This window comes from Carassius gibelio, chromosome B21 (genome assembly GCF_023724105.1).
Source record: "Carassius gibelio isolate Cgi1373 ecotype wild population from Czech Republic chromosome B21, carGib1.2-hapl.c, whole genome shotgun sequence".
Classification (NCBI taxonomy): Eukaryota; Metazoa; Chordata; class Actinopteri; order Cypriniformes; family Cyprinidae; genus Carassius; species Carassius gibelio.
The window spans coordinates 959,670-1,031,758 of NC_068416.1; the positions used below are offsets into that span (position 1 = coordinate 959,670).

Genomic DNA, 72,089 nt, shown 5'->3' on the forward strand with positions numbered 1-72,089 from the left:
CCCCCAGGGCGGAACAACAGACCACCCAGTGACTTGACTTGACTCTGGAAGTTCAATGGTAACCCGCCTTGTCTCTGAAAGGTCATCGGTGACCCGCCTTGTCTCTGGAGGATCATCGGTGACTGGCCCTGACTCTGGAGGGTCATCGGTGACTGGCCCTGACTCTGGAGGGTCCACTGGAACCTGACTCGACTCTGGAGGGTCCACTGGAACCTGACTCGACTCTGGAGGGTCCACTGGAACCTGACTCGACTCTGGAAAGTCAATGGGCTCCTGACATGACTTAGGACTGCCTGTGGAGACGTGAGATACCTCGGCTTCGGGCACCGCCTCGGTAATGGCCTCGGGAGCGGTCTCGGGCACCGCATCGGGAACGGCCTTGGGAACGACCTCGGGCAATGCCTCGGGAATGGCCTTGGGCACCGCCTCGGCCTCCGGAACAGCATCGGGCACTGTCCCCCAGGGCGGAACAACAGACCACCCAGTGACTTGACTTGACTCTGGAAGTTCAATGGTGACCCTCCTTGTCTCTGGAAGGTCATCGGTGACTGGCCCTGTCTCTGGAAGGTCATCGGTGACTGGCCCTGACTCTGGAGGATCATCGGTGACTGGCCCTGACTCTGGAGGGTCATCGGTGACTGGCCCTGACTCTGGAGGGTCCACTGGAACCTGACTCGACTCTGGAGGGTCCACTGGAACCTGACTCGACTCTGGAGGGTCCACTGGAACCTGACTCGACTCTGGAAAGTCAATGGGCTCCTGACATGACTTAAGACTGCCTGTGGAGACGTGAGACACCTCGGCTTGGGGCACCGCCTCGGTAATGGCCTCGGGAGCGGTCTCGGGCACCGCATCGGGAACGGCCTTGGCAACGACCTCGGGCAATGCCTCGGGAACGGCCTTGGGCACCGCCTCGGCCTCCGGAACAGCATTGGGCACTGCCTCGGCCTCCGGAACAGCATCGGGCACCGCCTCGGCATCGGGCACCGCATCGGCCTCCGGAACAGCATCGGTCACCGCCTCGGCCTCCGGAACGGCGGCGGCCTGCTCGGGAACGTCCTCCTGGACGGCAGCGGCCTGCTTGGGACCGTCCTCCTGGACGGCAGCGGCCCGCTCAGGAACGTCCTCCTGAACGACAGTGGGCTGCTCAGGAACGTCCTCCGGGCTTTGTGGAACGGTAGACACCTGTCTCCTCCTCCTCCGACCTCTATGATGGCGAGTCGGTGGCCCCTTGTCTGGAGACTCAGGCATTGAGTCGGCCATCTTGTGCTGTGGCGCTGGGCTGGCGGCCATCTTGTGCTGTGGCTCTAAGCTGGCGGCCATTTTGTGCTGTGGCGCTGGGTTGGCGGCCATCTTGTGCTGAGGCGCTGGCTCAGCAGCCATGATGTGAACCGTCTTGGGAACCTCTAGGATCCTTGATAGCATCTCGAAGTAATCGAGAAGGGTGTCAGCGGCCATCTTGGGCGTTGGTGCTGAGCTGGCAGCCATCTTGCACTGTGGGGTGAGGCTGGCTTCCATCTTGCCTCGTGGTGCGGGGTTGGTGGTCATGCACCACAGCGGCGCTGGGTTGGCGGCCATCTTGTGATGTGGCGCTGGACCTGCGGCCATCATGGGCAGTGGCGCTGGCTTTCTTCTTCTGCCCTGGTGAGATGGCGGCTCTGGTCCCTCCCACGTGAGCCCTGAGTCGAAGGGGGGCCGTGGTGGAGAACGATGCTGAGCTTCCTCTCGCCCACCTCCTCCTCGGCGACCTCCCCTGGTCCCGTGAAACACGACCAGGCGGGTTCCCTCAAAGCGATCGCCTCTCTCCCGCTCGGTGGCTGGGGAAGAAGCGTGAACCGGCATACCGCTGGATCTCTGCTGGACGAAGTCCTTCTGTCACGTACGGTGTTACAAGAAGCACGGGAGAGATCCAAATGCAGGTAAACAGGTTTATTAAGGGGCAATCCAAAAGAGTAAACAGTCCAGGCAGGGTCAAAAACCAGAAAATCCAAAAATATAAACACAAACAAAAACACACATGAAGAGCAGACTCTGGAAAGTAACATTCATACGACAAGGACTCCGTGACAAAGACTCAGACAGACCGGGTATTTATACACAGAAGGATAATGGGGAAACAGGAGACAGGTGGGGAAACAATCAATTAACTAAAACAAGGAGGAAGGTGACCAAATAAGGGAACAGGAAGTGATAAGATGACAGACACCGTGGGAACGGAGGACACCTAGTGGACACCCAGGGAACACAACCCAGACACTGTGACAGCTATAAAATACAATATTATAACACATATAAGTTTCACTGAAGAATTTTTTTTTTGTATTATAAATATATATATATATATATATATATATATATATATATATATATATATATATATTATTTTTTATGAATTGTCACGTTGAGTGAATCATAATATTTTCTAATTCCACATATTACTAATTCCAGCCATAGATTTTAGAGAAAACTTTTTGAAAGGAAGTCTTATATTGTCTGTGTACACCACTTATGCACCACAAGAAAGTTTATATGGATAAACTGTCAAAAATGTGGCAGGACTGCCGTAGCTCTTTGTTTTGTAGGGCCTGGGACATCAGGCTAAATTCTCACTTGAAGAGTTAGACTGGGTGAGCTGCTGAAATGGGTATCACAATGGCAGAATGTAATGTAATGAGATAGCTCTTATCATAGCTCAAAAACTTTAAAGAAAAGAGGAAACTCATTTCAAACAGCCATAATTAAATGACACAGTTGACTTGATAGTCCTTAGACCATCTGAAATTTAAATTACATAAATGAATGGGGCAAAAAATCTATCTTTATTGGGAAATTGAAGTAGGGTGCCTTTTGTGATGGTAACGGCTGCCTCTTCTAAATATTTTTTTCTAAGGGCATAGTCTTGGAAATGATAGAGATAATCATGAGAAAAAGAAGGATATTTTTAAATACAATATTCATATGTGCTCATTTAAGAAAGAGCATTGATCAGCACTGTTTCGGGTGCTCAAGAAGCAAAACCTTCAGCTTAATACAATTATGAGATTCAGAACATACAGAATGACACATACAGAAACAGACATGTAAAAAAAATAATAATAATAAAATAAAAACCTTTTCTTGCTGACTGAGGGGCAGAACAAAGTTCTATAAGATTCTACAGAAGAAGACTCTAGCTTTAAGATTAGAGATATAAAACATATTTTGTTTGGACAGTGATTAATATGTAAGCCTGATAAAAAGTTGTTTCCTTGAAATGATTTCAAACACCACTCATATATCCTGTCTTCCTGAAATTCAATTTTATATCCTCATATAACCAATCACTCAAACTGTAAACAAATATGTCACATCAACGTCGTCCTCTAGCAGGTTCTTTATTTAGATGTTATGTGAAATAGTGCTGATCTGAATTAAACTTGTTGCTTTCTGCCTTAATTATGGCTTCACTCAGTGTTTTCTGGTCCTTTGCCATTGCTGTGGTTCCCTTCAGATGAGAGTCTATTCTGAGTGAGAAGCAGGGGTGTGGACTCAAGTCTTGAGACTCTCCTCGAACTCGAGTCTCAAATTTGATGACTTGCAGAACGACTCGACATAATTAAAGAAGACTTGAGACTCAACTTAGACTTTACCAGCAATGGCTCAAGACTTGACTTGGACTAAAGCCCTGTGACTCAGAAAGACTTGATCAGATCAAAGTCATTATACACTCAAAAAAATGAATCATGGCATAGTTTATAATTATGTATTTGCATCCTTTTGATTTTATTTAAATAATAATATTTTCAAAATGTATGTAGTCAAATTGCTTAGAATCCATGTAAATTGGTTCATTGTGAAAACTATTCGATTTAATCAGTTAACCATTATGAATATGGTTTAAATATATCTAGCTGTGGAACGAGCGAGATCCTATTAGTTATATTTTATGAGATTGGTTTGCATATAATTTATGGGCAATGGAATTGTTTAGAGGCGGAAATGATTCATACTCCAGTCGGTAGGGAGCGGTACGGCACATACACATGTCTATGGCAATGCACATGGGAAAAAAAGCAGCAACCAGCGCGCGCGCGGCAGAGAGGCAGTTTAAAAAACACCGTTCTCCTCGCCATCTTACATCGGATAATCTTCTTGGATCAACCTGATTGCAAGGCAAGTTACATATGTACTCATCGTATAAAAGTTGACTGCTTTCAATATATATATGTGTGTTATTACTGCTGTTGATATCGTATTAGACTGTATCAATGCACTGACTATCAATCTGCATTTATTCCACTTACGTTAGCTAAGTAACTTGCACATGGTTCTTATAAAAGCTAGCTTTTTCTACTTTCCCCTTAAGCTACTTTTTTCAGCTAAGTTAGACAGTATAATTAAAAGTAACTGGGATGCGTATTTATTTTTAGTTTAACGTTATATTCATTTCCGTATTTTCTGACCTGAATAGCATAACTTTGGAACTTTAGCCACGTGCATAGCTTAAGTTAAATCCGAGAGGGAAAATGGTTTTAGGTGTTAACTGTTTAAAGATTAAAATAGCGATGTGTCATTAAACGATTACTAAACCAACTGCAATTTTAAATGTATTTATATCGTACATGGATAACTTCCAACAGTTGCCAGTTGGTCGGGTGTTCTATGTGAACCATGGTTTTAACGTTACCCCGTCTGTGTCTTTTGCTGTTGGTCTGCTGTTTTTCTGTGGTTTAACGTTTGACGGCAAATAAAGACAGTTATAAACTACTGCAATTAGTAATTGAGAGTACTATTGTAATAATTCTCTAAAAATATAATGCTGGCTTTGTTACTTCATAATCAAAAGTATGCTTTTGTTTCTAACTAAAACCAGCTGCAAACATAAAAAAGCCATGGAGGGCAGAGGTTCATTTCTGTCCAAACCATCCGAGAGGTGAAACCAATGACAGCCTGGAGGTGGAAAGGGTTGCTCTATTGACCGAGGTTAAAAAAAATAATAACGAGACAGTTATCAAGGAAAAGAAGTAGCGTACCTTCTCATACCAACGACAAGAAATTCTTCAGGAGCCAATGATTACAGAGGTCCGAAACAGATGGCCAGCATTGTTTGAAATTGGAGAAGTAAGTAGTTAAGTGTTGTTTGAAACGGAAGTGCAGATTTATACACTAACACATCTTGTTTAAGGTGAAATATATTATTTTGTGTCCTTTTTCATCTTTTTTCAGGTCAACTTGGAGTTCATGCGTATAACAACTGTTCCGCTGATATCAAAATTCATTGGTCAACTGGACAAATACACTGATGGCCTGATGAAGGTGTTCCGTCACAAAGGAGGATGTGCAGGACAGAAAATCCACACCATAATGGCATTGACAGCTAAAGTAAGTGTGTTTTTATGTTTTGCTTTTTTTTTCAACCAGTTACTCATTTGACTTGACAGGAATTCAGAAATCTCTCTCACACACACACACACACACACACACACACATACTTGTTTGGGGTGCCTCGTGGGGGCACCAGTTATTTACCACATTTTGGGGACACCACTTTCCTGACATCCTAGAGACTAGATAAACACATCAAAAAATCTAAAAAAAAAAGTTTAATAAATATCTCACTTAAAATGTAATTAATTCATTAAAATAAGGGTAGGTGATAATCTGGGGACAGGTCAGGTTAACACATGTGGGGACACGGGGACAACTCCATATATGGGCATTAACGGAAGTCCCATCTGGGGACAAAACCCTGACCAACTAGAGTATCAGTAAGTACACATGGATGTCCAATCTGGGGACAAACCACTGTAATCTACAGACAAAGAAAGGTCATAATATGGCCAGCTGGCCAATTCATAATGGTATTTCTGGAAGTTATATTGGTTTGTTAAAAATAGGGTGGTTTAATAAGTTAGTTCAGCTTGACTTCAAAAATGAACTTGAACAACATGCAATCTTCAACTGCAAGCCATTTCAGTCAACTAAGACTACCACAATCATATACTGCATTTAACTCATTCTTACACAATTTAGTTGCTAAATTTACTGATTATTATGACCCATGAGAGACGTACGTTGAATGTGATTTTGCTGCTCTTATCAAAGTCAATCTAATATATATTATAAAGCCCTTTAAAATAAAGTTGTCACATAGTGCTTTTACAAACACCCACCCTAAACCTGACAGAGCACACAATAAGTAAATACACACAAATTTTTTTTTTTTTTAATTACCATACCAATTAAACGTATACATGGTAAGCTTACTTTTAAAAGTATGTATTATGTTTGAGGTAAAGTTAAGTATCCTGTAGTTAACCAGTAATAACACATTCGGAAAGGTTAGATCAGAGCTACAATTCTTAAATTGTCTAAAATTATGAACGTTATCAGTGGAATGTTTTGTTTTTTTTTGTCTGGTTTTGAAATGCTCTAAGAATTTAATCTTTAAATCATTAAAAGAAATCCAAGAGAAATAAAAACGACCTTGATACAAATTGAATCTACAGCCAAATTTAATCAGTACAGTATGGGTTCAGTGCTTGCCATCAGATATTACAACATATAGTTTTTATGATGCGTTTCGTCTAATGTGCCATCAGAAAATAAATTAATCAATTTACAATTAAAATGTGAAACGTAAAGGGGCCTGAATAAAGGCATTGAATACTATAGACACTCACTCTGTCGTATGGCTACTGTACAGTAAAACTAATCTACGCAATTAGAAAAAACATTTACACCAACTCCTTATCACTTGACACAGCATTAAAAACAAGGAAGTCCAGGCACCAAATTTACAACCAACATCAAGCCGTTTTAACTCTTTCAAAACTTAAGTTACATTATAATGTTTCAACTACGGTATTGAGTAGGGCTGCACGATGTGTCGTTTAAGCATCGATATCGCGATGTACGAATCCACGATTGTCACATTGCAGGATGTGCGATGTAGGCTGTCGTAGTTGATCCGTTATTCATTAACTGTACGGGCAGCTGCTCCCCGGCCCTAGCCGAATTTGATTCGCGGATTAATTGCACAGTTTAAGTCCTAGCAGTTTAACAGAGCGCATAAGAACGAGCAGAGAGAGAGAAAGAGCACGAGAGAGAGAGAGAGAGAGAGAGAGAGAGAGGGCCCAGCCACGCGCTCACGCCCACCTTCACCGTCTTCAAACAACACAAGCGCTGTCTTGCTCTCTCCCTCGCGCAAATTTATCAAAATCAAAAAACGATGTCGGAAAAAAAAATTATAATTCTGTGATGACGTGTTCTGTGTTGTCAAATCTTGTGCGATATCCTAAACTGCAGAGATAATTACACTTGCTTTTGGCTATTGAAAACAATAACTGTAACCATCTGAAATTAAAGGCAGTTACTGTACAATAAGTAGCCTACATTCAATACAAACACAGATGGTACAGACATCAGCATTTAGCTTTTGTTTTTTAATTGGGTTGAAACTACAGAGAACTGGCCTTAAATAAAAGATTAACTGTAACCATGTGAAATTAAAGGTAACAACTGCATAGTTCTACAGTCCACACAACACAATCAACACACATTCAAAAAGAGGTTTCTTGATCAGCATTCAGTATTTTAGTTTTTAAATTTGGTTTTAAGTTAAAAAAAAAAGGTCTTTACCAGTGAGACTAAATAAAAGTATGCTATATAAATACATTTTCCAAAATGTTAAAATCAAATAATGTTTGTGCGAATAAAACAAAGATGCAAAGGGTTTCATTCATCCAATAATAATAAAAAATAAATAAATAGGATAATGATTCACATCTATATTTTTTTTACTTGAGCCAATGAAAAATAAATAACTTGTTGACTCAAGTAAAAAAAATATAGATGTGAATCATTACCCTAAAATATTTTAATTAGATGAAATACTTTTTTTCAGTGTGCTACAGCAGATGATTTTTAAATTAAATTAAGTCTATTTTAGGGTAAAATAAAAATAATCATCCTAATTCAGAACTGAAGTTTATTTCTGGCTTTTCAAACATGAATGCAAGTTCTAATAATAATAATAAAAAGTAAAATAAATAAATAAAAAATAATTCTGTTTTGTCACAGTTTAGTCCGTTTCGTTTCTCATCCAACACGTGAGAAGTTGAGCTGAACATCTCTTCACGGTCTACTCGTGTTCAGGGCGCGGACCGGTACAGTATACGCTCGGGCAGCTTCAGTGTGCAGGAAAGGCTCTTATTTGTGCGCCAGTACAACAGCGGCTGTTCACTTCCTGCCATCTGTGCCTCAGACATGAAGCTCTGCATTTCCGGTACTGATCGACTGCCTGTGTCCTGCGCACAGATTTCGAAATACTCTTCCACACAAATTACATAGCAAACGATTACAATGTAGTCTGTGCACGCGAGCTCACTTCCGGAAAAATCGGCCGGAAAAACACCAAAAACGGGCGATTGCGTATTTTAAGCAAAAACCGGCCGGTTCCGATTAATGGCCGGTCAACCGGTGCATCCCTACTGTGAAGTAACATTACCAAACAATGAACAGCTGTGTTTTTAAGATAACGAAGATAAACAAAGATTAAAAAATATAGTAACACAAGTATTGCTCATGGTAAGTTCATGTTAGTTAAATGTTAACAATTCAAACCATATCCTAAAGTTACAAACAAATAATTTACTCTAATTTAAACAATACTCTGATGTTTAAATCATTTAAAATGAGAATGTATGTGTGCTCATGCCATGTTTGTTTGTAAGAAAAAATTAGATTAGATATCATATCGCAATATATATCGCAGAAAAATAAGATATCGCAATGTCCTTTTTCCCCAATATCGTGCAGCCCTAGTATTGAGACCAAAAAAAAAATTATAATTCAACTAAAACGCAAAAACGGAATCAACAACCAAAATCAACCTTACTTTTTAGTGGTCTTTCTCTCATATGCTGTGATTCTGTTTTTTATATAATACTTCACCGCCTGCCAGTCTCGTTCACCGAGGGCTTTGGGGGCTGCTGTAATGCATGCAATGTAGTCGACTTTTCCAGGAGTAACTCCCGAGTGAATACATTTCATCATTGTCTCTTCTACAGCCGCAATCTCCACCTCACTCCACTTTCTCTTCCTAGGAACTAATGACAAGAAAATTACATTAATTGCACTGCATGTGTTGTAGGTGCAAGACTGGATTATTTTTATACTACTGTATTCTTTATGATGTGGTTGACCTTTTATAAATAAAGTAAATAAAAACTATTACAGGACAGGTTCCTTACCTGATGTTACTTTCATGACCTCCCGTGACCTCTCTGGAGATCCTTTAGAAACACAATCATATACATTTCTAAATCAAACTACTAATTACTGATTGGCTGTTTGGGGGGGAATTCTTGATATTCTAATTGCTTTAAACATTTAACTGCTTGTTCATACGTCTTACCTTCATTCATGTTTACTGGCCTGCTGCTATTCACTCCTGAAGTGCCTGCTTGAAGGCATGATTTAATTATTATTTAACTAATGGAAATTACAAACATCTTAAAAAAATGTGTTTACAAATCATGAGAATGATCTGACAGTTCTGTTTCACTCTCTATCCCAGGATCAGGCTCAACGCACTCTGAAATATAGTCTTCGTATTCAGACATATGCACAGATTCTTCCAAAGTCACTAGGACACGCTTGACAGGTAGTTTAAACTCGATTAACAGGTTACATACCCTGTTAATAGTGTTCCCTCGGGTAATCTGTAATATTTCCTGTGGATACGAATATCATGTCCCAGGAAATCAGCAAGTTGGTCCATTTCGGTGTCGTTCATGTTAAGAACCCTAACCCTAGTCCATGTTGATTTGGAAGGCAACCTGTAATCAGACAAATATAAAAGGTCTTGAGAATTCTACACAAATTATATTATGCATATAATGCAATCCCCACTTAAACAAGGTGTCCCCATAAAGACAGTTAAAATACAGGTCAATGTCCCCAGAAGGTTTCATGGAAATAATGCAATCCCCACTTAAACAAGGTGTCCCCATAAAGACAGTTAAAATACAGGTCAATGCATGTCCCCAGAAGGTATCAAATATCATCACTTGTTCGTTCCATCCTCAATTTACATATGAGCACAACAGCAGAAATAATAGCCTACAATTTGATGTTGGCCGAGCGTGAGTTGGGGCAATTTCTTGTAATTCTCATCATGACATTACGATAAATAATCTTACTGTGGTTTTGTCTCTTACAAAGAGATCATTAGAGACCTATTGGTTTAACGTTTAGACATTATACAGTTGTATGCAGAGCAGTACACAATCAAAATATTTCTTGGTGAGTCGTATACCTTTTAAATAGTGTTGTCACGGTACCCAAATTTCAGTATTTGATACCGATACCAGTGAAAATCCATGGTTCTCGGTACCGAAGCAAAACACAAAAATATGCCAATTAAAAAAATATATATATATTAATAAAATAATAAAAATAAAACCAATGCCATCCTTTATACTTATTTACAATTGTGTTTAAAGTTTTTCTACAGGTTATATAATTATGAAAAACAGTAAATAAGTTTCACCCAAATTTAATTTGTCTTTTAATTTATGAAATTTAAACATTTTATTTTTGGTAAATAAAGGGGATTTGCTATTAAAATTAAAACATGGAAGAAATATTGTGATTTATTTCTTTAAAAAATAAAGTTTTAACAGTAGTAGCAGTATCACATACATTTTACTAAATAATAGTAATATTTAGTAGCACAATTACTAAACAATTACTATTTAGTGCATATTTGTCATTTTAACTGAACTTAAGACTGGTGGTGATGCTTAAGATATTTTTGGTCATTGAGGGTTTCTGTAAGAAAAATAGTAATAGATCATTATTATTAAAGGATAATTTTACTATCATACTAATGTATATACAATGCACTATGAATTGATGAGCTGCTGGGTTCATGAATATTAATCACGTTGTCTGCGTTCGGTCAAACTGATTTGCTGAAATCAAAACAGGGTCGGTGCTAGTTGAGCGTCAGCCAATGAAATTGCCATTTGCACATTAGCTCCACCCACTACCGGAGAAACCGGAGTGTCTTCTGCTTGTTCGAAAATGAATAATTGTAAATGAACTCCATTATTTTGACAGGAGAAGACAACAAAGAATAGTTTACATATAGCGTGTCGATTCAGCGTGGTAAGACTCTCGCGCTCTCTCTCTTTGCATGTGTGAGAAACAGTGCTATCAGTAAAGCGACGGTGAGTCGTGCGCCTTCACACAGAGTTTACAGAGCATCAAATACAGGTGCGCTGTGCGTCCATTGAGATGAACTGAAAAGTTCAGATCGTTTGATGGAGAGAGAACTCTGAAGCTCAGATGCTGAAATTAATACAAGCGTCATGCGCTTCAGACTATGTAGTAAACAAACCTGCACGTCTCTGCCATTCATTGATTCACACAGAGACGCGCAGAACACGGATTTTTTTGTGGCTTAACATTTACAGATACTGGTCCATACGGAGATTTGATTTGATTTATGCTAACTTTGACAAATTCCATGACTGTCCATATTAAAATGTAAGTTTCATTTTCATGACTGGATTTTGAGATTCCATCCTCGTTTTCTGCTTCACGGAAATCATAGCGCTGAACCGGGTTTGAACGAGACCTCGGTACTACCAATACTTAAAGAAACCTGGTACAGTCACATTTTTAAAAATTTTGTACCGACTTGGTACCAAAGTACCGGGTCTTTTGACAACACTACTTTTAAACCCTGTCACAGTTAAATGTGATCTTCAGACCACAAACTTCCAAGAATAGGGAGTTAAAAAGGTAGATATTTTATGTAACCCTAATGGACAGACTTTGGACAGGCAAGTAATTAATGTTGTTACTTACAAATACACTCCGTTCTTTCCAGTGGTGGTACACATTCGCTGGTTGGAGATGCATGGTCAATTTCTGACCATACCTGTAATAAAAAATAATTATCATTTGAGGCTATGAAATTACAAAACAGATAAGGCACTTTATTGAGACGGAATAACAGTATTACAAAACAAAAACAAGGGGAAACAACACTTTTCCTTTTGCTAGAAATTATTAGGGCCAACATATTTTATTGTTTTTGCTCTGTACACAAGCACAGTGGATTTAAAATAAAGACCTGAGGTTATTACCAACTTCTGTTTAGAGAATGTTTCTATCCATCTTTTATGGACAGTGTATGAGGGTAGCCATTTTAAATACATGGTCTCCAAATTTCAGCGGACAAAGTAATTAGACGAACAATATTTTAGGATTTATAATGGTTTTTACTGACGGATGTACCCAATGAACTATATAGGAAAACTGCTACGGTGCACCTTATAGTTTGCAAAAAACAGTAGGAGGATCATAATAGTTTTTAGTTGTAAAAATAAACAAAAATTGTATCAGCAAGAAATTACATACGAGTTCCAATGGTTATCCTTAAGAGGACTAGGATTCCATCCTCACTAAGCCAAAGTGTCCCCATAAGGACAGTTAAAATACAGGTCAATGTCCCCAAAAGCTATCATAAATACTCATTACTACCTATTAGGTTTAAGTGCCAACCAAACTTTCAGGATTGTTTAGAGGGCGTTTGTATCCATCGTTTGTGTTAAGTTGTTTAAAATATAGAAACCGATATAATTATATTACAATTTGTCATTCATAAATGTAAATACATATCGTAAATGTGTGCAAAAAATCCAGTATGCCCTAACAGGGTTGGGACAAAGCCTGTAATAATGCCATCCTCGCATCGTTCTGTCAAACACATTCTGATCAACATTGTTGCTGGGAAATAATTACTATAATATAATGTATAATGTGCAGCTCTGAAACTAAATGGTTATAAAAAAAACCTGTCTTATTACCTGTGTGTCTGTTGGTGAGGGTATCACAGAATCTTCTGCTGTTTAAGTGACTGGATGTGATTCTGGGCCCAGCTAAAAATCAAATAAAAAAATTCAATGCTACAGAAAGTGTAGAATGATTTTTTAACTAAAGTACATACAGGTCCTCCTCAAAAAATTTTCATATTGTGATAAGTTCATTATTTTCCATAATGTAATGATAAAAATTAAACTTTCATATATTTTAGATTCATTGCACACCAACTGAAATATTTCAGGTCTTTTATTGTTTTAATACTGATGATTTTGGCATACAGCTCATGAAAACCCCAAATTCCTATCTAAAAAAATTAGCATATCATGAAAAGGTTCTCTAAACGAGCTATTAACCTAATCATCTGAATCAACTAATTAACTCTAAACACCTGCAAAAGATTCCTGAGGCTTTTAAAAACTCCCAGTCTGGTTCATTACTCAAAACCGCAATCATGGGTAAGACTGCCGACCTGACTGCTGTCCAGAAGGCCATCATTGACACCCTCAAGCGAGAGGGTAAGACAGAAAGAAATTTCTGAACGAATAGGCTGTTCCCAGAGTGCTGTATCAAGGCACCTCAGTGGGAAGGCTGTGGGAAGGAAAAAGTGTGGCAAAAAACACTGCACAATGAGAAGAGGTGACCGGATCCTGAGGAAGATTGTGGAGGAGCAGCGATTCCAGACCTTGGGGGACCTGCGGAAGCAGTGAACTGAGTCTGGAGTAGAAACATCCAGAGCCACCGTGCACAGCCTGTGCAGGAAATGGGCTACAGAGAAGCAGCACTGGACTGTTGCTCAGTGGTCCAAACTAGTTTTTTCGGATCAAAGCAAAGTTTGCATGTCATTCGGAAATCAAGGTGCCAGAGTCTGGAGGAAGACTGGGGAGAAGGAAATGCCAAAATGCCTGAAGTCCAGTGTCAAGTACCCACAGTCAGTGATGGTCTGGGGTGCCATGTCAGCTGCTGGTGTTGGTCCACTGTGTTTTATCAAGGGCAGGGTCAATGCAGATAGTTATCAGGAGATTTTGGAGCACTTCATGCTTCCATCTGCTGAAAAGCTTTATGGAGATGAAGATTTTGTTTTTCAGCACGACCTGGCACCTGCTCACAGTGCCAAAACCACTGGTAAATGGTTTACTGACCATGGTATTACTGTGCTCAATTGGCCTGCCAACTCTCCTGACCTGAACCCCATAGAGAATCTGTGGGATATTGTGAAGAGAAAGTTAAGAGACGCAAGACCCAACACTCTGGATGAGCTTAAGGCCGCTATCGAAGCATCCTGGGCCTCCATAACACCTCAGCAGTGCCACAGGCTGATTGCCTCCATGCCACGCCGCATTGAAGCAGTAATTTCTGCAAAAGGATTCCCGACCAAGTATTGAGTGCATAACTGAACATAATTATTTGAAGGTTGACTTTTTGTATTAAAAACACTTTTCTTTTATTGGTCGGATGAAATATGCTAATTTTTTGAGATGGGGATTTTGGGTTTTCATGAGCTGTATGCCAAAATCATCAGTATTAAAACAATAAAAGACCTGAAATATTTCAGTTGGTGTGCAATGAATCTAAAATATATGAAAGTTTATTTTTTATCATTACATTATGGAAAATAATGAACTTATCACAATATGCTACATTTTTTAGAAGGACCCGTACAATTGTAAACTGCAAAAAAAAAAAAAAAAAGTTTTTTTAAAAGTGATCATTTTTGTTATGTACATGCAATGATTTTCTGTTCTCTACATTTATAATTAGTAGTCACTTCTCTAAAGTAATGATCCAATTTATTTGAATTGCGATGTGATTGTATTAGAATTTAGACATGGACCAGAACAGATTAATAATCTAGTTTAATATATAATTGCAAAAATGAATGCAAGTTATGAAGTATGAATGGGTCTCAAGTATCAAACAAACATTGAAAGAGTTGCCTTTTAAACTGTTACAAAAATCAGTCAAGATAAAATTAATGAACTCTCCAAACTTTTATGAACTGTGGCCATCATCTATACTTTCTTACCTTGGGATTGGAGTGGGACACATTCCCATCTTCTGCAGAGCTGGAATCTGTGTCCATGTTGTGAAGGAAGGCAACCTGTAATCAGTCAAACATGACAAATATAAAAGGTCTTGAGAATTCTACACAAATTATTTATGCATATAATGCGATCCCCACTTAAACAAGGTGTCCCCATAAAGACAGTTAAAATACAGGTCAATGCATGTCCCCAGAAGGTATCAAATATCATCACTTGTTCGTTCCATCCTCAATTTACACATGAGCACAACAGCAGAAATAATAGCCTACAATTTGATGTTGGCCGAGCGTGAGTTGGGGCAATTTCTTGTAATTCTCATCATGACATTACGATAAATAATCTTACTGTGGTTTTGTCTCTTACAAAGAGATCATTAGAGACCTATTGGTTTAACGTTTAGACATTATACAGTTGTATGCAGAGCAGTACACAATCAAAATATTTCTTGGTGAGTCGTATACCTTTTAAATAGTGTTGTCACGGTACCCAAATTTCAGTATTTGATACCGATACCAGTGAAAATCCATGGTTCTCGGTACCGAAGCAAAACACAAAAATATGCCAATTAAAAAAATATATATATATTAATAAAATAATAAAAATAAAACCAATGCCATCCTTTATACTTATTTACAATTGTGTTTAAAGTTTTTCTACAGGTTATATAATTATGAAAAACAGTAAATAAGTTTCACCCAAATTTAATTTGTCTTTTAATTTATGAAATTTAAACATTTTATTTTTGGTAAATAAAGGGGATTTGCTATTAAAATTAAAACATGGAAGAAATATTGTGATTTATTTCTTAAAAAAATAAAGTTTAAAATTTTTTAACAGTAGTAGCAGTATCACATACATTTTACTAAATAATAGTAATATTTAGTAGCACAATGCCTTTATGTAAAAATTTACTTTTAGGCCTAATGAATGCATATTTGTCATTTTAACTGAACTTAAGACTGGTGGTGATGCTTAAGATATTTTTGGTCATTGAGGGTTTCTGTAAGAAAAATAGTAATAGATCATTATTATTAAAGGATAATTTTACTATCATACTAATGTATATACAATGCACTATGAATTGATGAGCTGCTGGGTTCATGAATATTAATCACGTTGTCTGCGTTCGGTCAAACTGATTTGCTGAAATCAAAACAGGGTCGGTGCTAGTTGAGCGTCAGCCAATGAAATTGCCATTTGCACATTAGCTCCACCCACTACCGGAGAAACCGGAGTGTCTTCTGCTTGTTCGAAAATGAATAATTGTAAATGAACTCCATTATTTTGACAGGAGAAGACAACAAAGAATAGTTTACATATAGCGTGTCGATTCAGCGTGGTAAGACTCTCGCGCTCTCTCTCTTTGCATGTGTGAGAAACAGTGCTATCAGTAAAGCGACGGTGAGTCGTGCGCCTTCACACAGAGTTTACAGAGCATCAAATACAGGTGCGCTGTGCGTCCATTGAGATGAACTGAAAAGTTCAGATCGTTTGATGGAGAGAGAACTCTGAAGCTCAGATGCTGAAATTAATACAAGCGTCATGCGCTTCAGACTATGTAGTAAACAAACCTGCACGTCTCTGCCATTCATTGATTCACACAGAGACGCGCAGAACACGGATTTTTTTGCGGCTTAACATTTACAGATACTGGTCCATACGGAGATTTGATTTGATTTATGCTAACTTTGACAAATTCCATGACTGTCCATATTAAAATGTAAGTTTCATTTTCATGACTGGATTTTGAGATTCCATCCTCGTTTTCTGCTTCACGGAAATCATAGCGCTGAACCGGGTTTGAACGAGACCTCGGTACTACCAATACTTAAAGAAACCTGGTACAGTCACATTTTTAAAAATTTTGTACCGACTTGGTACCAAAGTACCGGGTCTTTTGACAACACTACTTTTAAACCCTGTCACAGTTAAATGTGATCTTCAGACCACAAACTTCCAAGAATAGGGAGTTAAAAAGGTAGATATTTTATGTAACCCTAATGGACAGACTTTGGACAGGCAAGTAATTAATGTTGTTACTTACAAATACACTCCGTTCTTTCCAGTGGTGGTACACATTCGCTGGTTGGAGATGCATGGTCAATTTCTGACCATACCTGTAATAAAAAATAATTATCATTTGAGGCTATGAAATTACAAAACAGATAAGGCACTTTATTGAGACGGAATAACAGTATTACAAAACAAAAACAAGGGGAAACAACACTTTCCTTTTGCTAGAAATTATTAGGGCCAACATATTTTATTGTTTTTGCTCTGTACACAAGCACAGTGGATTTAAAATAAAGACCTGAGGTTATTACCAACTTCTGTTTAGAGAATGTTTCTATCCATCTTTTATGGACAGTGTATGAGGGTAGCCATTTTAAATACATGGTCTCCAAATTTCAGCGGACAAAGTAATTAGACGAACAATATTTTAGGATTTATAATGGTTTTTACTGACGGATGTACCCAATGAACTATATAGGAAAACTGCTACGGTGCACCTTATAGTTTGCAAAAAACAGTAGGAGGATCATAATAGTTTTTAGTTGTAAAAATAAACAAAAATTGTATCAGCAAGAAATTACATACGAGTTCCAATGGTTATCCTTAAGAGGACTAGGATTCCATCCTCACTAAGCCAAAGTGTCCCCATAAGGACAGTTAAAATACAGGTCAATGTCCCCAAAAGCTATCATAAATACTCATTACTACCTATTAGGTTTAAGTGCCAACCAAACTTTCAGGATTGTTTAGAGGGCGTTTGTATCCATCGTTTGTGTTAAGGGTTGGGACAAAGCCTGTAATAATGCCATCCTCGCATCGTTCTGTCAAACACATTCTGATCAACATTGTTGCTGGGAAATAATTACTATAATATAATGTATAATGTGCAGCTCTGAAACTAAATGGTTATAAAAAAAACCTGTCTTATTACCTGTGTGTCTGTTGGTGAGGGTATCACAGAATCTTCTGCTGTTTAAGTGACTGGATGTGATTCTGGGCCCAGCTAAAAATCAAATAAAAAAATTCAATGCTACAGAAAGTGTAGAATGATTTTTTAACTAAAGTACATACAATTATAAAATCACTGTTGTTCCCTATCCCTTAAGCCTATTAATTACAAACAGTAATGTTTAAAATCTTTTCCATCAAATATATAAATAGCAGTAGGTAAATCTTATTTTCAATTCATGCAAATCCTGGTTTACCTTACCCTGGGTGTTCCCAGGCTGCCTTGCACACAATTTGATTCACGCTGCTAAGGCAGCCTGGACACCATGGACTAAATTCTCCCCTGAAAAAGGGAACCAAATCACAGAACGGGGAGGGATCAGCAAGACAATGACTGCACGATGTGTCGTTTAAGCATCGATATCGCGCTGTACGAATCCACGATAGTCACATTGCAGGATGTGCGATGTAGGCTGTTGTAGTTGATCCGTTATTCATTAACTGTATGGGCAGCTGCTCCCCGGCCCTTGACGAATGTGATTCGCAGATTAATTGCACAGCTTAACCATCATAGAGTGAAAGTTTATCATTGACAGGACTGAAAACCACATGCAAGTTTAACAGGGCATTTTCTCTCTGTCTTTCTCTCGCGAGCGCGCGCGCACTCTCTCTCTCTCGCGCACTCTCTCTCTCTCGCGCACTCTCTGGCGCCCTCTCTCTCTCTCGCGCACTCTCTCGCGCCCTCTCTCAAGCTCTGTCTTGCTCCCTCTCCCCCGTGCATATTAATCAATTGACATGATGGTGTCGATGCTTAAATCATTTAAAATGAGAATGTAAGTGTGCTCACCCCATTTGTTTGTAAGAAAAAAATAATCGCAATATATAAAATCGCAGAAAAATAAAATATCACAATGTCATTTTTCCCAATATCGTGCAGCCCTAATAGGCGACACATTGAAGAAGTTTCTATGGATCCAACATGGCATCAGACACGAAATTACCTTTCGATTCAGCTTTAGATAGTGTTTTAAGTAGTTAAGAACAGAGTTTGTTTTGAAAAAAGAGCAACTGTTAAACAATTTCAGAAGCAAGCGCATTTGATAGACATTCGTAGCGCCCAATAAACTGCTCTGGGCATTCGTAAACCACGCCTCAAATACGAGAAAATGAACAGGTGGTACCCAGACCAAGTCTCGAATGAGAATTGGTCTGACGTTAGCCAGGCTAGGTTTACCTGCTGCATTTTTTAGAACAAAAAATATTTTACCCAAGTTCTGTCAACGTACAATAAAATGACTCACCATTTTATCCAAGTTTGCCAATTGCAGTAGGAGTAAGGTTCGCTGTCTTTGAAGAGCATTTCGCTTCTCAGCCGTAGATTCATACAGAGTTTCACACCGATTGTGGTGTTTTTAATTTGTCAATCCTGGCCTGCAACTGTTGAACCAAATATAACAATCAGTGTACCAGAAATTATTAAAAAAAAAAAAAAAAAAAAATGCAATACTATAAAAAAAGTTGATAATTTAATTTGGATTTAAGTAACCTGGAATGGTCCATTACTTCAGACAGACTGACACTAGGGATAAGATTTTCATGTTGAAAATGAATTTCTTTTGTTCTGTACACCAGTACTTTGAAACAATATAATGAAAATACATCACAAACCTTTTAAATGTAAATATGACAGGGTGCCCACAAATAAATGCAGGTTTGGAAACCAAACTTGTCTTTGTTACGGTCATGCAGTATGGATTAGTTATTCGACTAAAGTCCGAGTTATCAAGTCAGCCTCAAACCATCATGCTCATGCTACCAACATAAGCTATGTGTATTAATCTCTTTATAGTTTAAGTAATTACCTTACTCTACTTTATAGCACTGTTTTGATGAGAAACAAAAGTCTTTCCTGCTTGCATCAAAACATCATGTATCCACATTGTCTTTTGTGTAACTTCAAATTTAAAGTACAGAACATGAGAAATGCTTTAGTGTCCATACTTATGTGGGCCAATATTATGCTTGAAGTATTAATATAGCAACAAATCGATGTAGTAGTGACGTTTTTGGGCTATGCAAAAGTATAATTCAATGTTCATTTGACTTTGGAACCAGACACTGGAAACGTTGACAATCATGAATGCATAGTGCAGATCCACAGACTGACCCAGTCTGGGGCACTTATGCACTTACCTTCGAGCGCTCACTCTGCAAATTATCATCTGCAAGAACAACATCATTTGTTAGTCCTTATTTATACTTTTCACTTCCCTTACACAATAACTAATCAATCAGTCTAGAGTTTGAGACCTGCAACACTGATATGTGTGATGGGGTGGGGGGCAGTTGCTTTTACCTGAGACGGGCATGTTGAACAGGGTGTCCGTGCCAGTGAAGTGTGTTTTGGGGGCTAGGAGAGGAAACCACACAGATGGCAACAAGTGAAATATAGTAAGAGGGCATTTACACTGAGAAAAACATGGGACATCCTTGCAGAGGAGGATAGGTATTAGGGCTGCACGATGTGTCGTTTAAGCATCGATATCGCGATGTACGAATCCACGATAGTCACATTGCAGGATGTGCGATGTAGGCTGTCGTAGTTGATCCGTTATTCATTAACTGTACGGGCAGCTGCTCCCCGGCCCTTGCCGAATGTGATTCGCAGATTAATTGCACAGCTTAACCATCATAGAGTGAAAGTTTATCATTGACAGGACTGAAAACCACATGCAAGTTTAACAGGGCAGAGAGAGAGAGAGAGCGCGCGAGAGAGAGAGAGAGACAGAGAGACAGAGAGAGAGAGAGAGAGAGAGAGAGAGAGAGTGCGCTGCTGCTAGAGAGAGAGCGAGCGAGCGAGCGAGAGAGACAGAGAACATTAGAAGTACCATCAATGTTTATAGAAATGTACATGGATTTATTTTGCATGTAATTTTTTTCTTATGAATATATATGTATTTTTGTTTTGTTTGTTTATATTCTGATATGTACAATGCTTTGGCAATATGTACCTTTGTATGTCATGCCAATAAAGCAATATGAATTGAATCGAGAGAGAGAGAGACGTTTTCAAACAACACGAGCTCTGTCTTGCTCCCTCTCCCCCGCGAATATTAATCAATTGACACGTTGGTGTCTATGTTTAAATCATTTAAAATGAGAATGTAAGTGTGCTCACCCCATTTGTTTGTAAGAAAAAATATCGCAATATATATCGCAGAAAAATAAAATATCGCAATGTCATTTTTTCACAATATCGTGCAGCCCTAATAGGTATTGATCAGACAGCACCACTGCATTTATTCTGCATATGTGGTTCTAATCTTTGTAATATAGGCATGTAATACAATCATTTTTAATGGATGCATGAGTGCAACAAGTTAAATTTACTTTTTGCTACAACTTTATATGTTCTAATTGTGTGTACACAATGGGTCTCATTCATGAACCATGAGCAAAACGAATTGTGTAAATCGCGAGTAAAGTGGTTCTGGCGTAAATTTTCGGATTCATTAAAACGTTCGTATTTTCCAAATGTTAGTTGGTACGAAATAAATCTACACCTGCTCCCAGCCACACGTAAATAGTGCGTTTAACGTCTGAACGTTTTGCTCATTAATACGGCTGCATTTTAATTCATAATCGGGTACATATCTACACAGCATTTTGAAAAAAATATTACATAAATTACATAAGGTTTTTCTTTTCACGTCGGGGACTGTTCGAATAACAGATGAAACTCCATTAACAGCATCTGTAATATGCTGCAAAGCTTCCTTTTTTTAGGACCTGATACGCCACTATATACGCTTGAAAATAAAACGTGGCGTTTTGAATGAACTTCTGATAATAAAACTTAAATTTCTGCAGCTGAGAAATTTTTATTTTTCCATTCACTTTTGAGAAGACATGTTGAAATCCTTCGTTTGGTGTCATAATATGATGCTCATATATAGTTTAATATATATTAGTTTAATGGGCTGGATTTATGGTAATTGAGAATGAGCGTGTACGCGTGTCCCATATACGACTGATTGGAATTCATTAACACACACACACATTTCACTATCACATCTGACGTTTACGAAGCTTTTGTGAATCAGGAGAAGAGTTTCAGGAAGTTCTCTTTACGCGCAAATCACTCACATATTTACTCGTATATTTACGAATGTTTCATGAATGAGACCCAATGGGTGCATACAATAGATAAATCCAAAACAGAATCCACTGTGACATCGGAACTAATGCAATTCATTAAAACTATGGAAATAAAGGCATTTCCATAAATAAAAACCAGTTGGTGTAATCAAACCTGGCATAGGAAATGTATCTCATAAAAACAAATTGTTACTGCTAAGTAAACCAAGATAGAAACACATTCTACTACAGCTGTCTTGTTTGGAGTGTCTGCAACAAATTGCATGAAATATAAACTCTTATCCAGGTAGGTGGCATATTGGATATAGAAACAAAAAGGTAACTCACCTGTGCTCTCCATGGCCAGTTTGAGTCACGTTGTTGTAAGTCAGTTCTTCTCCAGGTGTAATATCTCGAATCGCGAAGAGACAAGTGTGGTTTCTTTACTTATGGTTTTCATTTTGCAAAAATAGGTCTTCTGTGGTCGTCATCAACAAGTCTCCCAAGAGAGGAGTCCTTTTCACATGCATCAATGCTGTATAGAAACATTTGTTTCATTAATATGTATTAGCACAGAGGTTAGACTATGAAGAAGCAGTATTTGATTAAATTATATGAGCAGGATATACCAATAAATACAATTCTATAAGCGACTATTGTATGGAATAGTGTATTTGTAAAAGCAAATTGGACAAATGACTCGCACCATGTTTTTTGCCTTTTCTGAAGGGCAGATAACGGTCAGTGCGAAGGTGCAGTGAAGGGCAGATAACGGTCACTGCGAAGGTGCAGTGAAGGGCAGATAACAGTCACTGCGAAGGTGCAGTGAAGGGCAGAAAACGTTCACTGCGAAGGTGCAGTGAAGGGCAGATAACGGTCACTGCGAAGGTGCAGTGAAGGGCAGATAACCGTCACTGCGAAGGTGCAGTGAAGGGCAGATAACCGTCACTGCGAAGGTGCAGTGAAGGGCAGATAACCGTCACTGCGAAGGTGCAGTGAAGGGCAGATAACCGTCACTGCGAAGGTGCAGTGAAGGGCAGATAACCGTTCACTGCGAAGGGCAGATAACCGTCACTGCGAAGGTGCAGTGAAGGGCAGATAACCGTCACTGCGAAGGTGCAGTGAAGGGCAGATAACCGTCACTGCGAAGGTGCAGTGAAGGGCAGATAACCGTCACTGCGAAGGTGCAGTGAAGGGCAGATAACCGTCACTGCGAAGGTGCAGTGAAGGGTAGATAACCGTCAATGCGAAGGTGCAGTGAAGGGCAGATAACGGTCACTGCGAAGGTGCAGTGAAGGGCAGATAGCGGTCACTGCGAAGGTGCACTGAAGGGTAGATAACTGTAACTGAAGTAGTATTGACAAAGGCACTAACATAAAGAGAACAACTCTAGATTTTAGACATGGCCCTTGCATTGTAAAGTTGCTACATAGCCACTTCATCTACTTACCACCATGTTTTACTCTTCCACTGAAAATCAAAAAGAAAAACCTTTGCAGACTCATTGTACTCAATAGTTTGGAGCTCTGCCTGCTGCTGTGACAGTAGTTTCCCTCGGTACTCCACAACAAAGTCACCTTTGAATATGAGTTCAGTGGCAAAAACACCTGGGGCCTGTTCTTCGTACGTAGCTAACTCAGTTAGCTGGATTTGATTGTTGATGATTTGGCGTGATCTTGGATCGTTTGGTTCTTCGAAGCTCATTCCGGAGCTGCTGTCATAGCAACAGGTCCGTCAGCTTAAACCTGCTTGGGAGCAGCTTATTTCATGTAAACAGGATTAGATCGCTTCTTTTCAACCAGAACTGATACTCAAAATATGTCTGCTACCACCGCTAGTTTATTACAAGAGTATCGTACTGATCCAGGGACAATAATTTAAAATAATAATCATTAAAAAAAAATTTTTTTAAATAATATAAAAATGCTGTGTAGTACATAACAGCCTGCTATAGACACAGCCAGTTTTACTCACTGAAATATTTGTCATCAAAGTATTATTCTTACACACATGCTATACAGATAATAGAGTCGTGCATTATTTTGAGTGATGACTGCTATTATTCGAGTGGCTTGATGGAGCGCAGGAGATGCAGATAACATGAGATTGACCCTTAAGAAACTTTCATTAATGCTGTCACGTAACAAATCTGTCCAAATATGAAATTAATAGTTAATTTCTACATTGAAATAAAAATGTAAAGACTAAACAACTATTTTAAATTGCGAATCTAAATAACTGGGAATCATGAAAAAAATTCTAATAAAATAAAAACATGTATCAATTATCTGTTTTATATATCTATTATAACATTTATGTAGCTTTGTTTGCTTGTCTGTTTCCTTATAAAAGTCCAGAAATTTGTCAAGTTTTTCGTCAGTTGTCGTTTTAAATTATATGACGTCATTACATTGCCGTCTTGCAATCGCTGCACTGCTGATCATGGTTTCGAGTATCGATACATATCCCCTTTTAAGACAACACATGAACGTGCAATTATCTCAGATAACTCAATCCAGCGATACTAATCATACACAACAGGTGTGTTCGAAGAACCCAATTAGCCGGATCATGATTAGCACGATGATATCATCTTGGATGTGTCATTTGATCTCGGATGTAATAAGCGACGTATGAAGAACGGGCCACTGGTAGCTCAGTGGTAGAGTGCATGCTTTGGGTGTACGACTTCCTGGTTTCAAATCCCAGCTGCTCCCCAGGTCGCCGTTGCAAAGGAGATATTGTTCTCAATCGGCCTACCTGGTTAAATAAAAGGTAAAAAAAGAAAAGAAAAAAAAGGGTCTGTTTTTACAGGGAATAATCCCTGTCAAACCCTTAGATTACTGCAATCAGGCTGGGCACAGAAGCAAAAGTGCTTAAAGCACTGTGCTGAAGGACAAAATGGTTTATCAAATGTCTAAAAGCTGTTGAATTGTCAGTTCTAATATCCCAGTGTACTAGCAACCACCATTGTGCAGTGTGCTCTTGAGCAAGAGACTTGATCACTGAAGGCATTTTACTGATTCCAGCTAAATCATATTAAGGAGTTTAACATTTACCTTTAAAATTATTGATAAAACGCTGGAGACATGGTTTATCAATCCCCGCTTGGATATGGTACTCCGCATCCTGGATTGGTCCAAGTTCTTCTCTCCATGAGTGAAAACCTAAGTAGCAAGAGACATAAGTTTAAATGCAGTAAATAACCCATTGCCAATTGTATGACAAAGTAGTTAGTTCTTAGCCTGTCAGATATAACACAATAATAGTCTTTATATGGTATAATTGGGATTGTGTTGCCTACATTGTAGTCAAGCGTTTTCTTAAACTACCAGTGAAAATCAATGATTTCAAGCATTTAAAGATGTTTGAAGTTGTTCTACGACATAAAACACCTATACAGTAGGTCCATTATAATGTTTAAATAATTTAAATGAACATTCATTTATTTAAAAATGGTCTAATTAATGTAGTTACCCCTGATGGCAGCTTTTCTCCCGCCATACAACCTAACCACGCTGTAGTGCGGAAGTGCTATGACAACTGATCCTATACTCTATTTAACTTGCTAATTGTCATAGTAGTCCATCCTAACATACAAGCTAACTACTGTAGTGTGCATATCATAAAAAACATACATTTATCGATTATCAATCACATTTGTGATTAAATTATACAACACACGCAAAAAAAAATAATAAATAAATAAAAAAAAATGTATGGCATGCATTAAGCTTCAATCGTGCCTAGCTAATAAGTCGGTTAGCTTGGTAGTGGTAGTTAGCTAAATAGTTTCCATTTACATTGCACATGTATAGGCGCGTTAGCAAACTAACGTTATCTAACATTATACTGACTAAACCCGACTCGACAGAAAACTGCAAAGTTAAAATTATCGCTAGCAAGGCCTGCTTTGTTATTAACATTCTCCATAATATATGGTAGTGGCATTTGTTATGCAGTTGGAACATGAATTACATTTGAAATTAAAGTGTTTAGCTTACCTTGGAGAACGAACACGCTGTTTGATGCTGCGTTTGCAGCTCCTGCTCCTCCAGTGAGTGAGTGACGAGATGCAATCATTAGCTCCAGACGCGCGCGCGGGTATAGGTGTGGGGGAGGGGTTGACCATGTGGGGACCCGGATAGTCTTAACCAGGACATACACCGGTCTCGAGTGTGTGTGTGTGTGTGAAGATGGAAAAACCCACAACAATCAACCAACATACGCTTTTGATATTGGTTAATTTATGTACCCTCCTTTATCCAACCGAAATGTAGGTCTCTACAGTTAAGCTCTGTATTATAAATAAAAAAGACAAAATATTTTGTCATGTTGATTAAAGAAACAATCACGTTAGTAAAATAAACTCCTGCCTGGCAATTCAAGTGTGAGGCAAGGGTTTTAAAGGAGGAACTGTAGGATGGAACACATTCGATTACAGATAATATGAAAGTTATTTTAAATTAATAACTGGAAAGAATATAGTTTTGCTTTAGAGTGGGCACCAGATGAAGTATCATATGGGATTGTTTGCAGTCATTTGAACTCAGTGTTGCAACTCCAAAACAGTGTCAACATGGCACTTTCAAAATAAGTGTTCCCCTCAGTTATCTACAGTGAGGAGGAAAAGCATTTGATACACTGGGGATTGTGCAGGTTCCCACTTACAAACCACGTAAGAGCCTGTCATTTTTATCTTAGGTATACTCTTCTACTCTAATGACAGAATCTTAAATAACAATCCAGAAAATCACATTGTATATTTTAAAAATATATATTTTTGCAGTTTATTGTTTATGACATAAGCATTTGATCACCTATCAACCAGTAAGAATTCCAGCTCTCACAGGAAGCCCTCCTTTTCTCCACTTTTTATTAACTGCACCGGTTTGAACTGTTACCTGTATAAAAGACACTTGTCCACATACTCATTCATGGGAGAAGGTCATGTGGTCTGATGAGATGAAAATAGAGCTTTTTGGTCTAAACTCTACTTGTTGTGTTTGGAGGAAGACTAAGGATGAGTGCAACCTCAAGAACACCATCCAAACTGTGAAGCATGGAGGTGGAAACATCATTCTTTATGGATGCTTTTCTGCAAAAGGGACAGGACGACTGCAGCGTATTGAGGGGAGGATGGATGGGGCCTCACACACAAAAGTGTCACTGCAGGAAGAAACCCCAAATTACACAAACATATAATTATAAAACATAGTTATATACCAGGGGTCTCCATCCTCCAACCAACCTTTTTGTGTGCGAGGGCTACCTCAAGGGATAAAATAATAGAAGGGATTTGTGTTTGTCATACTCAAATTTTATTATACATATAAAATGGTGGTGCTTTTTTACAAAATAATAAAATATCTTGATATTCTGGTTCAGACTTACAAGTGTTGAAAAAGAAATCAACAATTCCTGAAAAATTATGAAAATATTTATAGATTTTTTTTTTGTTGTTGTTGATTTTCTACAAACCTATTATGTATGCGTTATCAAAAACAGTAGCCCAAACATTTAGTATAAATATAAATGCAAAAATAAATAAATAAACTGTCATAACTTCTTAAAAAACATTAGCATACTGCATTACATTTAATACATAGCCTATATAGCCGTTTTTTTTATTTTATTACTTTCTGGACTCGGACTCGGCCTTTGGGAGCTCGGACTTGAGTCCAGCTTGGCCCCTTTTGGACTCGGACTTGGACTTGATGTTTGTGGACTTGGTCTTGACTCGTGCTTGACAATACCACTGCTGATGACACTCAGCTCTTCCTCTCATTCCATCCTGATGATCCGACGGTAGCTATTCGCATCTCAGCTTGTCTAACTGACATTTCTTCCTGGATGATGGACCATCACCTTCAACTCAACCTTGCCAAGACAGAACTGCTTGTGATTCCAGCAAACCCATCGTTCCATCACAATTTCACCATCAAGTTAGGCACATCAACCATAACTCCTTCAAAAACAGCTAGAAGCCTTGGAGTTATGATTGATGATCAGCTGACTTTCTCAGACCACATTGCTAAAACTGTCCGATCCTGCAGATTTGCTTTATTCAACATCAAGAAGATCAGACCCTTTCTTTGGGAACATGCTGCACAACTCCTTGTTCAAGCTCTTGTTCTGTGGCTGGACTATTGCAATGCTCTCTCTGCAGGTCTTCCAGCCAATTCTATCAAACCTTTACAATTAATCCAGAACGCGGCAGCAAGATTAATTTTTAATGAGCCAAAAAGAATACACGTCACACCTCTGTTTATCGATTTGCACTGGCTTCCAATAGCTGCTCGCATAAAATTCAAGGCATTGATGTTTGCCTACAAAACTACCACGGGCTCTGCAGCCATTTACCTAAATTTGTTACTTCAGACTCATGTGCATCTAGAAGCTTGTGTTCTGCAAGTGAACGTCGCTTGATTGTTCATCCCAAAGCAGCACAAAGTCACTTTTACGGACTTTTAAATTAAATGTTCCCTTCTGGTGGAATGACCTTCCCAACTCAATCCCAGCAGCTGAGTCCTTAGCCATCTTCAAGAATCGGCTTAAAACACATCTCTTCCATCTTTATTTCACCCTTTAACTTTAACACTCACTATTCTAATTCTATTCTTAAAAAAAAAAAATCTAACTACCTTTCTGATCTTTTTGTATTCTATTTTCTTTTCATTTATTATGCAATTGTATATGTATAGTTTGCTCTATTCTTTCATTTTTTTATTCTATCTGTTTTCTTTTTATTTATTATATTAGTTAAAAACCCATCCTACGTGTACTGGGTTAACCTAACTGAGACTTGTTATAGCACTTATATATCATTGCTCTTTTTGTTGTTTTTGATTGCTTCCACTGTCTTCATCTGTAAGTAGCTTTGGATAAAAGCGTCTGCTAAATGAATAAATGTAATGTAAATGTAATATAGGCCTACATGACTATATTAATATAACAGGATTTTCAATATGAACTTATACAGGTACATTTCTGCCAAAAAATGTTTGTTTTACTACAGTTAATTCATAAGTTGTGGAGTGAAATGTCTTCTGACTGGTTTGTTCTTGGAACAATGTTTCGCCTGTTTTTTTACGTCAATATGTTGAGAATATCAAACTTGAATCACATAGTCATCTGTGGGTTTTTAAGAGAAATAGAGAATTCTGCGCTAAATTGAGCTGCTTCTCAGTGGATCCTCCAAGGGGGCCCCCAACAGAACAGGAAAATCCCATTCATTTTCTCCCTAGGATATTTATTTTCAGACATAATGTCTAAAGTGGTCTCCAACACGTTGCTCGTGGCCTGATTGGAGGTAGCTCGCCAAGGGCCATTCACATATGGTGTCTTTTGCGCTCAAGTTCAAAATATTTAAGTGACCCACTCATTTTTTCCAGGTGCAACGAGTCAATATGAAGGATGGGGGTGCACCCAAACCACAGGTGTTTTTTTCTTCTCCGTAAATAAATCTTCTAGCAGAGCTACAGCAAACGTTTATCGGTAGTGGAAATCCATTAGCTAGGCTATTAAAACTTCTAGCAACGTAGCAACATAGCAACGACAGACGCCACGGGAAAATCGGACCGAATTTTACAGTTTTTTTTATTCACTTTGGTACTATTTTCACAAGCAAGGTGTACATTTTCACAACTCATATTACTAATATCACGACAGATCATCAAAAGTGCACTTTTTTCAAACATGTCAGCATATTTTCGATTGTTTTAGTACAATACACAAAACCACAAAGTATCCTTTTCACTACACAAAATAAGTGTTTCATCTTAATAAATGTTTCATTCACAGTAACCACCTTTCATAAATCTCTTACTGATCTTAATGGTTAATCACTGAACCGTTTGGTAAACCTATAGATTTTAAATTGGTTTGTCAGGAATATACAGTATATGGATTTTGAGAACTACAGAAATAAAAATGCGTGTTTGTATGAACATATAAATTATGTCCAAGTGCCTGGACAACCTGGAGGAAACATCTCCATGTGTGCAGCTATCTCTGAAGATGGTGTTGTAGGACGTAGGCCATTACTTGGCTCCTATAATGCTGCACATCTTATTGAGTTCCTCAATGAAATTGAACCAGCCTGTCAAGGTATAAAGGGGTCACCTATGTAACTGTGTTGGACAATGTCAGGTTCCACCACGCAGAGGTAGTTCAAGCATGGTTTCAGGCCCATCCCCGATTCATGACCCTTTACCTGCCTCCACATTCTCCCTTCCTCAACCCTATTGAGGAATGTTTTTCAGCATGGAGGTGGAAGGTCTATGATCGCCAACCCCTTGAACGTGCTACCCTCCTTCAGGCCATGGATGATGCATGTGATGACATCAGTGTAGACCAATGTCAAGCATGCACGCCAAAAAGCCTTTTCCAAGGTGCTTGAACAATGATAACATTCATTGTGATGTGGATGAGAATCTATGGCCAAATGCTCAAGACAGGCGTGATCCAAATTAATGTAATGTGTGCACTAAATGTTATGTTTTCTTCTCCTTTAGTTAAATTTCATTATAGAAAATATACCTATGTTACAATTATATCAGAAAAATAAAAACTAATTTGCCCAAATTATTGTAGAGGATGTCTTCATTGATCCTTCACTTGATTACACATAGGATGGATATTTTGGAAATTATAGATTATGTAAATGTTGGGTAATGTACTAAATATATTGGCATATAAAAGTGTATTGCCTAATGTTAAAACTGTCTAATCTGTCTTTTATAGTACTGTAGCATATTAATTTCAGCACTTCTAAGGCCGATTTGAAACCAGTATCTTGCATTGTTTGCTGTTGGATGAACTGAATGTTAAAAGTACTAAACTGAAAGAAGATCATACTGTTGTGTTTCAGTGATTAAACCAAGTGTTCTCATTACATATTACAATAATCTTGTGTTTGAAACAATGATTATATGGAATGAAAACATGTGCAACTGAATGAAAGCATGAGATCCGGTTTTGAAAGAATGACTAGCTGTGTTACAAATGTGATCAGTTTGGATTTTTGTACTAAGAGTTTTGAAAATGTACACCTTATTTGTGAAAATAGTACCAAAGCGAATGAAAAAAAAACTGTACTATTAATAATAAAAGATAAGCTATTGTGTATTGTAAATGTCAGTATTTTGTCTTTTTTGAATCATTCTTTTTATAAGAATGATTTAAAGACTGAAATATGCGAGGTTTATCTTTTTATAAAAACGTTTTTGTCAAAACTTTATTTGAACTTGTACATGTTAGTAGATAACATGTTGTAAGACACTTCATTCAAATTTGGCCATCATTTTAATGATACTATTTTAATGTTTATGCAAACAAAAAGTGCATATTGATGGTAAGTTTATTTGTTATTTGCTGGCTTTCGACATAAAACTTGGTGAATTGATTTTATTGTGTAGTATTAGTACTTTTTGAACAGGATTATGTGATAACAATGCTCATTTTGGTCACTATAATCATGAAAATACAGTTATGATGTACTATAAAATCAACAATAATTATGTGTTTTTACAGTATAATAATTTTTTTATATGTCAATTAAAGGTGACATATAGCCTTACAATAACTCGTTTAGGTCTAAAACAGTTGGCATAGTTGTTAATATGAGAGTTATGAGACATTATTAATGTTAGTTATTTTTTTTTTATAGATTTAATTTTTGCATATAGCTCTCGGCCACTTTCATTTTTAAAAAGTAGCTAAAAAAGTTTGGAGACCCCTAAACCATCCAAGTTAGATTGACCATGAGCTACGAGGCTGAGAAACGAAAGTTTCTGCTCCCATAAAAGCCACAAAGTATAAAAATCAACCTTGTTATTTGCGATCTTCTGGAGAAATACTACACTACCCATAATTCTAAGCAAAATAACTTGAGTCGCGCCGCGGTTACCATGGTGACGTATACCGGCCCCGCGAACGGTGATCTGAAGTAAATAAATACCGGTAGTTTATATGTTTATACTGTGCCTTTTTTCCGTAAGTTTAAAAGGACGGACGTTCTGGACTTTTCCAGAACGCACAGATTGTCAGTCCGTCCCTGTTGACATCAAACGATAGTTTGGACATTATCTTCGCCGACAACATGTCTAAGGTAGGATAACAATAATTACATAATATACGTTGTTTCATAGCTTTATCATTACTTTGTATTGGGCGCTATACAAATGTGTGGGGTTACTGCGTTGCGTGGACAGGCTGTGCCTACTGTAATCACGTGTGCTATCTTGTTAGCTAGCCTAAAGCTATCAGCAACGCGATCTACTAACATGATACTAACATAACATGAATTACAACATGGGTTTCTGATTTCATGACTAGTAATTGACTATGTTTAGCAGGTGTTTGTTTTTCAACGTTTTGGTAAAACAGTTTGATATTTTATGGCTGCTTGTAGAACAAGATCTAAACATCCTACTAGGCTATAACATACAAAGTGTCTGAAAATTATATTAATTTTTATAGTCGAAGCGTACGATAGTCTATATTCATCATACTTTATTAATTTACTAGAATACATGGTTGATATCCATCAAAAGCTGAGCAGTTAACTTGAGATAACTTCCTTGTGTCCAAGATATGTAGCATTTATTGATATGTAATATCTGGCAATTATTTAGTATGCACAATGCTGTACCAGGACCGAGCCATAGGGGGAAACACGTCTTCTTAGTTTCCCGCCATACATGTAAATATGAGGCGGAGATTTATTAAATATGCACACTGCAGTACCAAGACCCGGCTCAGGGGGCAAATCCGAACACACACCCTCACACTCCAACACTGGTAAAACCACCTTCTGGGGTCACAAGTAAGGAGCTAAGAAATTTGCACAGGCTATATTAGCATGCTATTTCCTATCAGTTCCAATGGGCATCCTTATGGGGACACAGATTTTGTCCCCAGTTGGTCATCGTGTCCCCACATGGAAGGTAAAAAAACACATCCATGTCCCCAAGAGGTAGCAAAAACACACCCACACTTTCTCTATCCCTCTGAGATGCCAAGAACACAATCTTTCTTACACATTTATTTGATTTATTAGTGAGGACATCTCAGTCTCTTTCACACACATGCACACAGTCTTTCTATTTCTCTCTATTCAAATTAAAGAACTTTATTGCCATTATTGTTTATGCACAATATTTTTAAAACATTATTCATATAAATAAGTTGCTAAATAATTAAGATTATTGTCTGTGTATAGTGTTTTATAATAGTGTATTAGTTCACCCAAAAATAAAAAAGCGTTATTAACTGAACCTCATGACGTTCCAAACCCGTAACTTATCTTCGAAACACTACGGAGCCCCACACATGACATGCAAGAAAAAAAGTTAATCGTGCGCACAATTTAATAATTCATTCCCTTGATTCGCTAAATCGTGTGCACAATTACATTTTTTTTTCTTGCATGTCATGTGCAGGGCTCTGTACAACACAAACAAATATATTTTTAATGAAATCTGAGAGGTTTCTGTTCCTCTATTGACAGCTACGCTACCAATACTTTGACATTCCAAAAATGTTATCAAGAGATCATAAAACTATTCCATATGAATTGAGCAGTTTAGTCCAAAATTTCTGAAGAAATTAACAGATTGAATTTAGGCTTTTTTTCACAAACAAACATTCATTACCTCACATCAGTTAGAGTAAACGGAAGCTCAGGAATTTTTGCGTTGATGTGCGAGAACCAGTGAGGTTTGTTCTAGTGTGTTAAGCAGGTTCGGTTGAGCTTCTGTTTATGTTTGCTGATCAATGTTTATACAATAAAAGCCTAAATTTAGTCTGTTCATTAAAAAAATGCGATCATGTCTCATTAGAAAATTTGGACTAAAATGCTCAATTCATATGGAATAGTTTTATGATCTCTTTATGAATTATTTGAAGTGTCAAAGTGGTGATTGTGTAGCTGTCAATGGAGAAACAAAGTTTTCAGATTTCTTAAAAAGAGATCTTCATTTGTGTTCTGAAGATGAACAAAAGTTGGACAAAATTTATGACATAATTGTAAATTTTGGGTGAACTACCTCTTTAAAATGTAGCCTTACTTGAACTATTAGTTAATAATTAATGACATTTTTTGGGATCTTCTTATGCTTGTTTGAGAATGAAGACAAAAACACCAGGCGTGATTGTATCCTGAGGTGCCTAAGTGTATACCTCAATGCAGACATCAAGACACTTGTCAAAGAATATGTGGTAAGTGTGTGTCAAGCTATTCTCTTCATGTTACAAATTTCAATTTTCATTGATTAAGTTATTTTTCTCATTGGTATCACAGTCTAGCTTATGCCCTTGTGTGTAGTGTGCAGCGAAAGATTAAACTATGCAGCAATCAGTACAGAGCATGATTGATCAAACTAAAAATTACCTGTATAAAATGATCCAGTTGGTATTACAAAGTAAGGAAAATATGAAATCATAATCGTGAAACACTCACATCATTATGCTGATCTCAGATTTGGTGTAGATAGGGAAATTAATCCATTATTCATGGCAAAACAGGAACACAGTACAATTATCATTTCAATTACATGACTGAATCAATAGGAAAACTTGGAACACATTGGGATCTTATTTTCTTTGTTTATCCTCCAGGACTCTGAAAGTGTGGAGGCTGAGTCTCTCATTACACAGACAACAATGGGCATCTATGTCATTCGAGCGGAGGGCGCTGGTCCTGAAGAAGAACCTTCAGATGTTGGTGTTGTTCTAGAAGGAGTTGAAGTTCTGCAAAACCTGCCAAGTGTCACACTTGGATGTGTGATGCTTTTTGGACTAATTGATGCCCTTAACCTAAACTATCCAAAAGACCTCAAGTGCACATTTGAAGCATTTCAGAAAATCCTGATGGAACTGGATACAACCAAGCTGTCACCAAAAGTTCAGGGACTGAAAATTAAGATGCTTCAGTGAATCATTGAGAGATGTGCTGATATTTACATTTTTCCCCTTGACTTGCACTTTTTCTACTCGTGAGAACCACCACCCTATTTTTCCAAATTATTGCATTTCACAGATTTGTGAAAATGTTTGTGTAATGTTAACAAGTGTTGTCACTGAATCAGATTTGACCTGATTGTTACGTCTACCTCAAGTTTTGCAGTTTTTTTAAGCACAGTTCTTGAGGAAAAAGTACTGTGCCTGCAGTCTGTTAAAATCCTTTGCATTTATTTGTTATAGGATGGTTGTGGCAAAAAAACAATTAACCTTGGTTTGTTAAGTAAAGAATGACATTACATTAATTTTTGTTGAGGTTGTACACAACACAGTACAAGTGAGCAGAGACCGTCTTGCTAGCTCCTCTTTTTGCTGCCTTTTGTGCTTGTTATTTCTAAAATAAAAATGTGAAATGAAGTGACCCTCTGGCCGTTCTTTTTTGTGTTGTATATTTTGATTGGGGAGGGGAAATGGTGATGAATAAGTAAATACAAATTTATAAATATGATTTTAAAATACATTGGGTTTATTAATACAAATTACTTAAATGTGATGCATTTTAAGTAAAATAGGTTTATTTCAATATAACACATAAACCCATTTCTTATTCATTTAAAATAAATTGGATTAATTGAAAATATTACATAAATCTAATTGTTACTTGTTTTATTTATATAGGACTTACATATATTTATCACATTAAGTTTATTAATACGTTTACATTAAAAATATGTAATCCAAATGGATGGAAAATTTATATGCAATCAAATTACATAAATCTTATTTATAAGGCCTAAATATTTTTTTGAGTGTAGACACGTCCCTGCAGTGTTTTTGCGCTTGACTGGCAATAAGCCAGAGACAGGCACGGCTGTGATCACTGGTGCTCGCTTCATCATCACCGTGACCGCTGCTGTTAAATAACTGCTGTTAAACTCGATGTGCTTTAATTTAATAATAATAAATTATATTTGTACTAAAGATTTCTCTGAGACTATGTGCATTTTATTTTATTCAAACCTCCATTAAGTTTAAAGTTAGTCCATATTCGAGATTTAAATCTGAGTTTAAAGTCATGGTGCATAACGGATTTAAATTAATCTAGGCTTAGACCAGATTTGGACCAGAATTATGGGCTAAAATGTAAACCAGATTATTTGAAAATGTTTAAAGTTTGGTGCAACAGAATTATTAGATAAACCTTGATTTAATCTAGATTTAAAATTAATAATAGCTATAATTTGAAGAATAATAATGCACATCAGGCCTTATGATCATTTAAAATATAATTTGAAGAAGAATTTCTTTCACAAAATGAGTATTGTATACAGTTGTCGAATTGTAAAAAAAAAACAAAAAAAATGAATGGACCGTTGAATCTCTGGCTCACATGATTCCTTCAACAACAGATTCATTCAAGGAATGAAACACTGCATTGCTCTAAACTGTTGTATGAAATTAATTATTAGCATATTTATATGCTGATATTCAGTAAAGTACATTGCTTGTGCAATGAATATAAAAACATAAAAACTCATACATGGGTATTTTTTCTTTCTGCTTCTGGAATCTCAAGATATGTCTGGTGTGTATAGTATGAATACATTCTCATACATACTACATCTATCATATTGCCATATATATTTTTTTAAATAATAGTAATAATAAAAATAAATATAGCATTTGAACCCTGTGGCTGACAGTAGGTTTGTGTGTTTTTGACTTTTCTTTCTATGTTTTATTAAATAATCATTACTAGCGAGGTTATTATTTTTTATACGAGAGTTCTTTCTTGTCCTTCAATCTGGTAACATAACTCCAATTGTGTCACCATTTGCATCACTTCACTTGCAGTATTTATCACAGCAAGTGTCATAATGGATGCCTAAATCCACTGTAAATTTATGAATAATAACAATTTTGGTGTTGCAAAATTTGGTTTTAAGATAGGAGTGAAGGTAGTTGTTTAGACTTTAGATAAGCAGTTTGTTACAGTTTTTCTCAACTGCTTACACACAAAATTATTACTTGTCACACAATTTCTAAAACCTGACACTCAAACACCAACCACACACTAAATCTGCAAAACCATACACAAATTTTTGGCTTTTTACTCAGTTTTCAATATCATTAAACACTTTTTGCAAAACACAACACACAATTTTCTATGCAACACACAAAAATCTGACAGGAAGTTTCTTGATTTTCTTTTAAAAACATAACCAATCAAAATGGCACACTAATTCATCAGTGCCTCACAATAAATCCTCACAAGACACTTGTTGCTTTACTTAACAACCAATCATAACTTTAATAGTGGCCTATAAATAAGCCAAAGGTCAAGTAATAGCTTTTGGACAATGGATGCAAACAATGCAGACAGAGTAAGAGAAGTTGGAGGGAGAGCCAGAGGACGAGTTTGACTAAGAGGAGTTGGAAGGGGAGCAGGGGGAGGAAGAGGACGAGTCAGAAATGGAGGACAAGGAACAAGAAGAGTGGTCTCAATTCAGATTAGGGCTACAGTAGTCGATCATGTGATAAACCACGGTTTAATAATGAGAGAGGCTGGACTGAGAGTCTAATTTGAGTAGATTTACTGTGGCGGGTATAATTCGAACCTTTAGAAATGAGAACAGGTATGTACAGTAACAATCTAATGTAATGTACACATATTCTAATGTACACATAATAGTTTTTTTCCCATTACAAACAATAGGCCTATACTATAATTAATATATTTTACTGTAGTACCCTTGCATTCATTTTCTACAGTGCATTGCATTGGTCACAGTTTGGTAAGGTATCAAACTGTACAATAAAACAGCCAACTTTAAGACAATCTGACCATATTGTTAAATATTATATATATTGTTACAGTTTATGGCACACACTTACTGTTCCTGAATCTTTTGCAGAGTGGAAAGGCAAATGATTCATGGTGGGTGAGGTCACATGCTCACTTAAGTGCAGGAGACGGCTATTGTGAATTTGGTTTTGGCCAATAATGCTATTACAATCCATGAAATACGCAACCATATCCTTAAGGTGATGCCACAATTTATATGAACATAAATGCTGTGAGTGCCTCAACAATACACCGCGTCCTCCAAAAAAATCTAATGAGAATGAAACTGCTGTACAGGGTCCCTTTTGAAATGAACTGTGACAGAGTGAAGAATCTTCGTATGCATTTCTTTGTATGCATTTCTCCAATATATCAGACTTGCATCTACAAAACATGTGGAGACACTGATGCTGCCTCCATCCAAGGTTGGATATGCCATACAAGAAGGTTTTTCCACGGTGACTGGCAAGAGAGAATATAGCATGTGACGTGGAAGAAGTATTGTGGCCGGACCCAGCCCGGATGAGAGATGGTGCCTAGATACACCCAACCATCTCCACATACAAGCACACACATTATGTTTGGTTTTACACTACATGCTACAACACTATATATTTTTGATGTGTTGTTTTTTTTTTTTCATTTCAAACTGTGTACACTAATACTACATTTACAATAAAAAATTATAAAAATAAAAACATAAAAAGTTTGGTTTAAATTTAACTTTTGTTTTTACTTTATATATTCAACAGCTCTCTCCCAATTACATTCAATCATTTATATGTGAGCTTTTAAAAGAAGAGCTTTAAGTTTTGAATAACAGTGTGTATATGACATAATCAAAAATATAACATTGTGGTAAAGGTGTTTACAATGTAAGACAAATGTTTGCTTTTGAAATATGTTTGTAATATTTTGACTGTGGTGTTTCATTTTGAAAGAGATGTGCATTATTTTGCATCTTGTGTGTGCAATTCTTGAATTTGTGTGTTAAGTTTTGAAAAAAAAGAGGAAAACTTTGGAAAATGTGTGTAAGCAGCTGAAAAAAACTGTAATAAAGAAAATGCCTATTTGAAAATTTTGCATTTAATCTATTATTTGTTCTAGAGCAAATAGTTTTGGCAAATTCTCACCATGTTTATGTAACTTCAATGCTATCAGCGCTGCCTTTGCACTTTTCACTGAATTGCCTAGCAACTTTTATAATGACTGTTGTTGTTAATGAATTATTATTATTCAATAAATAATATTTTATACAAATAGAATTTTGTATTGAGAAACAGTGTGTGTGTGTGTGTGTGTGTGTGTGTGTGTGTGTGTGTGTGTGTGTGTGCGTGTGTGTTTTCGTGATGGTGATTTTAGTAACATTGTTCCACAATAAGGCTAGATGGCAACAAGTGACTGTTTTTAAGAGACAACAGTAAAAACTTTAATATTAAAAGAGACTGAAATGCTGTTGTAAACAAGTTAATTATTTTTATTTTTAACAACAGCTTGTGATGGAGCCAAGAAATACGAAGTGCTTTCATCAGAAGTTACCCTTACTGGATGAAAGTATAGTGCGACATAGAGCCTATCACTTTCTTTAGCGGCAATGCAAACTAATGTTTTATTGTTAATATAAGATTGAGCTGAAAAATGAATGCCGTGTCAGATAAAGCTAATCACACTCATTCAAGCTCTCTCTCAAAACATTCTACTCCACATAATGCACAGCTTTTAATATAGTTGTAACAGAAATGAGTCGAACCAGACAAATTAAAGAGTCTATCAAAGCAGTGTTTGGAACACGAGCCAAATTCCTCAGGAAGTCATAAAACATTCTGTGCCACAAGTCCCAAGGAAGATAACCAACCAACCAACTTGTTCACACAACAGCTTTCAACATTAACACCACTAGAACAATTATTGACAATTTTAATTCGCAGAAGAGATTGTCAAATTTGTTGTTCGTAATTGAAATGCAACGCTGGACATCACATGGAAACCCATGAGTTAAACACTTCCATTGACTTCCCCCCACCTAGCAGAACCAGACTGAAATTCCTAAGGGGGGAGGGGCTTTAAACATCTGTCTTCACAGAACATCTCTTTGTCATGAGAATGGCAAAGAAACTGCTTATTGTACATATATATGGACCAGAATGAACTCAAAAAGACTTATAAATGAATCAGTCCATCTCTTCACTCCATATTCATTTATGTGTAACCCACACATTTGAGTATCATGTTATAATCACTTATTGTGTATGCTTTTTTTAATAACTATGGCATAGCTTAACGATTAATAATCGTGTTTGGTATGTGTGTGATCGAATTTGCTTGCTTGATATTGTCCTGACAATCATTTATTTGTCAAATATATCATAACCTGGTAATAGGAATCATGTCCAAAATTTGACCCTGCAAGGCAGGAAAATTCGGACCACATGCTTGGTAAGATAAACATATGATTTATGATACCCCCGAGCCAAGACAATATCTGATTGGTCAAGACAACATTTGAGGTGTGGCCAACAGGCCAGTTTAAATAGTGAGGACACCATAAAATCTTTGCTTTTAGTCTCTAGCTATGCTGCTGCTATCAGTCATGCCAGCCTTTAGTCTCTAGCTATGCTGCTGCTATTAGCCATGGCTGCTTTTTAGTTCTAGCCTTGCTTGTGCTATCAGTCATGCCTGCTCTTAGCTTTTAGCTTGTAGCTTTGCTACCTAGCTTTAGCTTTTAGCTTCTAGCCATGCTGTTTAGTCATCACTGTTCTTTGAGCGCGGTTCCAGCGTGCTTCGGCCTGCAAGCCTGCTGCTACTTAGCCACGATGAGAAGGAACACAACCTTGTCTCGTCAAACTTTATTTCTCTTCTTTTCCTATTGAGAGTTTCGTGTTCTGAGTTAAGTTTTGTAATGTCGAGTCTCCGACGCCTGACCTCGGGTGCCCGTTCAACTTCAACCAGCACACACGACTCTGCACCTTCAGCCAACGCCCGACAACCACGGGCTTCCCAAAACGTCACTTCAGCCACTACTGAACTTCAAGCCAATCTGCGACACCAGGATACCCCTTTCAACGGCAGTCCCTTTCACAGGAAACCAAGGCAATGTATCCCCAGATATTTATTGTGCTGGTGTATCTAATATAATTTTAACCCCATTGAGGAACTCAACTAAATGATTGATTGTTGCTCATGTCTATGCAATGCAACGGGTGACAATCAGGTCTAGTAACTGCATTAACACGCTGATAATCAGTACAAAACCGAAGCATACCATCAGATTTTGCCATCAAGAGACATGGAGAACTCCATGGACTCATGCTATATTCCGCAATGTTGTTTAAAAGCATGTACTGTACTACCTTATTTAACACAGCACGTTTAAAAGGATTTCCCCTGTATGGATGATGCTTTATCGGTGTTGTTGTTCCCACATCGATGTTATGCTCGATAACGTGAGTTTGTTTTGGAACATCATTAAACAACTCTGGAAAGTGTGGGAGGTGATCAGCTAAAACTGAGAAAATTTCAGTGTTATTAAGATGACCCTCAATTAGAGCACGAGATGGATTACTTTCAGTTTCATCACTCTCTTCCACCACAATAGACAACAGCATTTATTATGTATTTATTTAGTAGACCTCGACAAATCCAACGCCAGCTCAACTGGAGATGAACCTAGGCAAACAGAAGCATGCTCAAAATAAGGCTTCAACATATTAATGTGACAAAGACGCTTCTGCTGTCGTAGGTCTGGAGTGGCGATTACATAATCATGGTCAGAAACTTTATGCACTACCAGATATGGGCCAGTAAAACGAGCTTGTAAAGCAGATCCAGGAATGGGAAGTAACATAAGTACTTTATCGCCCACTTCAAAGAGTCGATCTGTGGTCTTACGCTCATACCAGTTTTTCATCTTGTTTTGTGCTCTTTCAAGATTTTCTTGGTCTAACTGACTGGCTCTGTGTAAACAAGAACGAGAATGTAACATAGCTCAGAATGTCTTTTGCAGGGAGTTCATTTAAAAACTGATCTTTCAATACAGCCAATGGACCTCCTGGAGTATGTGCAAAAACAAGATCAGCGGGACTAAATCCAAGTGACTCCTGTCTCACCTCTCTACAGGCAAACAGCAGCCAGGGAAATGCATCTGCCCAATCCTTACCAGTCTCAAGCCAATATCAACATTATTCATGATTTGTTTTGAGATATAAGGAGAATGTAGACAAATACTGTAGGCCTACTATAACCTTACCAAGCACTCCACAACACTTGATGCTGCAGACTGAATATTTCAAGTATTTATTTCAATACTTACAGTATTTCTTACCATAATCAGTTACAGTAATCAACAAACAATGACATCAATTACTGTAAACAAATAAAATCTATAGACAAATTAAAATTACTTCATGAATTACAGTACATACACTTTGACTCTGAAGAAAAGTAAAGTAAAAGTAAACAGAAATGAAAGAAAACTACTGTAAAAGCAACAAGAATACTGTAACTATCCGTCTCTCCATCTGGCTGGATCAGATTTCATCCACATCACAGGCCATGTCTTCATTGGCAAGGCACCGTTGGAAGAGTCGCCTTGTGTGACGAATCCACCCCTGCACTGAAGCTGCTTCAATAAGATCACATGCCTGTTCCGTGGCCTGAATGAGGGGCAAACGGTCATAAGGCCACAGCTGTTTCATGTATCTTATAACATTATGTAGTTTTGTTTCCTTGGCTGTTTCCTTATAAAAGTTCAGAAATTTGTCAAGTTTTTCGTCAGGTGTCGTTTTAAATTATATGACGTCATTACATTGCCGTCTTGCCACCAGCAAATCGCTACACTGCTGATCATGGTTTCGAGTATCGATACATATCACCCTTTAAACCAACACATGAACGCGCAATTATCTCAGATAAAAGTTTATCCAATTCGTTCATTAGTGTGGTAATTGGCAATCTGGTGCTTTGTAATTACAAGGAACCTCACAATCCCTATCTGTGTCTAAGGTGTGAAAATGTGTGTAGAGTTTTACAAATCACTGTGTGTAATGTTTTGACGCAATGTAATGACGTCATATAATTTAAAACGACACCTGACGAAAAACTTGACAAATTTCTGGACTTTTATAAGGAAACGGCCAAGCACACAAAACTACATAAATGTTATAATAGACACATGAAACAGATAATAGATACATGTTTTTATTTTATTATAATTTTTTTCATGATTCCCAATTATTTAGATTCGCAATTTATAATAGTTGTGCAGTCTTTACATTTTTATTTCAATGTAGAAATTATCTATTCATTTCATTTTATATTTGGAAAGATTTGTTACGTGACAGCATTAATCAAATTTCTAAAGGGTCAATATCATGTTATCTACATCTCCTGCGCTCCATCAAGCCACTCTTATAATAGCAGTCATCACTCAAAATAATGCACGGCTCTATTATCTTTTTAGCATGTGTGTAAGACAAATATTTTTTAAGGACTACACATTTTATATTATTTTTAAATAAATTTTTAAATGATTATTATTTTAAATTATTGTCCCTGGATCAGTACGATACTCTTGTAATAAAGTAGCGGTGGTAGCACACATATTTTGAGTATCAGTTCTGGTTGAAAAGAAGCGATCTAATCATGTTTACATGAAATAAGCCTGCTCCCGAGCAGGTTTAAGCTGACGGACCTGTTGCTATGACAGCAGCTCCGGGATGAGCTTCGAAGAACCAAACGATCCAAGATCATGCTAAATCATCAACAATCAAATCCAGCTAACTGAGTTAGCGACGTACGAAGAACAGGCCCCTGGTGTGACTAAGATCAATATTTTCATGTCTAGCTCTTAAAGACATTGACCGTAAGATTAGCGTTAATCTAATTACAAATCTTCTCCACTAGATGTCACCCTCTCATGTGCCTTGTGCGATGTTACCAACAAACCTGTCATTCGTTCATTCAGTTTAAAGCAGTGGTTCTCAACCCACGGCCCATCACGAATTTAAATGCGGCCCACCATAGGCTGAACACACACACACACACACACACACACAACTTTTGCACGTAAAAATCGCCAACGGAGAGTGTGTGCCGAGGCTCTGAGCAGACGACCGCGCGGACAGGTGCGCGTGGTAAGTAGTCTTTAAAAGCACAATTGCACATGTTCAGGCAGTGTGAAGAAGCCCATTGCCAATCGAACCTATGCAATCCGTCAATAAAGAATATAAAGACAGCGATGTGCAATGATTATGGGCAATTGTTCGTTCACATGTGCATTCGGAAGTATAAATGGAAGAAGTCCGCGTCCGCACTGGCCGTGTCTGCGTCTGGATTGCTCAGGCGGAAACCGCAACTTCATTGTGCTTTTACTAATTCGAGCCGAGTTTCACAAAATTGTTCAGCTCCCGACAGAATCAGGTGTTTTATTTATGGGGAGTAGAATTATTTATTTATTTCAATTAATCTAATTGATTAGATATCATAATATTTAGGCTATAATATTATAAATCAGGTTGGTTTGTATTGGTGACGTAATGTGCGTGCGGCCCACGAGACTTGTACTTGGACCATAATGCGGCCCGGTGGAAAAAAGGTTAAGAACCACTGGCTTAAAGGGTTTCAGGTGCTTTGTCGATGTTGATGCCACCTTCAGATAAAAAGTCAGAAGTATGGAAGCATTTTAGATTTCGTAAGCAATACGATGATAGTGTTGTGGACAAGAACAAAGAATTTTCATCTTGCATCAAACTTGTATTTATTTAACATAATTGCAAGCATTTGAAAATTACAGATGGGTTCTGTTTTAATGTACCCAAGTGTGCATAAAATAAAGGAGTTAAATATACAGGTTTGTGGCTCTTAATTTCTTTTTATTAATTACCCAATTGTAAACTTATGTTCACTGTTCTTTTTTATACATATAGTATTTGTATTAAATCTATTCATTGACTTGAATCGAGAATCGAGTATAAAAAATAGAGCTTAAGATCTTTACCCGAACCCGACGTGACCCGATCGGAGTTCATTTCGATTCGGGCTTCATTTATATCATTTTACACGGGCTCGGGCTTGTGCGGTAAATGAGCGGTCATGTACCTAATGTGTTTTGATTGGCACAAGAAAGATGCGAAAATGTATGCTGAGTAGTTGAAACGGAGGCTTGCCTCTGACGATTACGTTTTGGTAGCACCAGTAACTAAAGCAAAGTCTGAGGTTTGGAAAAGGTTTGACCTTGTTTATAATGAGAATCCTCTAATAATGAGCCAGAGGGTTATATTACTGGACGCACCATCAGTGAGCGCAGGAACGCACTGAAGCCATATACAGTGGATTCAATCATTTTCCTCCACAAAAACACTTATGCCTTACCTAATCTTGGTGAGTAAATATTTTCCAAATAATAACTAAATATTGTTTGACTCTTAAATGCATAATGTAGACAGAGTAGGATATATAAGCTAATGTTGGCATTAATATTTTATTATGTCAGCTGCTATGGCGAAGCAAATCCGGCAGAGCCTTTATCTTAATTAATTTCATTATTGCCAAATACCCATCTTAATTTAGAATTTGTCTTAATTAAATTAACTTGTTTTTATTGGTGTGTTGGCCTATTTATATGCTAAATGAGCATATAGGCTACCTAGGGCTATTTATAGAGTGCTGAGATATTATGATGTTACAGACTTCCAAGTGGCCTATTACGTTAGTCATGTATAAATTATGTTAAAACATGTATAAATGACTCATTCCTGACAAAAGGCAATAGAGCTACATGCATGCGTACATATGAATAATGTCGGTTGTAGCATTAGAACATGGGTTTGGGCTTTTAAAAAGCTGTCAATCAAAATGTACTTGTCGGGCTCGGGTCGAAATCTGCCGGGCTCGGGACCTGTCGGTATTAACTTTTAAGGCCCGATTACAGCTCTAATAGAAAATCGAATCGAGAATCGCAATCGATTTGATTTGAGAGATTGTGAAGTGAAATCGAATCGATCTGGAACATCTGAATTTATTACCAGCCCTAATGAATATGATGCATGACCGTAAACTGAATACGCCTATGTCTAGAGCTAACTGAAGAAGAACGTATCCTTTTTAAGACAGAACCCTAAGTTTCATTTTCTAACATAATATCTAAGTCATCCTACCAGAGAGATTTTAATGACCTACTAGATGGGGTTTGTTTGTTATTTATTATACTAGAAAAATATTTGATATGGCACCCCTAGTCTCAGCCTCTGACTTAATGCCCACGGACCATTGGCTAAATGTCTGATGCATATGGGATACAAAAGTGGAACCACTTCAGGAGTGTTGAAGTCATCATCGGATTGTTTGAATTATAAAGGATTTCTGGAAGACATGTGTGCTGCATTCTTTAACATTCCACCTGGAAACAAAGATGTTGTGCCGCCAAACCCCCTCACGACAGAAAAAAAGCTGTAGTGTTTACAGCTGTGATGATGAGTGCTTATCAGGAAATTTAATGTTGGGTTTTCAAAAGTATGTGAAATCTTTAAAACACGTCTGAGAGTTTTACACACCCATCTGTACTGTGGTGACATTTTTACTCCCCGAAATGTGATGCTGTATAAAATGAACTGTGATTGGTTGTTTGACATGTTGGTCAAGTGGCCTCATGGGCGGGCCACATGGGAGCAGGTGATTTTACATTTGCTACGGGCGGGAGTGGGAGGTCAGAACATTTTGTGGGAGACCCACGGGAAACGGTGGTGTGTAGTATAAATGGTGTCAACTCAAGAAGTTGTGTAAAAAATAAAAGATGCTGTTTACTTGACAAAAGCAAAGCAAGTCAGACATCTGGAAACAATTCTCATTTGTCACAGAAAAAAAATGGGAAAGAGTGATTTCCTGTACTCTCAAAATTCACACGTTTTATTTTGAACATTCCAGCATCTAGTGCACCATCAGAAGGGCATTCAGTGTATATGGGTGGATCTTGGAAGAAAGACCCACAAGTCTGGGACCGCAGTCAGTCAGCAATATACTTTTCATTCATAGTAATATGGAGTAAGCAAAGCAATAAGGCCCAGTGATCAAATTCATTTGTTTGCTAAGTAGTCTGAGACTAGACTCTACGTTTTATGCACACACACACACACACTCACAACACACACACACACACACACACACACACACACACATATATATATATATATATATATATATATATATATGTATTGTTTATTTTCATTTTGCAACAGCCTGTTAAGCAAGCTATTGTGAATGTGAAATGAGAGATTTTTTTAAAAGCATTCTATTTTGTTTATTTAGTTTTGTATTTATTTTGTTACAATTATACCTAGTGTATTTTCAAAGTTCTCTGTGTTTATTTATTTAATGGTAAAGTTGTTTCCTAGTTAATAGCTTGGTGCATGTATGCAGTAGGCCTAGTCTGTGTTTAAAAATGGAGGTGCCACTAGTTGCGTTTTTTTGTTTGTTTTAACGGTTAATGTATTATAATTCTAATAAAAGAAAAAAAATCCAATATTTTGTCATGTGTGGTTATTTGGTTTAGCATTGGAAATTTAATATTATTTAAATGCAATCATGTTTAAAATCTGTTATTCTGGATGTTAACGTGAACGAATTTTGCTCTGAGATAAAGTCCGCGGGAGCGGGCAGGAGTGGACACAATCATTGCGGGTGCAGACGGGAGTGGAACACATAGGTTGCGGGAGCGGGCGGGCCTGGTCATATATTCAGCAGGAGCGGGCGGGTGTGGGTTTAAGAAAACAGTCCCGTGTAGGGCTCTACTTGCAACTTCCAAATAATAAAGGCAACTTCCAAAAGAGAAGGTGGAAATAAAACATTCCTGGTAATGGGTGCAACTTAAGAAAGACCCTAAAGCTGGAGAGTCCAAATCCTCAAAGAATGTTTAACAATTAGATTCTTAATCAAAATAATTTGAGTGGAAGGGATATGTGACCAGAGCAAAGATGATAACTTGACGGGGGATAACTAGCATCTATTTGCACCCAGAGATGTTTACACGATTGCATATCATGTTGCATCCAGTATAATACGTTTCTAAAGTTGGCTTCCAAGTAGTGTTGTCAAAAGACCAGGTACTTCGGTACTAAGTCGGTACAAAAAAAAAAAAAAAATCTCAAATCTCAAAATCCAGTCATGAAAATGAAACATACATTTTAATATGGGCAATCACGGAATTTGTCAAAGTTAGCATAAATTAATCAAATCAAATCTCCATATGAACCAGTATCTGTAAATGTTAAGCCGCAAAAGTTGGTTGAAATATGAATCCTCCATGTCCTGCGCATCTCTGTGTGAATGAATGAATGGCAGAGACGTGCGGTTTTGTTTACTACATAGACTGAAGCGCGTGACGCAGCCTCAATGAATAAATACGTAAACAACAGCCCATTAAAATAAAAGTTAATTTTTACATAAAGGCATTGTGCTAGAAATATTTATATTATTTTAGTAGAATGTATGTGATACTGCTACTACTGTTGAAAAAATTTATAAAACATTATTTTTTTAAAGAAATAAATCACAAAATTGTTCTTCCGTTTTAATTTTAATATAAAGAATACACTTTATTTACCAAAAAATTAAATTAAATTAAATTTGGGTGAAACTTGTTTACTGTTTTTTATAATTATATTACTTGCAGAAAAACTTTAAACACAATTGTAAATAAGTATAAAAATGGAATTGGTTTTATTTTTAGTTATAAAAAGTGTATGTTTTTTTATTATTATTACTATTTTTATTAGCATATTTTAGTGTTTTGCTTTGATACCGAAATTGGTACCAAGAACCGTGGATTTTCACTGGTATCGGTACCGAATACTGAAATTTTGGTACCGTGACAACACTACTTCCAAATAGTAAGTTTGAAACCTCTCACCACCTTTGGATTAACCAAATTCTTTAGACCAGTGGTGCCCAACCTTTTTCAGCTCGCGGCCCACACAACCACACACATATGTTTGCGCGGCCCACTTAAAAAAAAAATAACTGACCCCGGTATTGTTGGCTTAATAACTAAGTACTCAGAAGCTAGATTGTTAACTGTATTTATTGAATGAACTAGGGCTGTACGATATGGACAAAAAACAAACAAAAAAAAATCGCGATTTCTTTGATCAATTTTGCGATTGTGACACACACCGATATACTTTTACATTCATAAATGCATTCAGGATTAATTTGAAACATATTTCCAAAAGAAAACCAATTAGAGCTTTATAAAAAAATTGTAACGTCTCCAGAACAGACATAAGTCAAAATTATCACTATAGTAAAGATGTAACAAAATGTATGGCACATGTTATGGCACAAAAAAAAAAAAAAAAAACCTGTGTCCAGGGACTTTTTTTTTCTTTTTTGCCATGCATTGTTCATAGAGCTCATTGACTGTAGCGGTGCCTCAGGTGTTTGCAGTGTGTATACAGTATGTGTATGCGGTCAGCAGCAAAAGCGCATAAATATAACACGAAAGCACATTAAAATAATGCACGAGCGCGAATCTCTCTGCTTGCATGCAGATTTCCTTTTCGCTGTCACAAAACCAGACGTACTTGCTCAGATACACGCTGCTCTGCGCGGAGAGAGTGTGCGCACTTAAAACGTGTCTCCTCTCACTTAAACTGCTTCCTGTGCGCTCACAACTCTCTCTGTGCTCATGTTTCAGATATTAATTATTTTCGCACGTTTTTATTTCTAGCCTTTTACCGCGTGCAGTGTGAATGCTCTGATCCGTTAACATGGACTTGGAAAAAAGGCGCATCACAGACAGTCTGTTCTGTTCTCGCTCTAGGGGTGTTGCATTCTGATTGGATCAGATAGCATACAACGGGAGGTCAGGGCCACGGAAAATTGTGCTACAAAGCTATTTAGATATCGTGCACGCTCAAATCGTGATTTTATGACGATTTCTATTAATTGCACAGCCCTAGAATGGACTGGAAATAACAGAAAATAACTCTGGCTGGCACCGCTCAGCAAAACGGGAAAACCAGATCCAGGCAAAGCTCGGCAGCGGGTAGATAGTCACCGGAGCAAGCAGTCAGGAGGAAACAGCAGCCATTTTGTAACGTTTTCACACTCTCTTTGTTTTGGGTTGTTTTCTTTTATGCTGGGGTTCCAGACAGAATTTCTGTCATTAATTTAGTTCAGTTTACGAAAACATTCAAAGGTCTTGTGCAGTCTGGTTTGTCTTTCACAAAACCCCTCACTTATATGAGAAAGAGTGTACCACTCTTAAGTCTTCTCCAGTGTCCTCCAGGACAATTTCATAGTTCAAAAGACCTAATTTCTGGACTATCCTGTAGGGCCCTTGCCATTTTGGAGCAATTTTGGCTGAAAAAAACTTAATTGCCTTGGAATAATGGTGAGTGTGCATCCAGACTCTGCCCTTCTCCTCAAACACCACTTCTCTCCGATTTTTGTCATAGTAAAGTTTTTGACGTTGACGAGCTGAATGTAGTTTCTTCTCAACATACTCCTTCATTTGATTTAATTCTGTCAATTTGTCATAGAAAGAATCATCAAGATACACATCTCATGGTTGCAATAGGACATCCATGGGACAACGGAGCGAGCAATTGATGTTCAACTCTGCTGGTGTTACTCCTGTGGAATCATGGACAGCAAAATTAAGAGCAAATCTGAACTCTGGTACGAGCTTATCCCAATGTTTATGATTGTCACTGACATACGAGGCCACCATCGTTTTGAGCGTATGGTTCACTCTTTCAGTGAGGTTAGTCTGTGGATGGTAGGCAGTTGTCATTTTACGTCCAATGTTCCATTTTTTACAGAGCTCCTGGAACACGGAGGAGACAAACTGTGATCCTTGATCAGACAAGATGTAATCTGGGATCCCCCATCAGGTAAGTATTTCTCTGATGAGTATCTGGGAGACAGTTTCAGCTGTGGCCTTGCGCAGACTAAAAAGCTCAATCCAACGAGAATAATAGTCCACAAAAACTATCAGAAAAACATTCCTAGAGGAACTCCTGGGGAATGGCCCCATCAAATCCACTCCCAGCATTTCCCATGGACGTTGTACAATGGATTGTTGCAAGAGACCGGAAATTCGACGACATTCAGGCTTGTAACGTTGACAAATAGTACAGTTTTGTACAAACTCTTTGACATCTTGGTTCAAGTTAGGCCAGTACATCGAGGCTTGGAACCTTTTGAATGTTTTGAATCTGCCAAGATGACCAGCAAGAGGGTCTTCATGAAGAAACTGGAGTAATTGAGATCGGAGAGGTTTTGGTATGTAAACTTGGTACACAATTTTGTGTGGAAACTGGACAACTCTGTAGACTTTATCCTCTAATATGGAAAATTTGGTAGAGGACTTGACAGTGATTTCTTCTGATTCTACTATTTGTTCGTACAGATGGTGAAAGTCAGTATCCGTCTGCTGTGCCTTCCAGATGTCATGGTCAGAGATTGGCAGATCTTCTATTTTTTCGGATTTCACTTTTAACTTCAAAGACAGAGCAGTGGAACAAGTCAGAAAGCCTGGTTCATTAATGTCAACAGGGGCTCGAGACAAAACATCAGGAACCATATTATACTTCCCCTTCCTATGCTCCACTGTGAAGTTGAATTCCTGGAGTCGAAGAGCCCACCGAATTAAACGAGTGTTAGGATTCTGTGTTTTGAAGACCCACATCAAGGAAGAGTGATCACTAACGACTGTGAAGAATTTTCCTTCCAAATAGTACCTCCATTTTTCGAGGGCCCACACGACTACCAAACATTCTTGCTCGGTGGTCGTGTAATTTCTTTCTGCCGGGTTTAAAGTACGACTGGCAAATGCCAGGACCTCCTCAGTGCCCAGTCCTGTTTGCTGCACGAGAACAGCTCCTAAGCCAACCTCACTTGCATCAGTGTAGATGACAAATGGTAAATTCAAATTAGGATGTCCCAACACCGGTGGAGACACAGGGAGCTGTTTCAGAGCTTGGAAGGAAGTTTGACATTGTGAAGTCCAAAGGAATTTGACACCTTTCCTTTTTAAGGCATTCAGGGGTTCAGCCACTTGAGAGAAGTGTGGTACAAACCTATGATACCAACCAGCCATGCCTAAAAATCTCTGGACTTCATTTATGTTCTTTGGCACAGGACAATCTTGGACTGCTCTGGTTTTCTCTGGATCTGCCTTAATTCCTGTAGCAGTCACAATGTGTCCAAGAAACTTCAGAGAAGTACGGAAGAAATGTGTTTTCTTTATATTAACAGTCAGGTTTTTATCAGTTTTTTCAGCATCAACATGCAAGGTGAGAGTATCCATAGTGTTTTTCAGCTCTTCAACTTCAGTAAACAAGGTGTCTTTTAGACTCTGGTATTGTGTTCTGGTCATTTCACTCACTTGCGGAAGAGTCAGAGTGTCCATAAATCCAGTTAATCCTAATGAGGGTTGAGATGAAGATGATTTTGGGGGTCTGAGATCAAAACTTCCTGTTAAGTCCATATCTATCAGAGTGAGTTGAGATTAAATGGACTGAAAACCTTCCAAAGTACTGCTACGGAGGGTACTAGGAGTTAAGGATTGAATTCCATCTTGATCTAAAGCCATAACATCCATAAGATCCTCTTTAAAAGTCTTGTTTGGGGTTTTGTTTCGATCTCCCTCCATTTCATTGCAAGACCTGCTTGGAGATGCAGCCATTTTGCTTGAAGAATTAGAGGTTGTTTTTAGTCGTTGAAATGAAAAGGGTCTGATGAGAGTGTATTTTTCTTCTCACAAGTGTTTCATATTTAGGTCCCACCTGGGTCGCCATTTTTATGTAACGTTTTCACACTCTCTTTGTTTTGGATTGTTTTCTTTTAAGCCGGGGTGCCAGACAGAATTTCTGTCATTAATTTAGTTCAGTTTACGAAAACGTTTAAAGGTCTTGTGCAGTCTGGTTTTTCTTTCACAAAACCCCTCACTTATATGAGAAAAAAATGGCAATCTACCCCCCAAAAAAACCTCTCTTAAATAGACCACTACTACAATCAATATGACAAACAACTAGAATTCATTCAAATATGTAATGTAACAACATCAACACAGTTTCAAGTGTCTCAAAAATGACTTTTCTGATGTCATGGTCAGAGATTGGCAGATCTTCTATTTTTTCGGATTTCACTTTTAACTTCAAAGATAGAGCAGTGGAACAAGTCAGAAAGCCTGGTTCATTAATGTCAACAGGGGCTCGAGACAAAACATCAGGAACCGTATTATACTTCCCCTTCCTATGCTCCACTGTGAAGTTGAATTCCTGGAGTCGAAGAGCCCACCGAATTAAACGAGTGTTAGGATTCTGTGTTTTGAAGACCCACATCAAGGAAGAGTGATCACTAACGACTGTGAAGAATTTTCCTTCCAAATAGTACCTCCATTTTTCGAGGGCCCACACGACTACCAAACATTCTTGCTCGGTGGTCGTGTAATTTCTTTCTGCCGGGTTTAAAGTACGACTGGCAAATGCCAGGACCTCCTCAGTGCCCAGTCCTGTTTGCTGCACGAGAACAGCTCCTAAGCCAACCTCACTTGCATCAGTGTAGATGACAAATGGTAAATTCAAATTAGGATGTCCCAACACCGGTGGAGACACAGGGAGCTGTTTCAGAGCTTGGAAGGAAGTTTGACATTCCAAGTCCAAAGGAATTTGACACCTTTCCTTTGTAAGGCATTCAGGGGTTCAGCCACTTGAGAGAAGTGTGGTACAAACCTATGATACCAACCAGCCATGCCTAAAAATCTCTGGACTTCATTTATGTTCTTTGGCACAGGACAATCTTGGACTGCTCTGGTTTTCTCTGGATCTGCCTTAATTCCTGTAGCAGTCACAATGTGTCCAAGAAACTTCAGAGAAGTACGGAAGAAATGTGTTTTCTTTATATTAACAGTCAGGTTTTTATCAGTTTTTTCAGCATCAACATGCAAGGTGAGAGTATCCATAGTGTTTTTCAGCTCTTCAACTTCAGTAAACAAGGTGTCTTTTAGACTCTGGTATTGTGTTCTGGTCATTTCACTCACTTGCGGAAGAGTCAGAGTGTCCATAAATCCAGTTAATCCTAATGAGGGTTGAGATGAAGATGATTTTGGGGGTCTGAGATCAAAACTTCCTTTTTGGTTTGAAAAAGAAAAAACAACAACAAATAGTTCACAAATTGACCCACCACAAAACTACAAAAAAGAAACAAAATTATTCCAAATCACAAAATCAGTAGTAATTCCAACAATTTAATGCATATAGTTCCAATAATCAATAAGGGAGAACATATATAAATACATTTCCCCCTGATGAAAAAACAGTCAAAAGTCAAGTCACTTGAAAACAGTCATCAGAACTGGCCTAGTATTGTACTCACGACTCTGTTTACTTTTAATAGTCTGGTCCACGTTTTGCTGAAACTTCCCAGACGTTAGTATACAGGCTGGAGGCTCCCAATCCATCAATTTCGCCCAGGTTTTAGAACTGCTCACTCGTACTGTTAGCCCTGCAGCGTCTAAACGACCATCCGCTAGTAACACAATGACATGTGGATATCATGCTTTCCTTTAAATGATCCAGAGCGCGATTGATTAGAACGCAGATTGTACACTTTTGCCGCAGATAAAACAATAAACCGCGGGAGTCTTCGAGCGGAGCTCCGCAAGGTGCACTCACTGGCTTGACTTCCGCCAGCCGCTTCAACTTGCTTGAGCAGCGCACGTCATCCAGGGCTGCGTTCAGCCCCGACAAAACTTTGCATTTTAACGTTTTTTAAACAGAAACGGTGGTGCGTTGAACACACTGTTCTGATGACGCAAGAGTTGCAACTATGGCATCTGAGAAGGCCATTCTTTGTGTTCTTTGTGAAGAATTTTCGGAGCCATCTATTTAGCCTCACATTCTGACTTTATTTGTAGTTCATATGGAATACCCTGTATTTTCTTTCTCATTTTTTAGGAAAAGCACTTAATTACCATTGTTTATTTCTATACCAAATGTCATACACTTGCAATGGATACTCTAATATCCTCAGTTGTTGCGTATACCGAGCTGCAACGAACACATTTGTACATTATTTTCCTTGAAGCCATTGTCTGAGTTCACTTTAATACCGCGTGCTTTATATACATGTTGCTGCTGATTGGACTGCAGTTCTGACACACCCACCAAACAAGAGAAAACGCATCTCAAACCCTGTTGCACACCGATGCACGCCGTTTCCAGGAAACATGACGTTCAACATGGAAACCGTACATGCCCCAGATAAAAGGCTTGTTTGAGATGCGCCTCGCCTCGCTTGAAATGTAAGCGAGAGTAGGCGGCTTGAGTGAGGGGAGGAGTTAAAAAAGTGCAGGCAAGCTGGACAGATCTCTCTTTTCGTAGTGGATCTGACACCTGTGAGATCAAAGATGGAAATCGCTGGATTCACGCTTGTGCACAGTGTTGCTAATAAACTGGATGTAATTCAAGTTTTGTTCCTTTTATATGAATGAATAAAATGAACAAGACCCATTTAATTACATACCAAAGACGTGTTTATCAATTTATTTTTCTTTAATACAGACATGTGTTTTTATTTATTAGATTTTTTTTTAATAAAAATTAAATTACATAAACCAAAGAGATCGCACTGTCAGATAGTTTGGGAATATTCAGACATAACATAAAACACAAAACATGATATTAGAGTATTAAAAACAAACATTTTAAAAGAGAACATTACAACACAGTTGTTTAAACCAATGAGCATTAAGCTGTGTCGTCAGCAAGTCGTTTCCCATCGTGCTTTTGGTCAGCACAGTCGGTGGAGAGCAACTGCGCTCGACTGCAGAATCCGACACATGCACCTTGCGCTCGCGAGAGATTTTTGACATACGTCAGCATGACATCAGAGCAAGGCGGACGTCACTCGGACACATTTCTAACCGGCATGCATCTCGCGCTGATCACCGGTGATCAGTTCTGCGCAGATTTTGCTCATCTCAAACAAGCCTAAAGGTAACTGGGCCGTCCCCCAAGACGTCACCATCTTCATCGTTATCCTATGACGACCGCAGATTCACATACTATATACACGTCACTTCGATTCCCATGGATAATGAACTCGGATCATTTTATAAATTAAAAATGACTAATAACTAGGATAAATAAACATTTTATTGCTTAATTCATGATGACATCGTCACAATTTATGCATGTTTGAATTTGTTATTCTGTAGCGTATGCAGCAAAAATATCTACGATAAATTGGTGGTTTATTCTTAAACCAATCAGCGAGCTCGAATAGTGGAAGCATAGTAACAGTTTAATATTTATTTTTTGTTATTTAATTATATATATGAAATGATGTTATGTTATGACTTAGACATTTATACATATATTAACAATATTATTTATTTTAATAGTAATTGGCGGCCCGCCTGCAATACCACAGGCCGCGCACCACAGGTTGAAAACCACTGCTTTAGACCTATTCGCCTAGGCTTGTTATCCCAGATACTGACTTTTCTAGACAGTAGAAATATGATTTGGGAATAAATATGGGTAAACATTTAAATAAATATAAAAATTCAGGAAGAATGTTCATTTTAATTGCATTTTACTTTACTATTAGTGAGAGATGAAGGAGTTTCCATGATAAACGTTTTAATAAAGGGCTAAAATTAGCTTTAAACAAGTCACTTTATTAAACAAGTCAACTCTTTCAATTCAATTCAAGTTTATTTGTATAGCTCTTTTTACAATAAAATCGTTACAAAGCAACTTTACCGAAAATTATGTTTCTACAACATTTAGTAGTAGCTTATAAGTGGTGACTCAGTTTGTGCACGTATGACAGGATTTTTAGAAAAATTAATAGAAGACGTAGTCAGCCAGACGATGAACATTATTAATAATTATTATATGATGCAGTCACACTTGTAGCAATATTTGTTAGTTCTGTTTGTTGATTCAGGGCTAGCATCATCTGAGGTCCTCTGAGGGTCAGCATCATCTCTTCTCAGGTGTTCTCGATCCAGACTGGAGCTTCCTAGTTACCACGGGATGTAAATCATAGAAACTCTTAAGTACCGAAATTGGTTATTAACAACTCTGAACTGGATATCTGAATATGAGATACTAAATGCAGCAGAATTCAATGGGAATAATTCACTCCCAGCTAACAATTTTTGGTTCCCAGAACGTTAGTTTTTGGTTCCCAGAACGTTCTCAGAACGTTAGTTTTTGGTTCCCAGAACGTTATTTTTTATGGTTTGTTTTTGGTTAGCCAGGAAAGTTTTCTTAACGTTCTCAGAACGTTAGTTTTTGGTTCCCAGAACGTTCTCAGAACGTTAGTTTTTGGTTCCCAGAACGTTAGTTTTTGGTTCCCAGAAAGTTTTCTGAATGTTAGTGTTTGGTTCCCAGAACGTTCCCAGAACGTTAGTTTTTATGGTTTGTTTTTAGTTTGCCAGGAAAGTTTTCTTAACGTTCTCAGAACGTTAGTTTATGGTTCCCAGAATGGTCTCAGAACGTTAGTGTTTGGTTCCCAGAACGTTCTCAGAACGTTAGTTTTTGGTTCCCAGAAAGTTTTCTGAATGTTAGTGTTTGGTTCCCAGAACGTTAGTTTTTAGTTTGCCAGGAAAGTTTTCTTAACGTTCTCAGAACGTTAGTTTTTGGTTCCCAGAACGTTATTTTTTATGGTTTGTTTTTGGTTTGCCAGGAGTTTTATTAATCCCAGAACGTTATTTCTAGCATTCAACTAACAATTTAATTTACTTTAATAACATACGACTGTATAGAAATAATCAGCTTACAGTCCATTGTTTTGTCATTTTTTAACTGTTGATTAAAAAAATAATAATACAAACACAATCATTGGGTTGTAGGCTGAGCATCACATTCAAAACATGGCAGAAAGCGAAACAAAATCAAACTACTTCAAAAATTTTATTATTAGTGTAATTGTAGATCCTGCACTCTTCCATCTTCACAACAGTCATCTGTAAATATAACAAAGAATAGTAATATTATAACAAATAAAAGTGATATTCTTGTTTCATTCAGTCATTGCCATTGCCTAGTACCTCAATTATAACGTAATAACAGTTTACCGCTAGATGTCACTGTTGAAGAGGGTATTCAAAGGCGCGTTTGTTGTAAAATATAGATGTCAGCGAGCAGCGAGATAAAAATTAGCGATAGATGCCATTTACACAAAATAGGCTACATTAACTGCAAATAGCAATTGATTATTTACGCTAAAAGGGTTTTTGCAACAAGGTCGTTTACCTGACTGTCGGACCATTTCCCGCTGACACAGGGACATAATACGTACACTACGTACGCTGGCAGCGATCAACCATGATGAGAGGGAACCCGGCATGTTTGATGAAGAAAGCTGTTCAAAAGCTGTTGCCCAGCTGTTCAACTCAGACACAGAAGATGAGGACTTTGATGGATCTGTGGGAGAAGATTGATTAAAAAATAATGTGAGTGTATTGTTAAATAGTAGAATAAAGTTCAACTAAACTCACTGTTTTGAGACTGTGCCTTATAATCCAGTGCAACTTATGGTGCAGAAAATACGGTAGACAGGAGAGTAGATTAACTTCGGTGGACTTAAAATTTGAAAAATGTTGTAAAAAGACGTGTGACATCTTTTATTTTGCGCTTCAATTAAATATGAATCAATCGGTTCATGTGTGCTGCTTGAACTGAGGCACTACAGCGATCTGTAACACATTAAATCAGCACAAAACACTATTTATTGTTTGAATTTCTTAAAAAAGAAAAAAAGAAAAAAGGGGGGCCAAATTTAAAAGCTGAACACTTGTTTCATACCAGAAGTGACCTTCTCTGTCTTCTTCTGTCTGTGTGTTGTCAGTTTCCTCTTTGGTCCACAATGTATATTTCGCTGTGTGTGAACAAGGTGTGTACTGTGAGAGCAGCATGGCTTGTCAGACATAGCTACAGTATTTAAGGAGGGACGCTTGTTTTGCGAAGGGTCAGTTGATTGCTATGATCAAAGCTGATTTTTCAGCATCATTACTTCAGTCTTAAGTGTCATATGATCCTCCAGAAATCATTATAATATGCTGCTCTTTGCCAAATAAACACTTCTGATAAATATGAATGTTAAAAAAACAGCGCTGTTTTATATTTGTGTAAACCGTTTATAACAGCATAGAGTTTATTTATTTATTTTAAAGCTTGATTCTTATATAGACCCCAGACTTCTAAATGGTAATGTAGACTACATTTTTAAAAATAAATTCATATTTTTATTCAGCATGGACACATTAAATTAATCAAAAGTTAGTGTCAAGAAGAATTTTCTATTAGCAAAGAATTCTCTCTCTCTTTCTCTCATATATATATTGAGCAGCACAACTGTTTTCAACATTGATAATAATCAGAAATGTTTCTTGAGCAGTAAATCATCATATTAAAATGATTTCTGAAGATCATGTGACACTGAAGACTGGAGGAATGATGCTGAAAATACAGCTGCACATCACAGGAATAAGTTACATTTCACCAAAAACTGCTATTTTTAAATTGTAATATTATTTCAGAAATTGGTAAGGATAGCATTAGCGTATGTTTGGGGTAAACCTGCTAGTCATATGGATCAGTGTGCCTTGGAGATGTTGTTGGACAGGAGGTTTGCTCATCATGGGATGCAGAAGATCATCAAGCACTAGAAGAATATAGAAATATAACAAGCAATCTGTCACAGAGACAACAATATTCAGTATACAACGACAGTTTTATCTAAATAAACCAAGCAACTAGAAATGTAGAAAATAGAAAGAATATGTATTTAATAAATATCCTGAACAGTTTTTATCAATATTTGTTTATCATTAGACTAGATCAAAATGCGTTTGAACTGTGACTCTGATGTAATGACGTCACTGATTAACGGTAACGTTAGTGTATATTTAGGTTAAATAAATAAGAAAGCCTATTTTCAATCATCCATTGAAAAATGACCAGAAAATATTTTACAGAACTGTCAATGCCTCTCATCTACACATACATGTGTTATTAAAATCCCAAACTCTTCATAAAAGCTTAGTCAATGGAGTTAGCATGTTACCTCCTCTGATAAAGGTTCAGATGCTCACGGACTTGTTCGAAAACACTTAACCATTTCTATGAAGTAAATTCAACAGATGCTGGTCAAATACAAGCAAAAGAGATGTCAGGAACAGTGGCATATGATATTTGTGCAATTTTAATTTACTAAACTTACCGAAATCAGTGAAAACAGCAGCGAGACACGGAGCGTGCAGCTTGCCAGTGTTGTCGACCGCCCGTTTCCATGCCAACTCCCTCAGCTCCAGGGTTTGAATCTGAATGAACGCGCTCCAATGTTCAGCGCGCGCTCATTAAAACACGCAGAATTTACAGTAACACTCAATCCCCGATTAGCTCATTACAAAATTGGCTGTGTGCTCACAGTGTGTGTGTGTGTGTTCACTGCGTGTGTGCATTTCGGATGGGTTAAATGCAGAGCACAATCTGAGTATGGGTCACCATACTTGGCTGAATGTCACTTCACTTTCAAATTTGGTTTGTTTTCAGCTGCTATGAAAGGTTACATTTTTAGCGTGTTTTATCAGTTTATTGTAATTTCAAATCGCTTACATTGTATGTCTTATGAATTTCTGCAGCAACTCAGTTAACCAAAAATAACCTGCAGGGAACGTTCTAGAAACGTTCTCTTTAGGTTATAAAAAAAGCCAAAAAAAAAAAAAAAAACCTGCAGGGAACGTTCTGGGAACATTCTCTTTAGGTTATAAAAAAATGCCAATAAATAACCTGCAGGGAACGTTCTGGGAACGTTCTCTTTAGGTTATAAAAAATTGCCAATAAATAACCTTGAGGGAACGTTCCCAGAACGTTCTCTTTAGGTTATAAAAAATGCCAATAAATAACCTGCAGGGAACGTTCTGGGAACGTTCTCTTTAGGTTATAAAAAAATGCCAATAAATAACCTGCAGGGAACGTTCTGGGAACGCTCTCTTTAGGTTATAAAAAATTGCCAATAAATAACCTTGAGGGAACGTTCCCAGAACGTTCTCTTTAGGTTATAAAAAAATGCCAATAAATAACCTGAAGGGAACGTTCCCAGAACGTTCTCTTTAGGGTACTAAAAAACAACCAATAGAGAACGTTCCCAGAACGTTCTTATTTGGTTCCCCCAAAAAATAACCAAACGGGAACGTTAGGGGAACGTTCTGTGTTAACTATAGAGAAATTCAACTTATAACCTGAAAAAGTACTAAATGAGTTCAGTATTAAAATTACTTGAGGGATTGAGACAAGGGGGTTGGATATTGTCAGGAGATCGGCGATGACCCAGAGGTGAAAGAAGTTTGCACCGTTTATTCAGTCCAAAAGATAAAACACAAACAGACTGCCAGGTGCAGTAAAGAGGACACGCTGCAGCTGGAGAATTTTGGATTATACAGTTGCTTCCCGAGTCACAGATCCTCGACTGAAATGCAGCCCAACTGGGATGAAGCTCAAGCCGGCAGAGACGGTCCAGGCTGGCAGATAGTGGCAACCACGTCTGTAGACTCGGCATAGCATACCAGGACAGCAAATACACGGTCGGATTCTGGAGTGGGACTGGGACTCAGACTCTAAATAATAGCTGCTAGCACACATACAAACCGTGCAAAGCGAGAGGGCGAGAAGCGCATCACACTCACATCAAATAATTCCCAGACACAGACAACAACAAAGAACAGGGAGAAGTAGGCAGCGCAATCAGTGCGAAGACACAGAACAGGTGCGTGCACGAGTGCACGAACACCAGCGGTAACAGGGAACAGCTGAACCCAATGCGAGAAAACAATAGGGGAGAAATAGGCTGCATTTACACTGCAGGTCTTGATGTCCAAATCCGATTTTCTGACTATATCCAATTTTTTTGACGACTCACTTACATCATCTTTTAAAAGTGTCCCGTATCCGATTTGTGCATTTACACTATACACTGCTGAAACTACCAAACGTAGACGTTCTGACCCAGAAAAGGAAGTAAAACAGCATGAAATACAATGGATGCAGATGTAAATAAAATTATATAGTGTTTTGCTTTCCACAATATTTTGAAAAGTCAAAAAAAAAAAAAAAAATCAGCAAAACATTGGTCTCATATGGCGGAGAAAAAAAAGAAGACCCAGATAGCCACTGGACGCTGTAACGGAACAGGGCCGCAACCGCAAAACGATAGAGCCGGGTCTGGCACGCATCCGCCTCACGGACTCGTTCCTGAGTCAAAATGCACATCGGGCCGAAGCCGTTTCTGGTCTGTTTTTAGGTGTTGTTGCGGATATGTGCCAGCGCCGATCCAGCACCACCTGATCATCCCGTTACAGATACGTAACGGGTGCGTAAAACGATTCCGCCTACCGGAGCTGTGCCGGATGTGTTACGAATCTGCTTAATTCACCACTGGATTGACCTTTTGCCTTATTTTCGGCATTTTTGTCATACTAAAACAACGTGAACAAAGTTAACAAACACAGAATTAATAACCACGAATTCATATATTTAATTATAAAAAACGAACAACAAAGTCATGAACAAAGTCAACAATTAACACAAAACACAGTCAACAACATACATAGAATGAATGGATAAAAAAACGCACAAGCTATAAACACAACGTGGAAAAAAAAACATGCACTTAAAATCACTAGGTGGGTGCTCTGGCAGCTGTTGCTGTTGCTGCTCCTGCTGCTGACGCGCCAATCTCTCCTGGCGCCCTCCTCTCCAGTCCGCCGAAAGGGCAAACCACCTTATAGCATGCCTCCATATTTCAGCTTCAGCACCTGGAAAACAGCATTACTGATTAGGATGAATGAGACATTTGGATCAGTGCTGGTCCTACATGACGACAAAACAGGCTTTATATTGCATTTGCTCAAAATGAAGATATGCCCATCCTTCTCTGCCTACTTCTATAATGATGTGTGCATTAGTTGATGGAACTGTAATAAAATAATAGCCTAATAATAATTTAAAAAAAAAACTGGTCATGTAAAATTGAATAAGACAAATTAACTACACTCAAAAAAATTATTTTTCAGTTTTGTTCACTTTAACTGAACAATTCAGGTTGAATTAATGCCATTTTGGCTATTTTTCAGTTCAACATGATTGTGTTAAACTGACTTAAAACTGTCACTCGTTGGTTTAAAGGGGGGGTGAAATGCTCGTTTTCACTCAATATCCTGTTAATCTTGAGTACATATAGAGTAGTACTGCATCCTTCATAAATCCAAAAAGTCTTTAGTTTTATTATATTCATAAGAGAAAGATAGTCTGTACCGATTTTTCCCGGAAAAACACGACCGGCTGGAGGCGTGACGTGTGGGCGGAGCTAAAGAATCATGAGCGCGAATAGGCTTTCGCGTTGAGAGCATGTGGAAGCTGTGATATTACCGTGAGGGAAAACCCATCATCCAAAACAAACCGTGGCTTACAGTCAGATTCAGCCGTTTATTTATGATCCAGAATCAGATCCAGAGGCTGAAACTGAACGAAAGCAGCATCAGCAACGACTCGCTCCGAGCGGGGCTCGAACCCGGGTCTCTGGCATGGGAGGGGACGCACTAACAAGGAGGCAGAGATATTTGAAGCAGTTTTACTCACCGCCTGCGGTTCCAACACACGATCGTGACCCTTTTTCCTTGGGATTGCACATAAGGATGGCGCCGCAGATGGCTGCTTCAGTGCTTGGCTCTCCAGTGTTTGTGCTGTTTTTGTTCGTTTTTCCTGTTTTTTGTTTAACAAACACGATCAGTTTCACCAGGGATGAACTGCTGAACATTCGGCAGAACACACCACAAGATCTTTTACCGGATTTAAATTATTCAGACGTTTTACTGAACGTTGTTATCGGAGGAGCGGCGGCGCTGATCAAGCGCTTCAAGACGCGCAGACGGGGGAAGCGAGCGGGAGCGCTCGTCAGACTCAGGAAGCACGGATTTCGAACGCCGTTGCCTAGCATCCATCTCGCAAATCTCCGCTCTCTACCCAACAAAACAGCGAACTGCTTCTGCTCTCTCGGACAAATAAGGATTTCTCTCACTCTGCTGCTCTGTGTTTCACGGAAACCTGGCTGAATGACGCCATACCGGACAGCGCGCTCCATCTGCCGGGCTTTCAACTGTTCAGAGCGGATCGCGAATCAGAATCAACTGGGAAATCGCGCGGCGGTGGGACATGCTTTTACATCAATGAACGGTGGTGTACAGATGTAACTGTGTTAAAGAAGATGTGCTGTCCTGATCTAGAAATGCAGTTTGTCAACTGTAAACCGTTCTATTCGCCGCGGGAGTTTCACTCCTTCATTCTGGTCAGTGTTTACATCCCTCCGCAAGCGCATGTGAGCTCAGCTTTACAGAAACTTGCTGATCAGATCACAGACACAGAACAACAACACCCGGACTCTGTTTTAATCATTCTTGGGGACTTTAACAAAGCCAATCTCTCCCGTGAACTGCCAAAATACAGACAGCATGTTACATGTCCCACCAGAGACAGTAATATATTGGATCACTGTTACACCACAATAAAGGATGCATATCACTCTGTTCCATGAGCAGCTTTGGGACGTTCTGATCACTGTCTGGTTCACCTTATACCATCCTACAAGCAAAAACTTAAATCTGCTAAACCTGTAATAAGGACTGTGAAAAGATGGACCAGCGAAACAGAGCAGGATTTACAATCTTGTTTTGACCTCACTGATTGGAGTGTTTTTGAAGCTGCTACCACGGATCTGGACGAACTCACAGAGACCGTAACATCCTATATTAGATTCTGTGAGGATATATGCATTCCTACCAGGACTTATTTAACATTCAACAATGATAAGCCATGGTTTACAGTAAAACTCAGACATCTTCATCAGGTCAAAGAAGATGCCTACAGAAATGGGGACAGGGTCTTGTACAATCAGGCCAGGAACACACTGAACAAAGAGATCAAAGCGGCTAAAAAGACCTACGCTAAAAAGTTGGAAGACCAGTTTACTTCCAACGACTCAACTTCAGTGTGGAGAGGTCTAAGAGCCATCACGAACTACAAGACACCATCCCCTTGCACTGAGGCTAATCAACGACTTGCTAACGACCTGAATGAGTTTTATTGCAGATGTGAAACCCCCATCACCCATTCTGACCATCTCCCTACACAACCATTAACACATCCTGCAATCCCACCCTCCACACCTCCTGCTCTTCAAATCTGTGAAGATGATGTGCGCCAGGTCTTCAAGAAGAACAAAAGAAGAAAAGCACCAGGCCCAGATGGTGTTACACCAGCCTGTCTGAAAATCTGTGCTGACCAGCTGGCCCCCATCTTTTCACAGACCTTCAACAGATCCCTGGAGTTGTGTGAAGTGCCTTCCTGCTTCAAACGCTCCACCATCATCCCCATCCCAAAGAAACCCAAGATAGCAGAACTTAACGACTACAGACCTGTGGCTCTAACGTCTGTCGTCATGAAGTCGTTTGAAAAACTGGTTCTGGCTTATCTGAAGGACATCACTGGATCCTTACTGGACCCCCTCCAGTTTGCTTACCGAGCAAACAGGTCCGTGGATGATGCAATCAACATGGGATTGCACTTCATCCTGCAACATCTGGACAAAACAGGGACTTATGTGAGGATCCTATTTGTGGACTTTAGTTCGGCATTCAACACCATCATCCCAACAGCCCTTCAGACCAAACTGACCCAGCTCTCTGTTCCTAGCTCTATCTGTCAGTGGATCACCAGCTTTCTGACAGATAGGCAACAGTTAGTGAGACTGGGGAAATACACATCAAACAGCTGCTCCACCAACACTGGTGCCCCTCAGGGATGTGTTCTCTCCCCTCTGCTCTTCTCCCTGTACACCAACGACTGCACCTCTAAAGACCCCTCTGTCAAGCTCCTAAAGTTTGCAGACGACACTACAGTCATCAGCCTCATCCAGGACAGTGATGAGTCTGCTTACAGACAAGAGGTTGAGCAGCTGGCTGTCTGGTGCAGTCTTAACAACCTGGAGCTGAACACGCTCAAAACAGTGGAGATGATCATGGACTTCAGGAGAAACCCACCTGCACTTTCCCCACTCACCATCATGAACAGCACTGTGACTGCAGTGGAGTCATTCAGATTCCTGGGAACCACCATCTCTCAGGACCTGAAGTGGGACAATCACATTGACTCCATCGTTAAAAAGGCCCAGCAAAGGTTGTATTTCCTTCGCCAGCTGAGGAAGTTTAACCTGCCACAGGAGCTGCTAAAATAGTTCTACTCGGCCGTCATTGAGTCTGTCCTCTGTACTTCAATAACTGTCTGGTTTGGTTCAGCAATAAAATCAGACATCAGAAGACTACAGAGAACTGTTCGGACAGCTGAAAGGATTATTGGTGCTCCCCTGCCCACCCTTTAAGAACTGTATACATCCAGAGTGAGGAAAAGGGCTCAGAAAATCACTCTGGATCCCTCACATCCAAGTCACCCCATCTTTGAACTTTTGCCATCTGGCCGGCGCCTCAGAGCCGCAAACACCAGAACAGCAAGGCACAAGAACAGTTTCTTCCCCCAGGCAATCTACCTCATGAACAGTTAAATGTTCTCTACTTATGCTTATAAACGTGCAATATCCGTATATTTATTTGTTAACCCTCCATCCTAGAACATTCCTGCATCTCACTCAATCCTATTCCATTATCATTTATAGCACAATTGTTTATACACTTATTTATTAGCCAATCTTTTTTTTTTTTTTTTTTTTTCTGTGTGTTGTTGTCTCTGTGTACTGGAAGCTTATGTCACTAAAACAAATTTCTTGTATGCGTAAGCATACTTGGCAATAAAGCTCTTTCTGATTCTGATTCTGATTCCTTAAGAAATAAACGATACGCAAATCCGTCATCAAACTGGGCCTTGTGAACAAGCATCTTCGAAATTCAGGGAACAAACAAAAACACTTGCACAACTCCGTTGATGCTCTGTAAAAATAAACTCCATCCACTGGTCCCTTAATGCTGTTTTTTTTTTGGTAATCTGTGCAGGGTTGTCTTGCCCTGGCAACCAAAAACACACTTCTTTTGTGACTTTTCGCGACGCTCTCGCTCTGATCAGTGAAATGTCTGTGCTGCTCAGCCTCGCTATACGGGAGCGCGCGCTCTTCCGGCAGAAGTGCCTTAGGACCCATATAAGGAAATTCCGCTCCATCTAACGTCACACAGAGCCATACTCGAAAAAAACTTTCCGAAACTTGTGACAAACCGGAAGGAGTATTTTGGGAACAAAAATACTCCTTCAAACGTACAACTTAATTTTTGAAACTTTGTCCATGTTTAGCATGGGAATCCAACTCTTTAACAGTGTAAAAAACTCAGTATGCATGAAATAGCATTTCATCCCCCCTTTAACATAAAGTTTTCACTTTGAAAGAACGTTTCAATCAAATACCTCAAAATAAGTTTTACACTTCCCATCATGCTTTGCACAGGACTGGATATAGGGAGAGAAAATGTTGAAATAAAGTGTTATTTTATGCAGTTTTTAGTAAAATGTGATAATAAGGAGACTTTTTCATGTCTAATGCTCTATTATGTGGGCATTTTAAAAGACTTTATATTGGTGTATTTTGTGCGAGTTACCATTGTGGTGAAGTGTGGAGCTTGTGGTTGGGTTGAGGACCTGCCAAGTTAGCTATAATTATAAAAATAGGGAAGTTGCGGCCCAATGGTTAGAGAGTCGGACTGGCAATCGAAAAGTTGTGAGTTCGAGTCTTGGGCCAGCAGGAATTGTGGGTGGGGGGAGTGCATGTACAGTGCTCTCTCCACCTTCAATACCATGACTTAGGTGCCCTTGAGCAAGGCACCGAGCCCCCAACTGCTCCCCGGGCGCCGCAGCATAAATGGCTGCCCACTGCTCCGGGTGTGTGTTCACAGTGTGTGTGTGTTCACTGCTCTGTGTGTGCACTTCGGATGGGTTAAATGCAGAGCACAAATTCTGAGTATGGGTCATGAGTATGCTCTGATCAGTGAAATGTCTGTGCTGCTCAGCCTCGCTATACGGGAGCGCGCGCTCTTCCGGCAGAAGTGCCTTAGGACCCATATAAGGAAATTCCGCTCCATCTAACGTCACACAGAGCCATACTCGAAAAAAACTTTCCGAAACTTGTGACAAACCGGAAGGAGTATTTTGGGAACAAAAATACTCCTTCAAACGTACAACTTAATTTTTGAAACTTTGTCCATGTTTAGCATGGGAATCCAACTCTTTAACAGTGTAAAAAACTCAGTATGCATGAAATAGCATTTCACCCCCCCTTTAACATAAAGTTTTCACTTTGAAAGAACGTTTCAATCAAATACCTCAAAATAAGTTTTACACTTCCCATCATGCTTTGCACAGGACTGGATATAGGGAGAGAAAATGTTGAAATAAAGTGTTATTTTATGCAGTTTTTAGTAAAATGTGATAATAAGGAGACTTTTTCATGTCTAATGCTCTATTATGTGGGCATTTTAAAAGACTTTATATTGGTGTATTTTGTGCGAGTTACCATTGTGGTGAAGTGTGGAGCTTGTGGTTGGGTTGAGGACCTGCCAAGTTAGCTAAAATTATAAAAATAGGGAAGTTGCGGCCCAATGGTTAGAGAGTCGGACTGGCAATCGAAAAGTTGTGAGTTCGAGTCTTGGTCCAGCAGGAATTGTGGGTGGGGAGAGTCCATGTACAGTGCTCTCTCCACCTTCAATACCATGACTTAGGTGCCCTTGAGCAAGGCACCGAGCCCCCAACTGCTCCCCGGGCGCCGCAGCATAAATGGCTGCCCACTGCTCTGGGTGTGTGTTCACAGTGTGTGTGTGTTCACTGCTCTGTGTGTGCACTTCGGATGGGTTAAATGCAGAGCACAAATTCTGAGTATGGGTCACCATACTTGGCTGAATGTCACGTCACTTTCACTTTTTCATTATAATGTTGGCATTCTTTTTTAGAGTTGGCATGGCAAAATTAGACCTAGTTAACCTGAAAAGATTTTCTCTATTAGGGATGGCAAAACTTTATCTAGTAGGAATAACACATATTTTTTTAGAAGTCTTGACTAAATGAATTCAAGTTCATACAACAAGACTACAACAAATCATATCAAACAAATTAGATCTTGTTGGAACAATGTAATTCAATTTCGTTGAAAACCTTTCCTTAATTTAATTAAGTTCGTTCAACAAATTTTTTTTGAGTGTATATCTAACCATTGAGGTTAAGACGTAGCCCCGATTAGGCCTAGTAATAAAAAGAATAAGAAGAATAACAGAAGGCATTATTGTTGGTGTATGCTGTTTTACGAAGACGTCAAAACTGGAAGAATTGAATCAATGGAAATCTGTGCGGGAAGGGTCGATTGTCATCCTCTTTTGTATTTTGTTTATACTCGTACTTCTTGGCGAGTAAAAGTAGGCTACTTCACTCATCTCCCTACTACTAGGGCTGTCACTTTTGTGAAAAAATCTTTTTCGATTTTTAAGACATAAGTGTTCATTGAATTGATTTTCCATGTCTAAAAAAAGACGTTTACTTTTTCAACATCAAATAACGGACGAACGTAAAGAGAGCGCTGGAAACGCACAGCACAAGTCAGCAATATTTCTTATTTATTGGCATGAAGTTTCATGCAGAATAACAGCAACAGGAGTGCAAAATTCTCAAAAATATACAGAGTATATACTGCCATAACAAAAGAAAAACATCGCTGCAGGCTTCCGGCTGCATTTATGATTTAGGCAATTCAAAAATCTCCAAGATTATTTTAAATAATGATTCAATCCATTTCAAACAAGTTCAAAAAATTAAACTTGGACTTGAGAAACAAGCCATGTGTGTTTTTTTATTTTATTGAACGTAACCGACAGTGCGCACTAGGCAAGCATATTAAAATGCGCAAAAAGTTTTTTACTCGCCTGGACATCGCTAAGACTAACTTTTAAAATTCAGCACATTAGTGCAAATATATGATATGATATTAAAAAGTTGATTCGGTTATCCTATAATTGGTCTATTCTGTGCTACACTCATAGGCTATTTGTATAGCGCAGTAGCGCTATAGCAGATGCGGCTTTAACATAACACAGACTGGTGCGCAAATAACAGCCTGGTAACTGCTATCTACCAAGCAAACAGCATTTCACTTGCACGTTTAAGTAATAGACAGTAAATTAGAATAAACGCATACAAATAGATGTACATAATAAATACATAGACACATAAAAACTTACGTGTGGTAGCCTAGCTGGTCAGATAAATCTCCGTTGACAGCTTGGTTTGATGATATTTTTTATTATTTTTTGGTGCTTCTGACTGAAGTTCGTAGTATGGATGTGGACCGTATCTGCAAGACGACAGTCACGCGAGACCCAACGTTTACTTGGCACTTTTGGCGCTATCGTAAAACGGACCTAAAACGGAGCTCAAACTCAAACACTGATAATATTGCTCAGCTTAATGACAATGCATTTATCTCATGCTCTAGATAGAAAAAAATGCAGACAGGTAACCATGTTGTTTTGAAAATGTTTATTCCAAGGAGTTTTTCACACAGTTTGAGAAAAGTTTTTTGGATGTGGTCCACATCAGGTAGTCTCTGACAGTCTAGGTCAAAACAGTGTTGGCTCAAATCCGTTTTGCAGATATGGGCCAGAGCAGTTTTTAGCCCTTTTTTAAATGCAGTCGGCTCAGATATGTATCACAGATTCGGGCCACACCAGTGTAGCCTATGTGAAAACAGTATCAGCTCAGATTCATATTGCAGATCTGGACCAAATCAGTGTCAGACACAGCTAATGTCTTTCGGTAACCTATGGGAAAAGTGATCTGGGCCAGATCTGTAAAATGATATAAATACTGAACTGATGGCAGTTAGAATTTTTAAGCTGAAACCTCTATCTGGCACGGATCTGGTTCACAATCAGAAAACATCTGTAAGATAGTAACAGAGGCAAGGGGCTTAAAACGGATCCGGGCCAAATGTAATTGCTATCTGGGGAGCCCTTTATTTCTGTAACAACCTTGCATTTTTGCCCCATCTCTTCGCCCCAAAGACTTAAAAGACATGAAACCTCAGCATTGCTCCACTATGTGTATCCTTCGTCCTCCATCATGCCTATAATAAGTCATGTGATCTCAGTTGACGTCACTTTTTTAATGATGTAGGGCTCGCATTTACTGGGGAGTATCCGATTTCTCTGCTTACATGGCACATGTAAATGCACGTATCCGATTCATATCCGATTTATTACCACATATGAATGAGGCCTGAATCCGATCTGAGAACATCGGAATCCATGCAGTTTTTTCCTGCTTACACGTTCACCGGTCATATCCGATCTGTGCCACATGAGAGCAAAAAATCGGATTTGGGTCACTTGAACCATATGGGGCCATAGACACCCAAAACGAGTCTAATCAAACCTGGCTCATAACAGATATAAATAAAATAAGATAGCATATAACAAAACATTCTGTTCTAGGCCAGCATGAAACATCCCCTGTTAAAGGACCTGAAATAATATTATTAGACTGTACAGATGCTTTGGGAGTGGCATATAGAAGCTTTATCCAAGAGATGAATTTTAAACCAAATCCAAACCTCTCCAAAACGTTAATGAGATTGTCCCACTCAGTACTGTCAAATGCTTTTTCAGCATCCAGAGAGACCAGAACTTCGTTCCGCTGGAGTGAGGTGAATACAAACATTACAGATATATAAACAATCTCGAACAAAACCAGTTTGAACAGCTGAAATTACTATTATGAAAAAGTTTTTTCAAGCTGAGTAGACAATATTTTAACTAATCTCTTATAGTAACAATTTAAGAGCAATATGGGATGATAAAACTATAGGTGGTGGCGGTTTTATCTTTCTTAAAAATTTGTGACATAATAGTTTGATAAAATGTTGTAGGCTGTCGGCATCCTACCTCCTGTAGTTTGTCTCCATGGCTGTAGAGGTCCCAAGATTTTGTCTCTGCCTTATTACTTCTACAAGTCACATGTGCCTCGTTTTCAACAGTGTATTTAAATCGTATTAATTTTTCCTTGGTTTTTCAGTTGTTTCCTGGCTGGTCTTGCTAAAGCCTCCCTAGCTGCCCCAAGTAAGATATCCTGAATTTCTTTGTTTGTAATTGTTTACTGGTTTTGTTTTCTCCCCTCGTGGAGTTTTTATTTTCTCATGTGGTTTTCCTATTGTTTTTA

At 38.3% G+C, this 72,089-nt stretch overlaps 1 protein-coding gene and 4 long non-coding RNA genes across 7 annotated transcripts; 2 read left to right on the plus strand and 3 right to left on the minus strand.

Annotated features, from left to right (window-relative positions):
• Nucleotides 1-4,600: 4,600 nt before the first annotated feature.
• Nucleotides 4,601-35,403, plus strand: LOC127985995 (uncharacterized). Its single transcript, XM_052588226.1, has 4 exons — nt 4,601-5,100; nt 5,206-5,361; nt 34,149-34,241; nt 34,641-35,403. The coding sequence occupies exons 1-4, from the start codon at nt 5,050-5,052 to the stop codon at nt 34,956-34,958; spliced, it is 618 nt and encodes a 205-aa protein (XP_052444186.1). The 5' UTR covers nt 4,601-5,049; the 3' UTR covers nt 34,959-35,403.
• Nucleotides 6,477-9,278, minus strand: LOC127986035 (uncharacterized). Its single transcript, XR_008160739.1, has 2 exons — nt 9,234-9,278; nt 6,477-9,089 (listed from the first exon to the last, which is right to left on the minus strand). It is a non-coding gene; the product is annotated as an uncharacterized LOC127986035 (long non-coding RNA).
• LOC127986013 (uncharacterized) lies at nt 9,531-27,129 on the minus strand. Of its 2 annotated transcripts, none has more exons than XR_008160717.1 (12): nt 25,079-25,450; nt 22,368-22,554; nt 20,239-20,292; nt 20,076-20,104; nt 19,184-19,319; nt 17,866-17,937; nt 16,966-17,038; nt 14,903-14,977; nt 12,864-12,935; nt 11,860-11,932; nt 9,678-9,821; nt 9,531-9,577 (listed from the first exon to the last, which is right to left on the minus strand). It is a non-coding gene; the product is annotated as an uncharacterized LOC127986013 (long non-coding RNA). The 2 variants fall into 2 exon arrangements; XR_008160718.1 differs by lacking the exon at nt 9,531-9,577 and adding an exon at nt 26,024-27,129 and having other exon boundaries at nt 9,584-9,821; nt 25,079-25,186.
• On the plus strand, nt 22,772-23,642 carry LOC127986026 (uncharacterized). Of its 2 annotated transcripts, none has more exons than XR_008160730.1 (4): nt 22,772-22,805; nt 22,874-23,043; nt 23,102-23,237; nt 23,340-23,642. It is a non-coding gene; the product is annotated as an uncharacterized LOC127986026 (long non-coding RNA). The 2 variants fall into 2 exon arrangements; XR_008160731.1 differs by having other exon boundaries at nt 23,102-23,203.
• Nucleotides 35,404-57,733: 22,330 nt separating the features above from the next.
• LOC127986015 (uncharacterized) lies at nt 57,734-60,145 on the minus strand. The gene is made up of 6 exons (XR_008160719.1): nt 60,064-60,145; nt 59,908-59,963; nt 59,421-59,505; nt 58,647-58,719; nt 58,095-58,265; nt 57,734-57,805 (listed from the first exon to the last, which is right to left on the minus strand). It is a non-coding gene; the product is annotated as an uncharacterized LOC127986015 (long non-coding RNA).
• Between the last annotated feature and the right edge of the window lie 11,944 nt (nt 60,146-72,089).

Coding starts and splice junctions, on each gene's coding strand:
- LOC127985995 (XM_052588226.1), top strand. CDS start 5,050: ATGATTACAGAGGTCCGAAACAGATGGCCAGCATTGTTTGAAATTGGA. Junction 5,101..5,205: donor CATTGTTTGAAATTGGAGAA/GTAAGTAGTTAA, acceptor ATCTTTTTTCAG/GTCAACTTGGAGTTCATGCG. Junction 34,242..34,640: donor CACTTGTCAAAGAATATGTG/GTAAGTGTGTGT, acceptor TTTATCCTCCAG/GACTCTGAAAGTGTGGAGGC.